Below are 72,089 nucleotides of genomic sequence, written 5' to 3'. Positions count from 1 at the left end.
GCAGGCTCTTAATTTAGTTTGTACTGAAGATGGCTAAACCAGTCTAATAGATATGTAGCATGGTATCTCATCATTGTTTTTATTTCGTTTCTCTTATACTTAATCATGCTTAACAGTTTTTTATGTGTTTAACTGTCTTTTGTATATCCATTTTGGTGCAGTGTCTATTAAAATATTTGGCTCATTTTTCAACTGGGTTGTTTGTTTTCTTTGTGAGTTTCTTTATACGATCTGGATACAATTTCTTTTGTTTGGATACAAGTCTTTTATCAGATATGTGATTTGCAAACATTTTCTCCAGTTTGTGTTTATCTTAAAATTTTTTTTTGTTTGTTTTTTTTGGCCATGCAACAAGGCTTGTGAGATCTTAGTTCCCAGACCAGGGATTGAACTCAGGTCCTCAGTGAAGCACAGAGTCCTAAGCACTGGGATGCCAGGAAATTCCCTGTGTTTATCTTTTTATTCTGTTAACAGAGTCTTTCTTAGAGCAAAAACTTTTAATTTTGATGAAGCCCAATTTATCATTTATTTTTCTTTTACAGATTGTGCTTTTGATATTAAATCTAAGAACACTTTACTTAACCTCAGGTCATGAAGATTTTCTTTTGCGTTTTTACTACAAGTTTTATGTTTTACTTTTTAGATCTGTGATCCATTTTGAGTTAATCTTATAATAAGGTGTGAGGTTTTGGTCAAGATCCATTTACTACATATGGATAACCAATTGTCCCAACATTGTTTGTTGAAAATACTGTCTTTCCTCCGTTTAATTGCTTTTGCATGTTTGTCAAATATCAATTGGCCATGTTTGTGCAGATCTGTCTGGACTCTATTCTTCTTTTTGTGTTTTTTTTTTTTTTCCCTGTTGTGTTTTTTTTTTTTTTTGGACTCTGTTCTGTTCCATTGATCCATGTGCTTATCTCTTCACAAATACATCACTGTCTTGATTACTATAGTTTTCCACTAAGTCTAAAAACCAGATAGTGTGATCCTCTAACTATTCTTTTTTCAAAATGGTTTTAGATATTGTAGTTCTTTTGTTTTTCTATATAAATTTTACAATCATCTCATCGATGTTTATAAAAACACTTGATGAGGCTTTTCAAATTAAACTTTTTATTTTGAAAAAGACTTAAATAGAAAATTTGCAAGAATATTTTAATAAAATCCCACATAAGGTTCATCTAGCTCTCTTTATTATTACCATTTTGCATTTGACTTATTCCTAAATATAAGTATATAAATATATGTTTGTATTTATAGTCCATTGCAGAGATCACAGTGCTTTGCTCCTAAGTAACTGTGTATTTTCTAAAAATTAAGGCACTCACAGTGCCATTATCAAATTTGGGATATTTAGTTTTAGTATTTAGGAAAAACTGTTATCAAATGCACTCTGTTGGGATTTTTATTTGAGCTGTGTTACATTTATAGATCAGTTTTGGGAAGAACTGACATCTTTGATGGAGAAGGCAATGGCACCCCACTCCAGTACTCTTGCCTGGAAAATCCCATGGATGGAGGAGCGTGGAAGGCTTAAGTCCATGGGGTTGCTGAGGGTCGGACATGACTGAGTGACTTCACTTTCATTTTTCACTTTCATGCATTGGAGAAGGAAATGGCAACCCACTCCAGTATTCTTGCCTGGAGAAGCCCAGGGATGGGGGAGCCTGGTAGGCTGCCGTCTGTGGGGTTGCATAGAGTTGGACACGACTGAAGTGACTTAGCAGCAGCAGCAGACATCTTTGAGTTTTCCAATCCATGAACACAGTACATCTCCATTTAGGTCTTTACTTTTATTAGCTTGTTATAGTTTTCAGCCTACAGATGCTGTATAGGTTTTATTAAATATATTCATAAGTATTTTATTTTTGAAGGCATTTAAATAGTATTGTTTTTAAATTTTTATTTTCAATCGTTCTCTGCTAGTATATAGAAACATGGTTGACTTTTATGTGAGATCTTGTGACCTGGGACTTTGTTAACCTCATTTGTTAGTTCTTAGAGGTATATATTTTTAGTATATTTTAAAAATAGACTTAGAAATATGTAATCGAATGGGATTTTCTACACAGATGATCATGTCATCTGTTAATTAGTACAGTTTATTTCTTACTTTTCAATCTGTATGCTTTTCTTTTTCTTCTTGCTTTATTGCTAGGACTTTTAGCATGATGTTGAATACAAATGGTGAGTGTGGACATCCTTGCTTTGCGCCCCATATTAGGGAGAAAGCTTTCAGTTTTTCACCATTAAGTAGCTGCAGGTTTTTTTTTTTTTTTTATAGATGCTGTTTATCAAGTTGAGAAAGTTGCCTTCTATTCCTAGTTTGCTGGGAGATTTTGTCATGGATTAAAGTTTGTCAAGTGCCTTCTCTTTCTTTTTTGTTTAAATCCAAGATAGCAAATTTTATTAAGAAAAAAATTTTTTTCAAATGCTTTTTCTACAACAATTGATATAATTGTGTATTTTTCTCCCTTAGGTGGTTAATATGGTTAATATTGTTTTTCAAATATTTACTTTTGCATTCCTGGAATAAAGCCTACTTGGTCATGGTATATTACTCTTTGTAATATATTGCTGAATTTGATTTGCTAGTAGTTTGTTGAGGATTTTTGCATCCATATTCATGAGGGATATTGGTCTGTAGTTTTCTTTTTTGTATTGTTTTGTCTGGTTTTGGCATCAGGGTCTGGCCTCATAAATGAGTCATTAAGTGTTCCTCCCTCTTTGATTTTCTGGAAAAGATGATGTAGAATTTGTGATATATCATCTTTAAAATGTTTGGAAGAATATGCCACTGAAACCATCTAGGTCTGCAGATTTCTGTTTTGGAAGTTTACAATGTTCCAAAATTAAAATTTAATTTAATTAGTAGTTATAGGTTACCTGTTTCATTTTGGGTGAGTTTTGGTTATTTGTAGTTTTCAAATAAGTCATCAAATATAATTGTTAACTTGTTTATTTATTTTTTCAGTTTCAGAAGTTTTCACTTTGAAGCTCCATTGATAGGTACATAGACATTTAGGATAGTTTAAAAAGATAAACATGTGGAGCCTCAAATTACTAATGATTACTAGCTTTGGTTAAAGATGGTTCCAGTATGAATCTAAGTGGGTCCTTTCTTCAAATCATCTCTGATTCACCTTTCTTACTAACTTTCCCATATAGTAACAGCAACATTTATTGTATACTCATTGTGTAAAGCTAAGTATTGTACATGTGTATTTTATTTAATCTTCATAAAGACCCCATCAGGACAATAAGCATTCTCATTTTGTGGACGAGGGACCCAGGTTCAGAGAGGTTCAATAAATACTTAAGGTCACACAGCTAGCTGGTGGGTGAGCCAGAGTTGAGAACTCACACTCTTCCTCCAGAGACTGAGCTCTCCCAAAGGCCTCCATCTCAACACTAAGACCAGGAGACTGTACTCTTAACTACTGAGCTCGAATCATTGCTTTCCTTTAGTCAATTATTACTTTCTGTCAGTTCTGTCCTTCAAACATCTTTCAAATTATTCTGTTCCATACCTCCATGCTGCCACCAGTCCAAGTTACCACCTCTCTTTCTAAGCCAACTGCCAATGTCTTCTAATAGGTTCCCTGCATCCATTTGAGTCATGATGCAACCAGAAGGCTAAATGCAGATCTCTGTCCTTCTACAGCATATAACCAAGAACATGGCTGGCTTGTGAAGGAGACATTTCTGCGGCTCAGTGATTACTTAATGGATCAAAAGTGATGATAAATATGAGAACTGATGGGGTTGGTGGTAATTTAATGATTCAATAACTCACATGGCTTCTAGTGACTCTTAGGATCAAGTCCAATCTTGTAACCTTGGTTCTGAAGGTCCTCTGTGAGGGAGCGCCTGGCCACCCCCTTGCGCTCTGCATGCCACCAAACTGTTCTATTGTAGATTTCTTCTACCTATTCTGTTCTCCAGCCTCCAGGCTTCTGTGCATGTTGTCCCCTTTGCCTGGAAGACTCTTCCCTCAGCTTTTTGCCTGGCTAGTTCTTATTCATATTTCAGGCCTCAGGATAAATGTCAGTTTCAACATTTTGGAGATATCTTCAACTTCTCTCCCTTTCCAAAACAAAAAAAAAAAGAAAATCTCTCCCATTCATCCTTCTGCCTCTGTCTCCATTGCTACTGCTGTGGTCCAGAACTTGATCTCCTCTGGTCTAGACTGCAGTCTTTTGTCTATTCTTGCCTGCTGATCTCTCCCCCCTACTCTGTTTTCCATGCTTCTGCCAGATTTATTTTTAACTAAGCACAGTTGTAGTGTTGTTTGCCTCCTATGAAACCTTCAGTACTGTCCCACTGCTAACAGGATAAAGTCTGAACATGTTAGTCAGGCATTTAAGGCCCTCCATGGACCGGCCCCACTCACCTTCCTAGCCTCATCTCTCAGTACCAGGACTCATACCCCATATGATCTAGCATGTGGTCCCCAAACAACTGTAGGGACATGGGGTGATCTGAAGTGGTTCATAGATGGAAAGTTATTTTAATATGTAGTGAATCAAAGTGAGTTCATGGTAGTGGTATAAAGTTTCCTATTAAAATATATTAATTTAGGTTATAGGAGTGAATTAGTTTGGGGAAAATGTTAAGTAATAATAGGATAGGTGGTACTCAGCTGTGGAAAGAACCAGAAGGTGGGATGCAAATGACTGAAGAATGGGAAACAGAGGTTCAACCACCTTAGTCTACTCTCCATTCCCTCAACCCACCATGCAATTTAACATCTCCATGTCTTTGGTGATGCTGTTCCTTGTTTCATTTGCTGTTTGTTTGGTTAGCAACTTACCACACAGTAGGCCCTCTGCCTACTAGACAGTAAGCTTTTTGAAAACAGCCTTTAGCACCGTGCCAAGCACAGGGAGATGACTCATGATAAATATATTTGTAACATTCTATTGAAGTGCACAGAAGTTTGATTTCAAAATTCTCCTAGTAGCAAGTGAATGTTAACTGGGAGAGAAACCACCAGTGCCCTTGTTCTAAATTAGGAAAGGAGCTTCTGATGTTCCAGGGTGTGCGTGAGTGTGTAAGGTTATGGAAGCCTGTCATTTCCAGAATAAAATGAAAACTAAGATTTTTAATCAGTTGGCTCAAAGCCTTCAGAAATCCAAGAACATGACTGGTTTGTCAAAGACGAATTCTGTGGCTTTACAATTATTATATTGGATTTGTATAAGAACCAACGGGAGTGAAAAAGATAACTTGATTCAACACACATAGACTGAGCACACATCACATGAAATCCCTGTGCTAGAAGCAGTGGGGGCAGGGTTGAGGCACTGAAGGAGGAGGATGGAGAATACGGAAGTGATGAAAAGAATGTCAGTATGATCACCGATGCCTTGTATGGAGGGAGCATTTATTGTCAACAAGCACTCTGTTTAGCACCTAATGTGTGTTATTTCATTTAATACTCTCACGACCCTGAGAAGTAGATAATTTTATTATCTCCATTTTACATATGAAGAAACTGAGGCTCAGAGAGGTCATGTATCTTCACTCCATGCTTTGGGAGAAAAAATAGGTAGTATTTGTTGAGTCTTTAAGAACCAAAAACTATTTTAAGCACTTTAAATATGCTTGATTAATTTTAAGTCATATTAAAACATAAAAATAAGGTTCCTGCCTTCCAGAAACTCATAGTCTAGAGGGGAAAATTGATACCATAAATAACAGATATATCCCAGAGGGTGAGAATGATACAGTCAGGGTTCAAATGTCATTATATGAGAACCATTCTTTACTACAACCTAGAAAGGTTTATGGGCAATCTAGAAAAGTTTCTTGCAGAAGGTACGACTTAAATTGAATCTTGAAGGAAAAGTAGGATTTTGACAGATGGATTAGTGGCAAAAGGGCCTTCCACAAGCAAAGAAGAGCTCCAACAAAGGCCTAGATAGGGAAGAGTTCAAGGTCTGTGAGTAACATCATAACTTGCAAAAGTACAGGGAGTATGGGAAACCATGAAATAGCAGATGATGCTGGGAAAGAAGCAGAGGAGCTCAGGTCTGATGCTTAAGGGAATGAGAACCCAGATTCTCATCAAAGAAAGAGCATGATCATATTTGTCCGTCAGAAAGATTGTTTGAAGTGACTTTGGGAGCAGGAGAAACTGAGGTAGGGAGGTCAGCTAAGAGCTGCAGTGTCTTAGATGAGAGATAGTGAGAACCTGAAATAGGCTACTATTTCTGAAATCAATTTGAAAGATACTATGGAGGCAGAATTTTCAGGGTTTGGCAGTTGATTGTATGCAGGGGAGTGAAGAAGAGGTAGTAGGGAGTGATGCCTTGAAGGGGCCTGTTTAAATGCTGGGAAGGTATCAAAATTTCTATTTGCCTCATTTTCTAGGATCTGGTTACTCATTATTCTTCTTGAAGGTGCAATGAAATCAGAGTCTAGGGTGCTTGTCTGAGAAGTGGTAGTCACTCTTCTATTGATCAGATTGATACATGGCAGAAACCAATACAATATTATAAAGCAATTATCCTTCTATTAAAAATAAATACATTTTAAAATGACCAATAAATGCATAAAAACATTAAAAAATGTCTTATGAGGTGGAGTAGTTGAGCTCCAAGTAATGTCAATTCCTATAAACCCCCAAAATAAAATGAACACCTGTTGAGGGTTTTCTTTGATTATCAGAGTGGTCTTGGGAGCTCTGTTCTACAGTGGTGGAGGGTAAATAACTTACTTGCACAAGGTCACATAATAAGTAAAAGGCAGACTTAGTCTGTTTGACTCCCAAGACTATGTTCTATTTTTTGTAGTATCAGCAACCAGAGAAAGGAGGCAGGTCCATGAAAAAAAGGATTTCCAGGAGAGGGAGAAAAGAATAAGAGGTAGACTTGTTTTACTGAGGAGAGGTCTTTACTGAGGAGAAGAAATGTGGAAGAATCAACTGTGTCAAGCCTGGTCTTGCAAGAAATATAATATTGACAAGGCATGACTCCTGTTTTCATGAAGCCTATTGGGTAGAGGAGACAAAGGGTGTAAAGGCTGCTGCTGCTGCTGCTGCTGCTGCTGCTGCTAAGTCACTTCAGTCGTGTCCGACTCTGTGTGACCCCATAGACGGCAGCCCACCAGGTTCCTCCGTCCCTGGGATTCTCCAGGCAAGAACACTGGAGTGGGTTGCCATTTCCTTCTCCAATGCATGAAAGTGAAGGCTGCTACTCAACCAATTTTTACAAAGTGCAGAGATTTTCAGAGACAATGTAGTCTCAGGTTACCAGGAAAGGGTTGCAGAGAAGGTATGACTTGAGCAATATTTCAAAGAAGGGATTGTCCATAGATAGTCCAGGAAGGGTGATCAGGAAATTTTTTAAGTGGAGGAAATAGAGCAAAAGTAAAGAAGTGGGAGAGTAAGTATCCTTCCCATTTGTTCTGGGAAAAAGATACCTGGAATGCAAGCTTCAAATAGGGGGATGAGCTAGCAAAGAGTTAAAACCAGAGAGTGGAGGAGGTCCTCAAATGCCCCGGATGACACATTTTTACTTCATCAAGTAGGCAAGGGAAAATCAGTGACTATTTTTGAGCAATAGAGGGCTGTAATCAAAGACACATTTGAAGGACTCTTCTGGATGTGAGCAGTGGAATATATTGGAGAGGATGGAGAGTAGAGGGCCAGGAAAGAGGATATTGCAATAGTTTAGATAGCTGGTGATACAAGCCCAGAAAAAGAGAGACAGATGGAGAGCCATCCTTTAACTGGAAGCTGGGCCTCAGAGAGGCTCTCAGGAGCATTGCTGAGTTCCAAAGGTCATAAACATTTGTTTTCCCCCAAACCATCTTTTTTTTTTTAATTTTTATTTTTACTTTATTTTGCTTTACAATACTGTATTGGTTTGCCATACATTGACATGAATCAGCCACAGGTGTACATGAGTTCCCAATCCTGAACCCCCCTCCCACCTCCCACCCCATATCATCTCTCTGGATCATCCCCGTGCACCAGCCCCAAGCATCCTGTATCCTGTATTGAACCTAGACTGGCGATTCATTTCTTACATGATAGTATACATGTTTCAATGCCATTCTCCCAAATCATCCCACCCTCTCCCTCTCCCACAGAGTCCAAAAGTCCGTTCTATACATCTGTCTCTTTTGCTGTCTCGCATACAGGGTCATCATTACCATCTTTCTAAATTCCATATAATACAGTCTACTAACACAGACCATCTTTTCATTCCTCTCTTCTCACTTCTTTCCTCCTTCTTGTCCCTCTGCCTTTTCTCATTCTCTCTTCCCTACTTCCTCCCCCACCCCACTGCCAGTCATCAGTCACGATTCTGACCATCATTCAGGAAGGAGGAGAAGTGCTGAGGACGACTCTGAGCAAGACAGAAAGAATGAAGGAAAGAGTGAGAAGGAGAAGACAGAAGGGAATTAGGAAGGAAGAAGGGAGGGAGGAAGGAAGGACACTTTTTTTGTATGGAGCGTTTATTGTGAACCAGCCTTGAGAGGATGGGGATATGGAGGCTTAGAAGGGTTATAGTACCTGTCTAAATTCACACAGCTAGTTGTTAACCAAGTTTGACAAACTGCAGAACCCATGTCCTGTTTACTGTGACATTGTTGCCCTTTCCTGCCTTCCCTGATCCTGTTAACCTTGTGTAATATTCTCTAGTGGCTTCATTGTGTCTGTTCATTTCACTTAACACACTCAATCTTACAGTGTAATGATTCACTTATGTATTCAGCACTGACACCTGGAATGGTAGAATGGTGGAATGAATGATTATTTTCTCTTTGTTACCACATAGAAAGAGCCTATACTGGACTCATTGTTGTAGTGTCACAAGGACAGCCAAAACCTTATACTTTGTAATTGCTCTGTAACTGTTGGACAGATTTGACTGTCTTAGGCATCTCTGTGGGTATCATACACTGTTACATGTTTTAGCTACCTTGATAACCTCCAAGATCCAGGATTTGTGTTGTAATTTCTAGCATAATCACTAGAAGAAGGGAAAGAGGATGTATAGTAACCTAAACTAACAGAAGACAAGTGGAATGATAATCGATCTAAAAGAAGTCAAGACAAATGGCCACTGAGTACATAAAAAGATGCTAAAGTTCACTAGTCATTATGGAAATACAAATCAAAACCACAATGAGATATCATCTCATTTCATTAGGACGACTACCAAAAAAATAGACAATAAAGTAGTGTTGGTGAGGATGTGGAAAAACTGAAACTCATGCACACTGTCGATGGAAATGTGAAATGATGTAGCTGCTATGGAAAACAGTGTGACAATTCCACAACAATTTAAAAAATGGAATTACCATATGACCCAGCAATTCTACTTCTGGGTATATAGCCAAAAGAATTGAAAGCAGGCTCTCAAGGAGATATTTGAACACCCATGTTCATAGAGCATTATTCACAATAGCCAGGAGGTAGGAAAAACCAGAGTCCATTAATGGATAATGAATAAACAAAAAAATGGTATATACATATAATACAATATTATTCAGCTTTAAAAAGGGAGGAAATTCTGCCACAACATGGATGAATGTTGAAAACACTGTGTTAAGTGAAAGAAGGCAATCACAAAAGGACAAATAGTACATGATTCCACTCATATGAAATGGGACAGAGAGTTTTTCATTCAAGACACATAGGTGCCATAGCTCTTCTAGGATGGCTGGAAGCTGGTGAGATTGGAGGAAGGGGGTGTTACCAGGAGGCTAGTCCTTATTGTCGTGGATCTTTATGTATTTAGTGCTGAACATACCCTTTATCCTAGCTCATGTCCTTTGAGAGGGGAAAAGGAAGAAGGAGAAAAAATACTCAAGAAATGTGATTTTCTGGGAGAAAAATGAACATTATATTGAGACGCTCTCTCCAGAAGAGCCAGAACAATCTAGGCACTTGTGTTCGAATACCATACAGAGGTTTTCCAGGATGGGACTGATCCTACACCTAAAAGGCTCAGCTCATACAGCTCTTCTCTGGGCCTCTTTTCCTTGCTCTCTCTGCCCATCTTTGCCCACTCTTTTTGGGGTCCAGACTTGAAATGACAGATGCCACCACAATGTCAAGTCTCTTAGGACATTCCAGTGACCCCCACTTTCCTAACTAAGGGCTGGAACTTGTTAAGGGGTCTTTTTGAGGAAGTTAAACATAGATGCAAAGGACAGCAACAATAAAAAACGAAACACTAGAAACATAAATTTATAGAAAAATCACTTCCTTCTCTTAATGCAACTAGAATCAAGTTATTGATAGGCTAAGGGCTTAGCATGATTTGATTTCAATAAGGCTCACTAAGTCTTTATCTTTGGGTGGCCATGGATTCCTTTGTTAGTCTGGTGAAACCTATAGATCACTTTTCTGAATATTATTTTTAAATGCACAAAACAAAATACACAGACTCACAAAGGAAACTCATCATAGTTAAACACAGTTATCGAAATATTGCAAAAAATGTGGTACAGTAACATGAATTCTTGATTTATGCAGTAGATAACCACACCTAATGGTAGTTCCAATAACTATTGGAATTCAGAAGTGGTAACAAGCATAAATGAACTTTTGAGATGCCTGCAACAACTGGCATGTGAAATTTAAATCTCTATGATGTCTGTTACCAACAAATTGTTGTTTGCTGCCTACATTCATCTATTCAATATGAAGTTAGTGAAAATAAAGAGGTAATTTTTTCCTTCCAAATTCAACATTGTCCCTCCCCATCTCATTCTATGTCTATGTGCATGCTAAATTGCTTCAACTGTGTCCGGCTCTTTGCAACCCCGTGGACTGTAGCCTGCCAGGTTCCTCTGTCCATAGGATTCTCCAGGCAAGAATACTGGAGTGGTTGCCATTTCCTTCTCCAGGGGATCTTCCTGACCCAGGGATCGAACCCGTGTCTCTTAACTCTCCTGCATTGGCAGGTGGGTTCTTTACCACTAGTGCGACCTGGAAGGCACTAGTGTCTGTAGGTCTCTATTTAAGAACCTCTGCTCTACAGGGACATATATCCTCCCATAAATTGGACTGGTCAGCCTCCTATCCTGTCCCATCCTTCAGGATGAAATTTTTCCATGCCCAGTTTCCAAACTTGGCCCCATAATCGGCTGCCCACAAAGACCTGGTTTCTGACTGGGAAGGGCTTGGAACTCTCAGCCCATTTGCCCAGCACTGATGACTGTGATTTTTTGAGTCTGTTGAAGAACTGGCCCCTTCTCAAAATTCCATCTAATGAGTCACTCAGGCAGCCCCCAGCTTTTCCATAATTCTCTCATCGTAATAAAGAAAATCACCTTACATCTGCCCAGTACCAATTCTGCCCCTGTCCCCAAACAAGACTCTTTTCAGCTAGTTCACAGAGGGGCTGTCCTGAGAGAAGGCTGGGGTGGACTTTAAACCAGAACAACTGCAGCTTCACTCCTGGCCTTCGTGTTCCTCGGTTGGGAGGAGAGATACCTAGTGAACTCAACAATGGCCGTCTCTCTGGGTGGAGAGGCACAGTCCTTCCCAGAGAGAGGAGACCGACCAAATGATCTCTTTAGAACCCTCTCAATCATCTGGAGATTCCTGCTCTCTTTCTTCATCTGTTCTCTGTGCTCTCAAGGCCCTAGGGTTCACTCACCTAAAAAGATGTAGACTGGCACCCACTGCAAAACAGAGAGGGTCTGGAGGATTTCCTGAAGGTTCAGCCGGGAGAGGAAGGCCATGGCCATAGTGCTGTTCTGTTGTGGCAGGAAGCCCAAACAGAAGGCCAGTGCCTCTAAAGCTGAGCTGATTACAGGTGCTTTGCTTTAATCTCATTACTCCTTTTATCTGCTGGAGGTTTTAGTCTTGACCTAACCTTTTCTCCAGTCTTCCCTGTTCTCAGCCCCACCCTGATATCCTTACACACACATTCATCTCCCTAACATGCATCCTTTCCCCATCTCCCTAACATGCATCCTTTCCCCACGGGTACTCAATTGCCTCGCCTTGGGGTGGTTCTAGCTCTGTGTGTGTGGGAGGGGTTCCCCGGTAAATTAGTGCAGGAAAAGGGAATGGCTTAGGCCTCAGACAGGATCTCTGAAAAGGAGTCTGCTACTTTTCCCTGCTTAAGGAAAAGCACCTGGTGATCACACTTGTTTCTGCCCTGGTGGATGTGCTTTGACTCTGCCTGGCTTCCGCTGAGAGCTACCTAGTTGACTAGAGCCTTTTTCTGAGTGAATATCTAGACTTCTCAGATTCCTCCTTGCGCCTCTGTTCCCAGGGTCTCTGTACCAGCGATCAGTGGGAGAAACACTGCACAGAATGCAGACCTGGCTTCCAGTCCAGGTTCCACCAAGTTCCTCCCAAGACACTAGGGGGAATCACGCCATCTCTCTGTTGTTGGAAGGCAACCCAGCAGTTAAGGGCATGGACTTTAGAGCCAGATTGTTGGCGTTCAGGTCTCAGCTCTTCCACTTATAAGTTGGCGAACCTCCGTGCTTCGGTTTCCCTACCTGTAAAATGGGGATAATAACAGTACCTACTTCATCAGGTTGTTCTGAGGATTGAGTGAGTGAATGTAAAGCACTTAGCACAGGGCCTGGCACACGATAAGTACTATTATGTTTCCTGTTATTAATATTCTCATTAAATTAATGTCTATTAAATATCTATTATGTTTCAGGCTAAAAGAGTTAGTTAGAATTAAAGATTGTCTCCAGATCCCAGATCCGTGGATCATTTTTTTTTGGTAACTTAAGTGATTATTGTTTGCCAGGTGCTGTTCTATGTGTTGAGGATTCAGTGTGGAAGAAGATGGGCATCATTCCTGCCTTTATGGAACTCACAGTCTAGTGGAGGAAACACATTAAAAAATCATGAAACTGTCTATACACTTGAATTTGTGATAAGTGTCCTACTGGAAAAGGCCAGTAATTCTCAACAGGAGGCTTTGAATGTAGGCTCTCAAAAATATCCTTGAATGTAATCAAAAAGGTTACTAGGAATACCAAATACAAAGATAGTATCAAGTGTCCTATTAGTGCAAGAAAATGTTAATTCCTTAGCCTTGTCCAGAAAGGTTAGTGAAACTGTGTCTCCTTCCCCATATCCCACTCTGGTTTGGGGTCCTTGATTAGACTGACTAATATCAATCTTCAGAGTTGGGCTTAGGGAATGTCTTTGATGCACTGTGGGATGCACTGGCCTTTCCCAATGTACTCTCTATGGCCATGTACCCCAATGTACCCTCTATACCCCTCCTCCTCTTTCTCATTCTTTTTTCCCTCTCTGTCTAGCTGAGGTTTTCAAGCTGCTTCTTGGGGCTATTAATACTTGGCCACATACGGAGTGAGATGTGTTAGAGCACATCTGCTCAGAATTTGTAGGGGAGGAGGGAGCAAGGTACAATGCGGGGCTGGGCTCTTCTGGGGGAAAGCACAAATGTGGGGAAGGTGAGAGCAACCTGTATAGATGAGTTCTCAATGTTGACAGATAAGGCTGCTTACAAATCAGGTCTCTACCTCGCTTTACTTTCAGATGGGCAAATGAAAGAGACTTAGAAAAGGCTCACATGAGGTGCTAGAGGTAGGGCAAGGACACACAATTTCCATCTCTGTCTCTCTAATGTCTGGCTCAGGGCCTGGTACCATGTAGTCATTCAAGTAAACACTCTTGGAACAAATAATGAGGTCTAGTCTCTTGGTTTCCTAGGCAAGATGGACTGGCAGGGCTGGGGCATGACCTTAATTGGCTACACTTTCCCCCACAAAACAAAGAGCATAGTGTCTGAGATGGAACCTTCTGAGCCAAATGGATAAGCACAACATAAACACCAGTGTATGTAGTAAAAGCAAGAAGAGGAGAAGTAGGTGAGTGACAAATCCTGAACAACAAGCACTCATGATTTCCCAATGACAATCCAACCAACCAACAAGCAAAACCTTAGCTGTCTTGGAGTAAGCAAAGGAGAGGCAGCTGAGAAGCACAAAATGGCCTATAAATTTCATTCATAAACATTTAGGGCTGATATGATTCTAACCATCAAGAAACACACAGTCCAGCATGTGAGGTGGGCGTAATCACAGACACCTATATGGGGTGCTGTGGGGTATGCGAATGCAGGTGAGGGAAGCATCCAGCAGCCTGAGAAGGGCAGGGAAGGCTCTGTGGAAGCGATGGTGGTGGGATTGTTGCAGTGAGGAGAAAGGGCAAAAAAGGCATGGGGAAGGGTAGTCCAGCAAAGACTGCAGTTAGTGTGCCAAACCAGAAGCTAAGAAGCTTTGTAGGAACAACAGGAAAACAAAGCAGACTGGAAGGAAAAGAAGACCAAGGGGACCAGGTAGCTCAGAAGGGGAGGAGTGGAAGCCAGGGAATCTCTGAGAAAGAAGCAACAGCTCTAGGATTCTTCTTCCTGATTTCTGAAGTTTCACCCTCAGCCTTCAGAATGACTCATTTCTAGAAAGCTTTGGACAGCTGAGGTTTTGTCATAACAGGCTCTCTTCTGATTGCTTCCCTTCAGTCACGCCCTCATTTGGTGTGGTCCTGCAATTTCAGCAATATCAGAATTGCTGTTTGGTCACTCAGTCAGTCTGAGTCTTTGCGACCCCATGGACTGCAGTACGCCAAGCTTCCCTGTCCTTCACCATCTCCTGGAGCTTGCTCAAACTCATGTCCATTGAGTCGGTGATACCATCCAACCACCTCATCCTTTGTCGTCCCCTTCTCCTCCTGCCCTCAATCTTTCCCAGTATCAGGGTCTTTTCCAATGATCTGGCTCTTTGCATCAGGTGGCCAAAGTATTAGAGCTTTAGCGTCAGCATCAGTCCTTCCAATGAATATTCAAGACTGATTTCCTTTAGGATTGGCCGGCTTGATCTCTTTGCAGTCCAAAGGACTCTCCAGAGTCTTCTCTAGCACCACAGTTCGAAAGCATCAGTTCTTCAGTGCTCAGGCTTTATGGTCCAACTCTCACATGTGTACATGACTACTGGAAAAACCATAGCTACGACTATCATGCACCCATGTTGGCCATGTGATGTCTCTGCTTTTATCTATGATGTCTAGGTTTGTCATAGCTTTCCTTCTGAAGAGCATCTTTTAATTTCGTGGGGGCAGTCACCCACCATCTGCAGTGATTTTGGAGCCCCCCAAAATAAAGTCTGTCACTGTTTCCATTGTTTCCCCATCTATTTGCCATGAAGTGATGGGACTGGATGCCATGATCTTAGTTTTTTGATGTTGAACTTTAAGCCAGCTTTTTCATTCTCCTCTTTTACCCTCATCAAGAGGCTCTTTATGTCAGCTTCCAAAATGTTTACTGATTTTTATATTTCTATTATTATTTTAAAATTTTGAACAACTTTTGGTTCTGCATTTTCTATACCTTATGATTTTTATTTTATGGATGTGATAGCTTTGCACATATCTTTGAGTATAGTATTTATAATTTTTTGATTCTTCTATTCTTGATATCCTTGCAATTATTTCTGCATTGTAATATGTGTTTACTTTGGTTATTGCTTTTCATAATGAAAATTTTACAAAAATATCTGGTGATGAGTATTTTGATTTCATAAAGACTTCATAAAATTCTTATTACAAAAAAAAAAAGAGGCTCTTTAGTTCCTCTTTGCTTTCTGCCACTAGAGTGGTATCATCTGCATATCTGAAGTTGTTGATATTTCTCTTGATTTCAGCTTGCGATTCATCCAGCCCAGCATTTCGCATGATGTACTTTCATATAAGTTAAATAAGCAGGGTGATAATATATAGCATTGACATATTCCTTTGCCAATTTTAAGCCAGTCTGTTGTTCCACTTCCAGTTCTAACTGTTGCTTCATGACCTGCATACAGGTTTCTTAGGAAACAGGTAAGGTGATATGGTATTCCCATCTCTTGAAGAGTTTTCCACATTTTTTTGTGATCCACACGGTCAAACTTCATTTAGTGTAGTCAATGAAGCTGAAATAGACGTTTTTCTGGAATTCTCTTGCTTTTTCTTTGCTGAATAGGAGATCCTATCTAATACCAGGCATTGTGTTAGGTACTACACAAGGGACATATCGATACATAGTCCCTTCTTTCACCAACTTTTTATTGGAGTTCTACTACAAGCGTGGAATTGTTCTAGGTTGACAGTTGTGTGTCTGGTAGGTCATGGGGCTGGCAGGGTGTGAGAGAAATGCACACAGCATCAATACAAGGATTAGGGCCATCAGAGAACTATGAAGAAGACAGAGGGGAAGGCTAGTAGCTGTGTGACCCTGGACAAGACATTTCCCCTCTCTGAGTCTCCTCTGGAAAAAGGGACTAATCATATTTATTTGCTGTGAGGACTAGTGGTAATGTTTGAAAAGTTCTCAGGCAGTGTGTGACACCCAGGAGCTGCTTCATGGTACTGGCATTCAGCTATGGAGAGGTGCTCTGACAAGCAGAGATTCATGTTGATGTATGGCAAAACCAATACAATATTGTAAAGTAATTAGCTTCCAATTAAATAAATTTAAATTAAAAAAATAAAAATAAACTCTGCCCAATCAAGCAGAGAAGCAGAGAGCATGATCTGTCTTGAGGTGGCCTGGGAGACCAAGAAGTCTGCAGCTTTGCTTTGGCACAGGGACTACTTTCATTTGGTGGGAGCCTCAGGTTTGTGGAGGGGAACAGAAGGACAGAAGACTGGACTTTGGTGAATGGGGATGTTTTCCTTATAAATCACTTTATGTCTGGAGATCAGCAGCTCTAGAAAGAAACTATATGTGTGTTGGTCGCTCAATTGTATCCAACTCCTCCTGACCCCATGGACTATGGCCCACCAGGCTCCTCTGTCCATAGGATTCTCCAGGCAAGAATACTGGAGTGGGTTGCCATTCCCTTCTCCAGGGATCTTCCTGACCCAGGAATCAAACTGGGGTCTCCTGCACTGTGGGTAGATCCTTTACCATCTGAGCCACCTGGGAAGCCCAGAAAGAACCTACTGAAAGTAAATGAACCCAAGAGTAGTGGCTGGAGAAGGGGACAGAGGGGGCCAGAAATTGATATTTCAAAATGTCTTGGAAGTCGTGAGATCATTTCTCAGAGCAGGCAGGCTGGGGAGAATGCAGTATCTAGTGTCTTGATTCAGGCTAGAATGACCTAACATGTCTATTTGCCAGAGACTGAGGGGTTGCCCAGGACACAGGACCTTCAGTGCTAAAACAAAGGCTCACTGGGACAGCTGGTCTCCTACATAAGGCCTTGGTCACTGTCTCCTGGACTTCAGCAGGCTGCTCCCTGCTGCCCTCCTTTCCTTTGATCCTTTGCTGCCAGAGGATTGCTGTCAAACAGAGCTCTTACCCTCTGCCCTATTTCCAACCCTCCAAAGGCTCCCATGGCCTCTGGGATCAAGTTTGAACCCCAAAGCCTGGCCTCCAGAGCTCTTTCTACAATGGTTTCTGCCCTCCTTGAAAGACTCATTTCCCATAACTTTCACAACACACCGGATACAGTCTCTTTTTCCCAACCAGGAAGTGCCCTTTGCTATTCTGGGCCTTGGCCCATGGTGGTCTATTTATTAGCCTAACTCTTACCCATGCTTCAAGGTTCAGTGAAAATGTCATTGTCTGAAATTCTCCACCCTGTTCTCTCCTCTGGATTCCCAAGGTACATTATACATATTTTTAGGAGAACGCATATTAGGAAGTTAGTGTAGATTCCAGTGCTGTATCAAGCTTCTAGTGGGATGCTCCATGTACAGTAAGTTTTTGGCATATATATCTTGGATTATCAGCATATTCACATGATTCAAAATTTAAAAGCGCCTATTGGAAAATTCAATGAAAAGTCTCCTTCCCACGCCTGGCCTCTAACAACCCCACATCCCTCCTCCTCCAGGGATATTTTGTGTGAATCCAAGCAAATAAGGTAATTTGCTTTGTTAAATGAATAAAGGAAATAGCATGAGAAACCTGGAAACAATCCAAATGTTCAAAATCTGGGCCTGGCTAAGTAAGCTATTATATAGCAATCTTATAGACTAATCAGCAGTCATTAAAATTATTATAAGGCAGACTCTATAGTATATGATACACTAAGATTTCAAAGTCAAGTATAAAGCAGACCTCTTCACTGATTATACTTTGTGAAAATGTGGTCCCTTCAGTGATAGGATGAAAGTAGGTCTGAGAGAGAAATGATTGCTGCTTTAAGGTGAAGGGATACTAGGTTTTCTTTTATGGAAAGTTGTTTGAATATGAAAAGAAAGAGGCTGCATTATGGTGAATCTGCCTGACAAAGAAGCATGATTCATGATGGGATTCATTCATTCAGCAATTCATTCTGCAGACACTGAATGCCGGCTTTGTGAAGGGGAGAAGGCCAGACACAGTGCCGAGCTTCTCAGGAAGAGAACTAAATAGGCGAAGGGGCCCTAAGAAGCTCTAATGGAGCCAGAAGGGTGGGGAATGAGGAGTGGAATGAGTTCATTGCCAGGCTGTTGAATTTGCATTTTTGTTCATCAAGAGGCACTGTGTGGTAGATGATAGGATATATAGGTCAGGGAGCTTAGCAGAAAGATCAGGGCCATCAGCACACATGTGGTCAGTCACGGAGGGTGGAGGCGGGGTGAGCTCACCTAGACAGAAGGTAGACAAGGAAAGGAAAAGACAGGTTCCATAAAGCTGGTGACGAGCCTTTCTGCCAATCTCTCAATGTCTGAGCCCAGGACAAGGGCAGCAGGATAGCAGACGTGCTATCTATCGCTGAGTGTGGAAGGGCCTCAGAATTCAGACAGAAATCTGCCCTCCCGGCCCCTGGCTGAAAAGTCATGTGCTCATGGCCTGGGACTGGTCTCAGTTGTCCAGGAGGGCCTGGTAGATCAAGAAGGGGAGAGGGCTTTGACTGGCTTAGAAAATATGTAGGAACCCCTAGGTGAGGGTGGAACAGAGGTTTTGAAAGATTTACTTGTACCAACATCAGTTAGGGCTGGGAGGGGAGAGCAGGTGGGCCTGGCCTTGGGAGCAGGAATATTCTACAGGCTGAGGGATGTGGGGCCCCAGGAAGGGGAGATTTATGAGTCAGGGATGTTCCCTTGGTGTGCAGGTCTCAGATGCACCCTTGAAGGGCCTGGCAGGCAAAACTGATGGAATTGTTGCTCAAAATTTAGAGAGAGGAGGGGAGTGGTTATCACTAGAGCAGGGTGTCTCACCCACCTTCATATGTCCTCCTTGCTTTGTACTTCCTAGGGAGCATGGTGGACTGGAAGGATGTGGCCTGTGGAGTCAGGCCCACCTGGAATCCAGGCCCAGCTCAACTCTGAGGACCAAGTGATCTTTGAGAAATCCCGTCTCTGAGCTTCAAGTTCCTCATTTACAGACTGAGGCAATAATATGATCTACCATGGGCTTTTGTTGTATTAACTCCTTGTATACAGTAGGTACTCAATACATGGCAGTTATTTTTATTCATGCTCCCACACAGGAATAGGCTAGCCTAAATCATTGCCATGTTGTACTCTCTTGGAGGGACTTATTGCCAGGTGGAACAAGAAACTGAAATTAAGACTTTGTTTACCATCCTTTCACATACATTTGTCAAGGGTGACCTGGTGGGCAGATAAGCAAAATCCAGTTCTCAATTTCTACTGCATGTAACAATTCTTTCCTATGCTGGTCATCTCAAGCCACAAAGAAAAGCATGTCACAAACCTTTTCGCTGGTGGTGATATATGTGCGCTCTGTCGCTCAGTCATGTCCAACTCTTTGTGGCCCCATGGACCATAGCCCACAAGGCTCCTCTGTCCATGGGATTTCCCAGGCAAGAATACTGGAGTGGGTTGCCATTTCCTCCTCCAGGGTATCTTCCCGACCCAGGGATCGAAACTGCATCTCCTGTGGCTCCTGAATTAGCAGGCTTCCCTTGTGGCTCAGCTGGTAAAGAATCTGCCTGTAATGTGGGAGACCTGGGTTCGATCCCTGGAGAAGGGACAGGCTACCCACTCCAGAATTCTGGCCTGAAGAACCCCATGGACTTATAGTCCATTGGGTTGCAAAGAGTTGGACACGACTGAGTGACTTTCACTTTACTTCACTTCACTTTACTTCTTTACCACTGAGCCACCTGGGGAACCCCAAAGCAATGGGGGCATAGGGGTTATAGTTGTGAAACACTGAATCAAAAAAAATACATCCCCTCCTCTGGCTTCCAAACTTACAAATAATTGTGCCGTGTTTTATAATTGTTCAAAGTGCTTTTCCATATTTGATTTCATTAACTCCTCATTCTGGCCTGTGAGGTAAGTAGGCCAGATACTGTTAGCATCTGACAAAACACACATCTCCTTTCTATGGAGTGTGAGGGAACTGAGCCAAGGTTAAACTGTACCTTGGATGAATGGGTGAAAAGTAATATGAGGAAACGACATGCAGGTGTAGGAAGGGGCTGTTTTGCAAGGAGGCAACGGTCACAGTGCTATCTTGGGTGTCCGACAGAACCAGGTGGCAGTGTGTCTATTGTGCTGATGAGCAAACTGGAGGCCCACAGCAAGCAGAGGAGGATTTTGGCTTTCAGAAGACACAGAGAGGTGGATCAAGTTTCAAAAGCTTTATCCTTTACATGTTGTTTTAAATGACAGCAGTGACCCTGGTGACCTGGGTGGCCTGGGTCACCTGGCTAGGGAGCAGCAGAGCCCAGAGGATAGACTCTAACTCAGAACACTTAACTCCAATTTCTTGAGCTTGGAATCTGCTCACTCAGTCCCCTGCCCTGTATTTCTTACAGGGATGTTGAAAAGAATGAGTGGAAAGGACAAATCACCACATAATGGCTTTAAAAGAAATAGTGCTCAGTATTCACCTTTTCTAAATAATTGTCCTCCATGTGAGAGCTACAGAGGGCAGATACTTTGGCTGCACTGATATTTGCACAGTCCATGTATTTATTTAGCTGTGTTACTGAACTAAGTCACTCACTGTATTTCCCCACGCTGGTTTCCCTCCCTGTAAAATGAAGGCATCATCTCCTGCCCGACAGACTGTGAGAATGAAATAAGCAGCATAGATGAAATAAACATAGTGCAACCTACTATTATTAATATCTGTGGAATGCTTTGAGTCCTGGCTTCCTGGAATGCACCAAACAGAACTCACTCTAGGACCCTGAAATGCCTTGTTATGGTGAGAAGGTGTTTTTTGTTTGTTTGTTTGTTTTTAGCAACCCGGTTGGCAGGAGCAGAGGACTGGGGAGGAAAATGGAGGTAGATGGGTTTGCTCACCGCCTTTGTCTTCTTATCCTCCATCTGAGGGGGAAATGGCAGGGGGGAGGCAGGCTGGCATAACCTTTTGTTTGGTGAGTCAGCTAAAAAGGAATTTCTAGAGTTCCAATAACGTGTAAGTGGTGGTTTGGGCTTGAATTTTTAAAGCTGCTCCCTTTTTAAGCCCTTTTAAGATGCATAACAAAAGCACAAGCAATTGGGAAGCACATGGAAAATGATAGAAGCAGAGCTTCTTACTCATGTGAACTTGAAGAGATCATTCAGCTTCTCTGGGCTTGTTTTCTCACCTGTAAAATGGGGACAATGCCACCTATTTTGCAGGGTCACTGAGTGTTAATAGCATGTGAAAGTGCTGGCTCCAGTACCTGGCACAGAACAGAGCTCCGCATATTTATCTGTCCATTTCCTTTCCCGTCCTAGTGGACAGACTGTAGTCACTGGGCTCAGATGAAAACACTTCAGTCTGTTATACATTGAACTCTTACAACAATCCCATGAAACAGCTCACCTGCAAATGTAAGAAAACAGAGGAGCAGTTCAGAGATTATATTGCCCAAGGTCACACAGCTTTCAACTTTAAAGCCAGAATTCAAAACCACCTTGTCTAGTTTGCCTCTTAGATATCAGAATGTGAGGGGGCTTAATCAAGCTGATCTTCTGAAAAGACCATCTTTAAATAGACTCGGACCAAGGGGAAAACCCTAACCTGGCCCATTTGGGGAATGAGCTCAGGGTGGAGTTTGGAGGGCAGGAAATAGGCCATTGCTAGAGGCAGCCTGGCAATAATTGGAAGAGAACTAAAAAAATGAATGTTTGCTTCCCACATCCTTGGAGAAGTTAATCTGTGCTCCACCAGTTTCAGGAGCTTATGTTGTGAGGGTGACATGAACCCTTTATTAAGCAATTTACAAATGTATTATTGGTAGTTTTCTGTCATCTGCCACTAAACACAACCTCCTACTCATCGCCTGACAGCACTCCACATAACACCCTGCAAAGGAAAGGGAACTAAGTCTCCTTTTCAAACCCCTCTCCTAAGCTAGACTGCAGGAGCTAGAATAGGAAGGCTGAGTCATCTTCTTAACAGAAAATCTAAGTGTACCAAAGCCACATAGAACAAAAGTATGTTTTCTATACAGATCATTTGTTTCAACACATGGTTGCTGTTCTAGGGTATCAACTCAGGAGCTGAGGGTGTCTTCTCTTTACTGCAGAAAGCAGGTACTTTTCCTTGTCATCGTTGCCGTCCCCTCTTGTCCACTCCGTTATTGGCATGACTGCAGGCACCTTATTACCAGCAAAATGACCACCACAGCACACTGACTGCTTGGGACCATGCCAGGTATGCATAGAACAGGCAAAGAGGGCCAAAATGATCTTCTTGCAGCCCGCTTAAGAGTTAGGCTATAGCCTCAACTATTCTTTACCCTAAGGGTTTCAGATAATTCTAGAGTAAAGGCCCCAGTCTCAGATGCACACACAAGGATGGCTCTCATAGTGCTTTATGTTTCCTCATTTCTCATGGCTGAGGCAAGGAAGACTGGGTAGATAGGATTATTGTGATCAGTTCGTTTATAGCTAAAATTCCTGAAAACAGGGTCATATGACAGGAAAAGTCCTGGCTTTTGTGCTCATTCCTATAAAGCAAGTGTTGGGTTAGTTCACAGTACCAGGGCAGGAAGGAGAAAGCAAGCTCCAGCTAGCCTGGGCAGCTCTGATGCTGGGTAACTCACGGCCTATGTCGAAGAGAGATGACCAGGATCTTGCCATAAGCACAGGGACCCACAGCTGACCCCCTTCCCCCAAGTCTCCCAAAAAAGCAGCTGATACCATTATTTCTGCACAGGTGCATGTGATAGAAGGGAACCTTTATTTTATTATTTTTTTTCAAGATAATTCATACAGCCTTGATTGATTATACAGAGTCATTTCTCAGTCTTTTCTTTCCACTTAAGAAAATTAAAATATACCATGATGAGAATGATTAATGCCAAAACAAGATTTCTGGCTTATCATTTAGGGTACAAATACACACTTCATTGCTTGACATTTTATTGAACACTAAGCAAGACTAAGCATCTCTGCCTTCGTTGTACACAGCTGAAGCAGAAGACCAGGGATGGGGAGACGGCATAGTTGTCCTTGGCAGGCAAGATGTAAGCCCCTGTTGTCCTGTCTTGTTGTGGGGAGGCTAACCCATGTTCTGCCGGTTGCCATAACCTCTAGGATGGGTGTCCTTCCAGTCATCCCACTCTCGAGCTTTGCGGACTGCCTGATCATCCTCTTCCTCCTCATGCTCCTGATCTTCTTGTTGCTGAGCTGCTCTTTTAAACTCTGCCCAATCAAAAATGAGAAAGCAGGGGTGAGGAAAGGAGGGACTGTCATGGGCCCCAGCTCCACTCTGAATGCGACCACATAACATGAAGACAAGGAAAATATAGCTAGCTGTCTACCCTGGGACAAGCAGAATTGGGGACAGTACTTAATATTACTTAACAGGTGACATGTAAGACAAAATTCTCTGAGCTGTTTTCATAAGAAGGCAAACACATAAAAGTTGCCCCTCAAAATGAATTATATTTTGGGAAAGAATTGCTAAAATGGCTAAGCCCTCACAACAGAAAACAAATGCCAACTGACCAACAAAACCCCAGCAAACCAAAAACACTGAAGTATTTCCATAGTATAGTGGTTATCCCACTAGCATTACAAAACATTAAAGTAAAAAATATTTGATTTTATGATTTGTGATTTGACTATAGGTGACTGCTCCTCCTCCTTCCATTTCCTTTATTACAGTTCAAGAATTTTATGTGTAAAACTGGGTATCACAGGGCAGTTGAACCCACCAGAAATTAATGTATGTTATTTTGCACATGTTTGGAACAGGGTGTGAGGTCCAAATGGCACTTGTCATGCAGTGTACACTCAAAAGAAATGAAACTAAATGCTCCATTTCTCTTTTGCACTGAATTTTTCTTTCTGCTGTGAGGTAAGGGGAACATTTCCTAGCTACCTTGAATTTGCCCATGAGAAATACTCTCATCACTATGATAAAGAATGAAATATGTAGGGAACCTGATCTCTTTTAATAGCTTAAGAGTCTTGTGTTCTATTTAACCCTTTTATTGTAAAATAAAAGATACTGGAAATCACACAAAAATACATATAACTTAAACTTTCATAAGGAGGCTATACCTTTATAGCCTCCTCTTGGGTCAAGAAATAGATTTTCTGTACCCATCCACAAGGCTTCTCTATGAGCATCCAAATCATATCCTCGCCCTCCAAAGGTAACCACTATATTACCTTTTATAGTAATAAGTGTTTCGAGTTTATTATCCAAGCATGCATCCCTAGACCCCAGAGTTGTCCATTTCTACATTGATTTTTTACTCAAAGATCTTTAGTACAGAGTTGTGCAACCATCACTACAATCCAATTTTAAAAATTTTTACCACCCCGGGACTTTCCTGGTGGTCCAGAAGCTAAGACTCCATGCTCCCAGTGCAGGGAGCCCAGGTTCGGTCCCTGGTCAGAGAACTAGATCTCACATGCTTCAATTAAGACCCAACACAGCCAAATAAATATTAAAAATTGCTGTCTCAAAGAAATTTTCTATCACCCCTAAAAGATTCCTTGTACTCATTTGCAGTTAATTCTCATTACTTCCTTCCCTGGAAATCATTAATCTACCTTCTATCTCTACAGATTTGCTTATTCTGAAGATTTCACGTAAATGGAATCAAGTAACATGTGGTCTTTTGTGTCTGACTTCTCTCACTTAGCATTATGTTTCTGAGGTTAGTTTTACCCATTTAAAAATATTTTGATATATTTTTAATTTACAGGTTTCTTCTTCAATCCCTTTCTTTCTTTACAAGTTATCTATCGAAGAGGCTGGAGCATTTGACCTGTAGTTTCTGAAAAAGTCTGGATTTTGCTGACTACATAGTAGTGATGGAGTCCAACATGTTCTTCTGTATTTGTGCAGATTGGCAAGTGGTTACAGAGCTTGATGTGACTCAGGGTTGATTCCTTCCACATGAAAATAGGTGGTGTGGACACAGTATTTGTGCCTCACATGCTGTGATGTTAGCAGCTGTTGATGCTCAATGTCTATATTCATTAATTTTCCTGGGGTTTCAAAAAGGTGATACTCTTAACTTTAACATTTTTTTTTTTTTACTAAGTAGAATGCTTTTATAAAGACAGGCTTCCCCTCATCTACTACTATTTAGTCACCCAGAAAAAAAGGACAAGATAAATGCCTGATTCTTTCACTTTAATTTACCATTTCTCAAGGCACTAAATTAGCTCCTTACCATCCTTTGAAATTGAACAATTATTCTTTTTAAATACAGTTATGGACTCATGGATTTGGTGGGACTCATATTTGGTGGGTTTCAATGAATTGCAATGACTTCTAAAAGATGTTCCAACTTTTAAATTTTAGAATAGTTTTAATTTACAGAAAAATTGTGATAGTACAGAGTTCTTATACATCTGTACCCCATTTCCCTTTATTGTTAACATCTTACAGTACTATGGTTTGTGTGTCATAACTAATGAACCAATACTGATACATACATAATTAACAACTAAAGCTCATACTTTATTCAGATTTCCTTAGGTTTCACCTAATGTCCTATTTTTTTTTTCTCTTGGTTCCAGGATTGCATCAAATATTCCATATTACATTTAGTCCCCTGTCTCCTTAGTCTGCTCTTGGCTGTGACAATTTCCCCCTTTCCTAGTTTTTGATGACTTGGACAGTTTTGAGGTATACTCAGGTATTTTGCAGAATGTTCCTCAACCTGGCACTGCCTGATGTTTTTCTCATAATTAGACTAGGGGTTATGACTTGGAGGAGAATAACACAGAGAGGCTCCCTCCTCATCACAGCAAATCCAGGCTATATACCTTATTACATGACTTATTACTGCTGATGTTAACTAGGATCACTTAAGGTAGTGTTTGTAGGGTTCCCAACTGTGAAGTCACTGCTCCTCCCTTCTTCTACATTATAGTCTTTGGAAGCAAGTAACTAAACACAGCCTACTTACAAAGTGAGGAGTTATGCTTCACCTCCTTGAGACAGGTGTAGACAGATGTATACACACAAATTTTGAATTTTTCTGTACAGTTTAGTCATTTATTTCTATCACTATACACTCATGGATACTTGTTTTATAATTTTTGTTATAATCCAATACTGTTATTTTCCTGCTCACATTCTTCCAGTTTTGGCCAGTGCCAGTTCTTTCAGCAGGCTCTGTGTCACATTAACACCTCAATAGTTTGTTTGCTCTTATTTTTTCAGAGTTTCTTCATTTTCTAGAGTACAAGATATTTCAGGTTCATCTTTTACATTCCCTGCTCCAATACTAGAATTACCCATTTCTCTAAAGAGCCCTTGGTTCCTTTAATTGTACCCAAGTTTTGGGTACTAGATGTACTCGTTGCTACTGGCAATTATCCTTTTGGAAGCCAAACTGTCTGGCCTGTGGAAACATCTTCAAATTGGCTTCTGAGACTTTTTGATATGACTGTGGTAGTCTTTTAAAGCTTCTTTCCTATCTTCTATGACAAGATGTTCCAAGTTAATCTTATTTCCAGACCTGGAATTAGCTATCTCTCTAATACATCCTGGTTTCTTTGAATGGGATGGTATTTCAAGAACACAAACTGAGTTACTAGGTGTGCTCACTGCTTCTGGGCTATTCATTATTTCTAAGTCTCTTCAGTGGATAAAGCAGAAGTGTGTCTGTGTATGTTTACTTTTAAATAAAATTCCTCATGAGTTCATATTCAAGACTACAGGGCTGTTTTGTTTCTAACTTAAATTCTTTTGAAGTACATCTGTATTCTTCCACACTAAAAGTCTTAGCCCTCAAAAGACAGACGATGATGGAATTTGAATAATTACCCATAATTACTCAGTTATATTATCTCACAATACACAGTCTTGGAATAACAATAATACTGCTACCAATATAACTGCTGAGAATAGTTCATTTTTTTTCGCATGTGCTTTCCCCATTTCTTCATTAAAAAAAGTTATGCTATGTTATCAGAGCCCAGGGTATACAGGTATTAATACTCTACTCCCTCCCTTTTAAATCTCATTTAGTCTTAGTTCTATATGTAACTATTTATTTAATGTTAACCACCAGTCCTGATATCAGTGTCTTTTATTTTGGTTGTCTTATCTTCATTCTTCAGCAAATTTCTCAGTAAGGGATTATGGAACCAATATTTCCTGAGTTCTAGCATGTTGATAAATACCTGTGCCATTTATACCTAAAAGTCATTTTTACCAGATATAATGTCCTTGACTTACATTTTTTCCCCTTGACTATCTTAAATGTTACTCCATTTTCTCCTAGTACAAATTATTGGTGTCAAAAAGTTTGAAGATGATCTAATTTTCCTTCCTTTACAAACTACCTATTGTTTTTGCTGAAGTGTCCAAGACATTTCTTCTCTTTAAAAAGAAAAATCTAGTAATTTTATTAGAATGTGAATTTTGTTGTTGGTCATTCTGGGTCAAAATTCTCAGGTATTGTGCTTTTTAAAATCAAATGTTTTTTTTTTTAGTTCCAGGAAAGTTTCCTCAATATTACTTTTAAGCATTTATTTCCTTTCCTTGCTTTAGTTTTCTTTTTCAGATAATCTTATTCCATATGTTTCTGCTAACTTTTCATGTTTCACTTTTTCTAGAATTCTGTTTACCTTTGTTTCTTTTTGATTTAAAAGTTTCTTACTTTAGAAAGGTATTTTCTGTTGTGTTCACTCACTCGTTTTGTTTCTTTTTTCTTATTCAAATTGAAGTATAGGTGATTTACGATATTATATTAGTTTCAGGAGTTTAGTTCAATCACTCAGTTGTGTCTGACTCTTTTTGATCCCATGGACTACAGCACGCCAGGCCTCCCTGTCCATCACCAACTCCCGGAGTTCACTCAAACTCATGTCCATTGAGTTGGTGATGCCATTCAACCATCTCATTCTCTGTCATCCCCTTCTCTTGCTTTCAATCTTTCCCAGTATCAGGGTCTTTTCAAATGAGTCAGTTTCAGGAGTACAAAATAGTAATTCAGTATTTTATAGATTATACTCTATTTATAGTTTAAAAATATTGGCTGTATTTCCTGTGCTATGCAATATATTCCTATAGCTTATTTGTTTTATCCATAGTAGCTTGTACCTCTTAATCCCCTACCACCTTGCCCTTCCCTCCCTTTCCTCTCCTCACTTGTTACTACCTGTTTGTTCTTTATATCTCTGACTCTAGTTCTCATAGATATATTTATTATTGGATTATTTATGTTATTAGATTATTTATTAATATATATTTAGATTCCACATATAAGTGATATCATACAGTATTTGTCTTTCTCGACTTTTTTCACCAAGCATATTACCCTCTAGGGGCCATCCATGTTGTTGCAAATGGCAATATTTCATTCTTCTTAATGGCATTGCATATATATATATATTGCATATATATCACATCTAATTGCATATAAGATATAATACATTGCATATATATACCACATCTTATCTATTCACTTATTGAGACTTTAGGTTGCTTCCATATATTGGGCAATGTAAACAATGCTGCTATGAACATTGGGGTGCAAGTATTTTTTTGAATTAGTGTTTTCATTTTCTATGGATTAAAAATCCAGGAGTGGTAGCCATAAAAAGGAATGAATCTGAGTCAGTTCTCATGAGCTCGATGAACTGAGAGCCTGTTACACAGAGTGAAGTCAGAAAGAGAGAAACAAATATCATATATTAATGTAGATATATGGAATCTAGAAAAACGGTACTGATTAACCTATTTGCAAGGCAGGAATAGAGACGCAGACATAGAGAACTGACTTGTGGACACAGTGGGGGAAGGAGAGGGTGGGACGAATTGAGAATAGCACTGAAACATATATATTACTGTATGTAAAAACATATGTAAAACAGCTAGCTAGTCTGAAAGAGATGGGCATACCAGAGCACTTGACCTGCCTCTTGAGAAACCTGTATGCAGGTCAGGAAGCAAGTTAGATCTGGACGTGGAACAACAGACTCGTTCCAAATAGGAAAAGGAGTACGTCAAGGCTGTATCTTGTCACCCTGCTTATTTAACTTATATGCAGAGTACATCATGAGAAACGCTGGGCTGGAGAAAGCACAAGCTGGAATCAAGATTGCCGGGAGAAATATCAATAACCTCAGACATGCAGATGACACCACCCTTGTGGCAAAGTGAAGAGAAACTAAAAAGCCTCTTGATGAGAGTGAAAGTGAAAAAGTTGGCTTAAAGCTCAACATTCAGAAAACTAAGATCACGGCACCTGGTCCCATCACTTCATGGCAAACAGATGCGGAAACAGTGGCTGACTATTTTTCTGGGCTCCAAAATCACTGCAGGCAGTGATTGCAGCCATGAAATTAAAAGACAGTTACTCCTTGGAAGGAAAGTTATGACCAACCTAGACAGCATATTCAAAAGCAGAGACATTACTTTGCCAACAAAGGTCCTTCTAGTCAAAGCTATTGTTTTTCCAGTGGTCATGTATGGATGTGAGAGTTGGACTATAAAGAAAGGTGAGCACTGAAGAATTGATGCTTTTGAACTGTGGTGTTGGAGAAGACTCTTGAGAGTCCCTTGGACTGCAAGGAGATCCAACCAGTCCACCCGAAAGGAAATCAGTCCTGGGTGTTCATTGGAAGGACTGATTTTGAAGCTGAAACTCCAATACTGTGGCCACCTGATGCAAAGAGCTGACTCATTGGAAAAGACCCTGATGCTAGGAGGGATTGAGGGCAGGAGAAGGGGACGACAGAGGATGAGATGGTTGGATGGCATCACTGACTCGATGGACATGGGTTTGGGTGGACTCCGGGAGTTGGTGATGGACAGCGAGGCCTGGTGTGCTTCGGTTCATGGGGTCGCAAAGAGTCGTACACGACTGAGCAACTGAACTGAGTGGGAAGTTGCTGTACAACCCAGGGAGCTCAACCTGGTGCTCTGTAACAACCTAGAGGGATGGGATGGGGTGGAGGTAGAGTAGGAGGGAGGTTCAAGAGGGAGGGGACATAGATATATACTTATGGCTGATTCATACTGCTGTGTGGCAGAAACCAAAACAATGTAAAGCAATTATCCTCCAGTTTAAAAAAATGAAATTAAAAATCCAGGAGTGGAATTGCTGTATCATATGGTAGTTCTACTTTAATTTTTGAGGAACCACTACACTGCCTTCCATAATAGCTGCACCAATTTATATTCTTACCAACAGTGTACTGGGCTTCCCTGATGGCTCAGCAGTAAAGAACCTGCCTGTAGTGCAGGAGAACCGGGTTTGATCCCTGGGTTGGGAAGATCCCCTGGAGGAGGGCAGGGCAACCCACCCCAGTATTCTTGCCTGGAGAATCCTATGGACAGAGAAGCCTGGCAGGCTGTAGTCCATAGGGTCTCACAGAGTCAGATACGACTGAACCAACTAAGCAGCAGTAGCAACAGTATACTAGAGTTCCCACTTCTACACATCCTTACCAACACTTGTTATTTGTAGACTTCTTGATGATAGGCATTCTGACAAGTGTGAGAGGGTATTTCATTATGGTTTTGACTTGCCTTTCTCAGATGATTAGCAATGCTGAGCATCTTCTCATGTACCTGTTTGTTAACTGTATATCTTCTTTGGAAAAATGTCTCAGGTCTTCTGTCCATTTTTTTTAACAGGCAGATAATTGCTTTAGTGTTGTATTGATTTCTGCCATACAGCTATGTGAATCAGCCATAAGTATATATATATCCCCTCCCTCTTGAACTTCCCTCCCACTTCCCATGCCAGCCCACCCCTCTAGGCCATCACAGTGCCGGGCTGAGCTCCCTGTGTTACACAGCAGGGAGCTGTCTATTTTACACATGGGGGTGTATATATGTCAGTGCCACTCTCTCAACTAGCCCCATCCTCTCCCTCCCCTGCTGTTTCCCCAAGTCAGTTCTCTACATCCGCGTCTCTATTCCTGTCTTGCAAATAGGTTCATCAGTACCATTTTTCTATATTCTGGAACTATGGGTTAATATAAATATTTGTTTTCCCCCTTCCGACTTCCCTCTGTATAGTTCCTTACTTCTTTTTTTAAAATTTATTTAATTGGAGGATAATTGACTTATAATATTGTGTTGGTTTCCGCCATCCATCAACATGAATCAGCCATAGGTACACATGTCTCCTCCCTCTTGAACCTCCCTCCCACCTCCCACCCCTCTAAGTTGTCACAGAGCACTGGGTTTGAGCTCCTTGCATCTTCTGTCTATTCTTAAATTATCTTTTCCATATCGATTACATGAGCTGTCTATGTAGCCTGGATATTAACCCCTTATTGGGCATATCATTTACAAGTATTTTCTCCCATTCTGTAGGCTGTTTTTTCATTTTGTTGTTGGTTTCCTTTGTGGTGCAGAAGTCTTTAAATTTAAATCAGTTTCGTTTGTTTATTTCTGCTTTTGTTTCCTCTGCCTGAGGAGACAGAGCTTTAAAAATATTGCTATGATTTATGTCAGAGAGTATGCTGCCTTAGCCTTCATTTCTGAAATGATTCTTTCCTCTTATTGCCCCAAGTTGTCACTACATTTCTGAATTTTTCTAATCCTGCTACATATTGTTCTTCTATGTCTTCTTTAATTTTATTAATGTCTTCGAACTAATTTTTAAACAGTATATTTTAGATTTGTTGTTCTTTGAGTGTGTCTTTCTGGAATGCTTTTTTTCCCTTCTTAAAAAATTGAAATATAGTTGATAAACAAAATTGTTAGTTTTAGGTGTACAGCAAAGTGATTCATTTACATATATCTGTATTTTTTCAGATTATATTCCTTTATATAACTTACATGTGGAATCTAAAAAATACAAATGAATCTACATACAGACAGAAACTGACTTACAGACAGAAAACAAACTTATGGTTACCAAAGGGGAGAGGGAGGGAGGGACAAATGAGGAGTATGGGATTAACATATACATACTACTTACATAAAACAGATAAGCAACATGGAATGCTTTTCATTCTTTTTTCTCCTTATAATAATTTTGTGTGGCATTTGATCTTGGTAATCTCCCATTCATTTTTCCTACAGCTTTCTTGAGATATTATTCACATACCATAAAATTCACCCATTTAAAGTACACAATTCAGTGGTTTTTAGTATATTCAGAGTTGTGCAACCATTATCACAATCTGTTGCTCATTCTTCAGTGTGCTAAGCTTTCCTGAACTTTCAGAAAGAAGTATGGTTCAGAGTGGCTTTTCTAACTTCACAGAGGCACACTTTCTGTTTTGAATGTATGTTAAAGGAATATAATGACTTACTTGATTAGAGTCTTGGTTGTGGTCCTCTCTCCCATTCTCAGACCTTCTCTTTCCTCCTCCTTTATTGTCCCTGTTCTGCTCATCTGAATTCTATTCTCAACAATTTCTCCTCAGTGTGGGACTGTGTGAGTAGGGAGATCCGGTGCCTCATTTTCAAGAGTTCATTAAAGGTTAGACAGCTCCATCCCTTTCAGACCTTCTGACAAGAGATTCCTTGTATTCATTCAGTTTTTATTGGAAGGTAAAACCCCTCCCATTTCAACTACTGTTCTTAAAATGAACTGCCACACTTATTTTTTTTAATTAAAATTTTTTAATTCAAGTATAGGTGACTTACAATATTTGTTTCAGATGTACAACACAGTGATTCTATATTTGTACAGGTTATGCATCATACAAAGGTATTATAATATTATTGACTATATTCTTGGTACCATAAGTTACATCCTTGTGCCTTATTTATTTTATAACTGGTAAATTGTATCTTTTAATCCCCTTCACCTATTGCACTCTTCCTCCCATTCTTCTCCCTTCTGGCAACCACTAGTTTGTTCTCCGTATCTCTGAGTCTGTTTCTGGGTTTTGGGGCGCTCATTTTTTTATATTTTTTAGATTCCACATATAAGTGAAAACATACAGTATTCATCTTTCTTGACTTATTTCACTTAGCATAATACCCTCCAGATCCACCCATACTGTCACAAATTGCAAGATTTCATTCTTTTTTATGGCTAAGTGGTGTTAGGAAAACAAGATAGCTATATGTAAAATAAAACTAGACCATTTTTTCCCATCGTTTACAAAAATAAAGTCAAAATGAATTAAAGACTTAAATATAAGACCTAAAACCATAAAACATCTAGAAGAAAACATAGGCAGTATGTTCTTTGAAGTCAGACTTAGCAATACTTTCTTTTTTGATAAATCTCCTCAGGCAAGGACAACAAAAGCAAAAGTAAACAAATGGGACCATATGAAACTAAAAAGCTTTTGCACAGCAAAGGAAACCATCAGCAAAACAAAAAACTACTGAATGGGAGAAGATATTGGCAAATGATATGTCTGATAAGGGGTTAATATCCAAAATATATTAAGAACTCAGACAACTCAATACAATTTGATTACAAAATAGGCAGAAGATCTAAACAGACATTTTCCAAAGAAGACAAACAGATGACCAACAGGCCCATGAAAAGATGCTCAACATCACTAATCATGAGGGAAATGCGAATCAAAACCACCTCAAATGCAATGAAACAGCACCTGTCAGAATGCCACACTTATTAGCGAATACTGTTTGCTGTTTTGGAATTCTCCCATTTTCAGGTCTTTCAGATGGTCAACTCTTTCTGCTTACACAGATGCCCATTACTAGTTGATCTTGTGGTTATGATGCTCTTCCCTTACCTGTTTTTGAATTTCATGGGAACACACTGTCACTTAGTCTTGTTATAAATATTATCTATGAATTTTTTCTTTTGTGTTTTTATTGAAGTATAACAACATACATGCAGAAAAATACACAAACACAGGATAGCTAAATCGGTTTTCACATCTGAACATATCCATATAATCAGTGCCCAAATTAAGATACAAAACATTACTAACTCCTCAGAAGTTGCCCTCAGGTCCAATTTCACTCATAATCTCCCACTAAGAGTGAACATCATACTGGCTTTTAACCAGCATACACAAGTTTCACCTGGGTCTGAACTCTATGCTCTTCTGTGTTTTTTTTCCCCTCAAATTATGTTTGTAAAATTTAACACATTAATATTTGTTATTACTTATAACTGAAGAACTATAGTCTGTTTAACCTTATTGTTAACAGTATTTCACTGTGCAGATATGCCAAAATTTATTTATCCATTCTATAATGTATGGGCATTTAGAGTAGTGTTCACTCTGGGGTATTACAAATAATGGTGCTATGAGCATTCTTGTACAAACCTTTTGAAGACAGAAGGCTCTCATCCCTCTTAGGTATATACTTGGGAGTGAAACTGTCATGGGAGTATATATATGTTCAACTTTTGTACAACACTACTATCACCAACCCTGACCCCCAGGCTGTCTTTATTGTTTCCTTTCTTTTATATACTTTAGGCTTATTTTGTTCTTATTTTCTCCAACTTCTTAAGGTAGTATCTTAGTAACTGATTTTACCTTTCTTTTTTCTAATATAACTACTGAAAGTTATACACTTCCCTCTCAGCACTGCTTCAGTTGTATCTCACAAGTTTTCATGTATTTCACTATTATTCAGTTACAAATACTTCCTAATTTTCTTTGTGATTTCTTCTTTGATGGGTTATTTAGAAGTATGTTGTTTAACTTTAAAAAATTTAGGGACTTCCTAGGTACGTTGTTGTTGTTTAGTCACTAAGTTGTGTCCGACTCTTATGACCCCATGGACTGTAGCCCACCAGGCTCCTCTGCTCATGGGATTTCCCAGGCAAGAATACTGGGGTGGGTTGCCATTTCCTTCTCCAGGGGATCTTTCTGACCCTTGGATTGCACCCATGCCTCCTGCTTGGCAGGTGAATTCTTTATCACTGAGCTAGCTACCTGGGAAGCCTGGTTTAGTCGCTAAGTTGTGTCTGACTCTCCCGCAACACCACAGACCATAGCCTGCCAGGCTCCTCTGTCTATGGGATTTCCCAGGCGAGAATACTGGAGTGGGCTGCCATTTTTTTCTCCAGGGGAATCTTCCCGACTCAGGGATTGAACCTGCATCTCCTGCATTGGCAGGTAGATTCTTTACCACTCCAGGGAAGTCCCAGGTATGCTGTTATTGACTGCTAATTAAATTAGATTGTAGTCAGAGAACACAGTGTAATTTCTATCTTTGAAAATTTATGGACACTTATTCGGTTGCCTACAGCATAGTCTAAGTTGGTGAACATACCATGTGCACTTGAAAAAAAGTGTATCTTGTAGTTATTGGATATATTTTTCTGTAAATGTCAAAGAGGTTAAGGTGGCTGCCAGTGCTGTCCAGATCTATGTCCTTACTGATTTTCTGTCCAGAAATTTTTCAGTTACTGAAAGAAAAGTATGAAAATCTCCAACTATGGTTGTAGATTTGTCTATTTCTCCGTTTAATTCTGTCAATTTTTCCTTCATATAATTTGAAAGTTGTTATTAGACACAAACACATTTAGGATTCCTGTGTCTTCCAGATAAATTGACCCTTTTATTAGCTCTAAATGTCCTTTTGAAAGTCCAGTAACACCTTTCGTCTTGAAGTCTACCTTATCTGGCATTACTATAGCTATTGCAACTTTCTTATGTCTATTGTTAGCATGGTATTATTTTTTCAATCATTTTATGTTTGACCAATCTGTACCTTTATATTTAAAATGTATCTCTTGATAGGAGATCAAGAGGGTGGAGAAAGATGTGGAGCTCACCTTTCCCCATGAAAACATCAAAAATAAATCTACACGTGGAACAATTCTCACTAAAAACTGGAAATTGGCAGAAAGATTCCTGTACAATCAAGGTTGTAAGAAAAGAAAAGGAAGTCCATAGAGAAGCCTGGGCTCCACTCATGAGTAGAGGATAGGTGGACTTCCCCCAGGCAGGACAGAGAAAAGTTTGGCTTAGGCTACTGCTTTCCTGCAACACACTGTGCACAGCCATGCTATGCTCTCCAGCCAGAGCTGAAAGAATGCTCCAGCCCTGTTCACTTCATGCCACAAGTGTGGTACTGGAACTAGGGTGGCCAGGATCTGGGAAAAACTTGACCTTGAGATGGAGAGGTGACCTGGTCCTGAGGCAGAGCCCAGGCTGGGCAGCAGTGGCAGGATTTACTCAAGAGGCATCCCAGAAGCACCCTTGACTTCTGATGGCAACATAGCTGCTGGGTTGCCCACAACCACTTTGCTGCATGGGTGCCCCACTCCAAGCTGAGAGAATGCTCTGGCCATGCCCACTCCATGTCACAGTGTGGCACTAGCCCTAGGGTAGCCACAACTGGGGAAAAGACACAACCATTGGCTGCATCTTAGGGAAGCTGCAGACCTCTACAAAGGCAGAGCATTGGATCTCTGTAGGCACACAAGCCCTACTTGGCTCGGCATTCTCCTCCTCTATGGCAACGGTCCCAAGTATGGGGAGCAGGGAAAACACAAACTTAATGGGAATGGAGCCAGCTCAAGCTCATCCCTCAGGACTTCCACTCCCGCAACTTGGGATCAGACTCAGTCCCTGACAGGGTGGTGACAGACACTGAGCAGAGAGGAAGTCCCACTTCCCACCCTGTGCTAGCACCTCCATCTCCAGCCACACCCTCTATCAAGGTGATAGCTGTGAGCACACCCTGAGGAAAGACATGACTGGTGTCCACATCAAATCCATCTCCCATGAAAGGCACTGGGCATACACAGTCTGCAAAGGGATGCTCCCACATAGGAATACCCCTTCCAGACCATAAGAAGTACCTGTTTATCTAAATTCAGAGGCACAGAAAGTTAGGTAAAATGAAAAGGCAGAATAATTGCTCTCAATTGAAAGAGGAAGAGAAAATCCCCAAATAAATAGTGAAATAGAAACAATTTACCAGAAAAAGAATTTGAAACATTGGCAATAAAAAATATTAACTGAAATAGGGCAAATAACTGATCTGAACACTGATCATTTTAACAAGGAATGATCATATATTAATGATCACAGATTATATTTAAAAGATTCAATCAAAAAACAGATAATTTCATATCTGAAATAAAAACACTACAAGGAATGAATATCAGACTAAGTGATACACAAGAAAGCACAAAGGATCTGGAAGACAGAATAATGGAAATCACCCAATCAGAAGAGCAGAAACACAAATGAAAAAAAAAGAAATGTAAGGAATCTATAAGATCTTTGGGATAACACTAAGCTCACCAATATTCACATTATAGGAGTTCAAGAAAGAGAGGAGAGAGAAGGGGATCAAAAATGTACTTGAAGAAAAGTATGGCTGAAAATGTCCCCAACCTGAAAAAGGAAACATATTCAGGTACAGGTAGCAGAGAAGGTCCCCCCTACAATGAAACCATATAGACCCACACCAAGACATATCATAATTAAAACAGCAAAAGTTAAAGATAAAGCAAGAATTTTAAAGGCAGCAGCAAGAGAATAATAGAGTCACATACAAGGGAATCCCCAAAAGGCTATCAACTGATTTTTCCACAGAAGCTTTGCAAACCAGCAGGGAATGGCATTATATATTCTAAGCCTTGAAAGGGAAAAAACTGCAACCTAGGACACCCTACCCAGCAAGATTATTCCACTTATAATTATTCCATTTACAAGGAGAAAGAACTTTTTAGACAAGTAGAAACTTAAAAGAATTCATCAATATTAAACCTACCCTAAAAGAAACAGTGAAAGGTCTCTCTAAATGGAAAAGAAGAATCTATAGGAAAGAGAAAACCCCACTAGGAAAGACAATATATAGTAAAGATCAAAGATAATGAGCCAGTATGTAGATTAAAAGACAAAAAAATTGTAAAAGCAACTACAATAAACAGATAAGTATGAAGATGAAAAATATGACATCAAAACCACAAAAGGTAAGGGAGGACAGTAGAAATGTAGATCTTTAAGAATGCATTTAAACTACCAGTTTAAAACATGTAGATATAATTACATGTTAACTAACATATATGGTAATCACAAATAAACTACCAGTTTAAAACATGTAGATATAATTACATGTTAACTAACATATATGGTAATCACAAATAAACTACCAGTTTAAAACATGTAGATATAATTACATGTTAACATATATGGTAATCACAAATAAAAAATCTACAACAGATACACAGAAACCAAAAAGAAGAAGGAACCCAAGCATACTACAAAAGAAATTGAAACCACAACAGTAGAAACAAAAAGAAGAAATGAATAGAGAACTACCAAAAAAAAAACCAACAAAACCCTGGAAAATAAGTAATAAAATGGCAATGAAGTACATACCATAATCATAGGACTAAATGCTCCTACCAAAAGACATAGGCTGACTGGTTAAAAAAACAAGACATTTCAATATGCTCCATGTGAGAGACTCACTTCAGGGCTAAATACATACATAGACAGAAAGTGAGGGGATGGAAATAGATACTTCATGTGAATGGAAATGATAAGAGGGAAGCAAGACTCATTTCAGACAAAATAGACTTTAAAATAAAGCTATACCAAAAGAGAAATAGCAGCATTATAAAATGCTAAAGGGATTAATAAAAGAAGCTATTACACTCATTAACATATATGCACCCAATACAGAAGCACCTATACATATGAAGCAAATACTAACAGACATAAAGGAAGAAAATAACAATAATACAGTAATAGTAAGAGACTTTCACAACCCACTCACATCAAATGGACAGAGCATCCAGACAGAAAATCAATAGGGAAACGGTAGTTTTAAATGACACAATATACCAGTTAAACTTAATAGATATCTATAGGACATTATATCCAAAATCAGTAGAATATACATTCAAATACACATGGAATGTCCTCCAGGAGAGATCACATACAAGGAGAGGTCACAAAACAAGTTTCAACAAATTGAAGAGGACAGGGGACTTCTCTGGTGGTCCAGCAGTTAAGAATCCACCTTCCAATGCAGGGGGTGCAGGTTTGATTCCTGGTCAGGGAACTAAGATCCCACATGCTGCAGGGCAACTAAGCCTACATGCTGCAATTACTGAGCCTGCCGCATGCCACAACTACTGAGCCCACACACTATAGGGCCTATGTGCCACAACTAGAAAGAAGTCCATGCCCCACAACAAAGGGTCCATGAGCCACAAAGAGCCTTCGTGCCGCAATGAAAGATCCTGTGTGCTGCAACAAAAGATCCCACATGTTGGAACTAAGATCTGATGCAGCCAAATAAATAAATATGTTTTAAAATTTAAGAAGACAGAAATTAAATCAACCATTTCTTTCATCACTACAGTATGAAAACCAGAATCAATCACAGAAAGAAAAATGGGAAGAGAACAAATACGTGGAGGCTAAACAACATACTACTAAAAAAAAAAAAAATGGGTCAACGATGAAATCAAAGTGGAAATCATAAAATACTTTGAGGCAAATAAAAATGGAAACACAACTTTTCAAAATCTATGTGATATAGCAAAAGCAGTTCCAAGAGGGATGTTTAAAGCTATACAGGTCTTCCTCAAGAGTAAGAAAAATCTCAAACAACCTAACCTATGACCTGAAAGAATTAGAAAAAGAAGAATAAAGCCCAAAGTCAGCAAAAGGAAGGAACTGATAAAGATCAGAAAGGAAATATATAAAACAGAGACGAAAAGAGCAGAAAAGATCAATGAAACCAAGAGCTAGTTTTCTAAAAAGATAAAACTGATAAAACTTTAGCCAGGCTCATTAAGAAGAAAAGAGAAAGGACCCAAAAAAAAAACCAAAATAAGAAAACAGGAGAAATGAAAACCAAAACCACATATATACCAAAAGTCTTAAGAGGATACTGTGAACAGTTAAATGCCAACAAATTGGACAACTGACAAGAAATGAACAAATTTCTAGAAACTCTACACCTGCCAAAACTGAAACAAGAAGAAACAGGCAATCTGAACAGACCTATCATGAGACGTGAAGTTGAATCTATAATTTAAAAACTCCCAGCAAGCAAAAGTCCAGGACCAGATGACTTCATGGGGGAATTCTACTGAACATAAGGAAGAACTAATACCTGTCCTCAAACTTTTCAAGAAATTGAAAAGGAAGGAACACTCTCAAATTCATTCTACGAGGCTACCAACACCCTGATACCAAAACCAAAGACACTACAGAAAAAGGCCACAGGCCAGTATATTTGATGAAAATAAATGTAAAAATCTTCAACAAAATATTAGCAAATCAAATCTAAAAATATATAAAAAGGATCATACACCATGGTCAAGTTGAATTTATTCCACGATCACAAGGATAATTCAATATATGCAAATTAATATGATATACCACATTAACAAAAGGAAGGCTAAAAATCACATGATCATCTCAATAGATGCAGAAAAGCCATTTGACAAAACTTAACATTAATAATAATAACTCTGAAAGTGGGTATCAAGGAAACATATCTCAACATAATAAAGGCCATTTAAGACAAACTCACAACCAATGTCATACTCAGTGGTGAAAAGGTGGAAGCTTTCCCACTAAATTCTGGATCAGGACAAGTATACCCATTCTTGCCACTTCCGTTCAACATAGTATTGGAAGTCCTAGTCACACCAGTCAGACAAGAAAAATTTTTAAAAAGTATCCAAGTTGGAAGGGAAGAAGTAAAATTGTCACTATTTGCAGATGACATATCATATCTAGAAAACCCTAAAGTCTTCACCCATTAGAACTAATAAAACTATTAGAACTAATAAAGGAATTCAACAAGGTTGTCAGATACAAGATCAATATACAGAAATCTTTTGTGTTTCTATACACTAATAATAAAATATCATAAAGAGAAAGCAAAAAAAAAATACTGTTTAAAATTGCATCAAAATGAATAAAATATCAAGGAGTAAACTTAACTTAAAAGGGATAAGCTACCCACTCCAGTATTCTTGGGCTTCCCTGGTGGCTCAGATGGTAAAGAATCTGCCTGCAAAGCAGGTCTGGGTTTGATCCCTGGGTTGGAAAGGTCCCCTGGAGGAGGGCATGGCAACCCATTCCAGTATTCTTGCCTGGAGAATCCCATGGACACAGAAGCCTGACGGGCTACAGTCCATGAGTTGCAAAGAGTCGGATATGACTAAGCACAGCACACAAATTTAACCAAGAAGGGGGAAACATACTATACTCTGGAAACTACAAAACATTTATGAGGGAAACTGCTGGGAGCCAGCGTGAGGAACTCCACCCATAGCAAAGGTCATGAGGAAGGAGGCTTCGGCATACGCAAAGGCGTGATCAAGCCTCAAAAAACCCCCTGTTCCCAAGCATCTACCCCCAAAACCAGAGTCTACCTACTTTACTCTTTCATGCTCTCACCTATACCTCTGACTTTACAGGGGGCTGACCCCCATTACCTCTCTTGGAGAAGAAGTTAACTTACAGCTCCAAGTCAATAAAAATTCCTGAGCATAACAAGAGTGTTTCAACTTATGAACTCCTCTGAAGGTTATCTAGCCTGCCTGTACAGGTTCATCTGGCCACGTGATTGTTTACAGCCTCCCAACCGTGAGAGGCACAAGATGTTTTAGACTTACTAAGCAGAGACACTACTTTGCCGACTAAGGTCCGTCTAGTCAAGGCTATGGTTTTTCCTGTGGTCATGTATGGATGTGAGAGTTGGACTGTGAAGAAGGCTGAGCGCTGAAGAATTGATGCTTTTGAACTGTGGTATTGGAGAAGACTCTTGAGAGTCCCTTGGACTGCAAGGAGATCCAACCAGTCCATTCTGAAGGAGATCAGCCCTGGGATTTCTTTGGAAGGAATGATGCTGAAGCTGAAACTCCAGTACTTTGGCAATCTCATGAGAAGAGTTAACTCATTGGAAAAGACCCTGATGCTGGGAGGGATTGGGGGCAGGAGGAGAAGGGGATGACAGAGGATGAGATGGCTGGATGGCATCACGGACTCGATGGACATGAGTCTGAGTGAACTCCGGGAGTTGGTGATGGACAGGGAGGCCTGGCGTGCTGTAATTCAAGGGGTTGCAAAGAGTCGGACACGACTGAGTGACTGAACTGAACTGAAAGGCAGATTCTTTTGGGAAGTTGGAAATTGTTAGTATAGTGGGTTGGTTAGGAATTATATTGGTGAAGAGTTTTTCATTTGTTGTGCCAATAATTGCTGCTAATTCCCTGCCCTGGGTGTGACAAGAATGTCTCAGGTCAAACCTCTCTGCTGACAGACTAGCTTGTATGACAACCTCTCAACCATAAACAGCACAGAGAGCTTGGAGTATTTTGAAAATCTTAATTAGCATAGGGCTTTTTCTCATTGTTGAGTCAATGATTGCCTCCAGGCCTCCATATCCTTAGGCACCTGGGAATATATTAATCAATGTATTTGGAATATAGAAAAATAAATATAGTGGTTTTTGATGTTAGCAATACTAGATTTTGAGTTAATGAATTTTCTCTTTTATAATAGATCACTGTACTTTGTTATAAATCACTGTGTCCTTGCTATGCAAAAATGTAATTTTATCAGTATCTTAAGACTAAATAGATCTTAAGGGGAACATTGGTGAAGGGTTTTCATTTGTTGGGCTGATGTTTGCTGCTAAATCTCCATATTCCCTGCCCTTATAATGAATATAACTAGCATATAGGAGAAATAAGTATTAACCTTTAAGCATATAGGAGAAATAAGTATTAACCTTTAAGATTAATCATGTTAACCTTGGGTTAAATAAATTCCTTTCTTGATTGTAACTCACTACACCCTCACCCTATAGGAATGCAACTTTATTTGGAGGGCGGTGCCTGGTTTAAGAAAAAATACCCTTGGAAAAAATAAGTTTTTTGGTTATCAGAAAGAAAGGATCATGGAGTGTCAGCAGGCCTCATGGCCAGAAGATGATGTGGAATCCCTAAGACCTTTTTTTATACATTGATGTGAAGCACCTGATTTTGATAAAGGTCAGGAGTGCTGACCCCTGGGTGACTCTGTATTCATCCCTATGTGTAACAAAAGGTATATAAGCAAACCTAAAAATAAATAAATCAGATCAGTTTTTGGAAAGACTGATTCCCTCATGTCGCTTCTGTCTTGCTCTCCGTTTTTCTGGTTGAATTCCCATCTGGAGCGTGGGTGCCCGCCACGTCTGCTTACTTGCCCGGTTTTTAAGTTCCATATGAGAAGGAGCCCAAGGAGGGGCACCTTCCGATATTCAAGTGGCACCGGTGGCCCAATGTAGATGGTGCAAATTCCTTGTCTTGGAATTTTATTGGTATCCCACGTAAACCAAGTTATTTAGCCTCTTTTTCTCTCCTACTATTTTCTGGCCGAATTCCCATCTGGTACGTGGGTACTCACCAAGCCTACTAATTTTGCCTGGGCTTCTAAGATCGGACCAGGGAGGCCTCACTACCTCCTCTCCTTTGGGAGAACGGAAAGACGCCTGTGGCCTACGTAGGTGGTGATTGGTATTCCATGTAAACCAAGTTATTCAGCCTCTTTTTCTCCGCTAATTTTCTAATCTCTCTCTATCTGTAATTAAATAAGTTTTTTCCTAGGACGCTGATTCTGTCCCCACCTTCGAATTACCCTGGATCCACTGGGGAAGGACCTCGGCAAGTGGTGCCTGAACAGGGCTGTTTTAAGAATTAAAAAAGGGGGAGATGCCGGGAGCCAGTGTGAGGAATTCTGCCCATGGCAAAGGTCATGAGGAAGAAGGCTTCGGCATATGCAAAGGCATGACCAAGCCTCAGGAAACCCCCTGCTCCCAGCAGGAAACTAAAGATGATACAAAGAAAGGGAAAGATATCCCATGCTTGTGGATTGGATGAATTGTCAAAATGGCCATACTATTCAAAACAATCTACAGATTTAATGAAATCCCTATCAAAGTACTCAGGGCTTCCCCAGAATGGCTCAGTGGTAAAGAATCTGTCTGCAATGCAGGAGATGTGGGTTCGACCCCTGCTCCAGGAAGATCCTCTGGAGGAGGAAATGGCAACCCACACCAGTATTCTTGCTGGGAAAATCCCATGGACAGAGGAGCCTGGCAGGCTATAGCCCATAGGGTCACAAAGTGTCAGACACGACTGCCTGAGTGAGCACACAAATCAAAATACCCATGTTTTCACAGAATTAGAATAAACAACCCTTAAATTCATATGGAACCACACAAGACCCTGAATTACCAAAGAAATCTTGAGAATGAAGAACAAAGCCAGAAGTATAACCCTCCCAGACTTCAGACTATACTACAAAGCTATAGTAATCAAAACAGGGTGGTACTGACACAAAAACTGACAAATAGATAGATTAAATAGAATAGAGAGCAGAGAAATAGACCCATTCACCTATGTTCAAATAATCTATGACAAAAAAGGCAAGAATGCACAATGAAGAAAAGACAGTCTCTTCAAATAAGTGGTGGTTGGAAAATTGGACAGCTACATGTAAAATAATGAGATTAGAACATACCCTCACACCATATACAAAAATGAACTCAAAATAGATTAGAGATGTAAATTTAAGACCTGAAACAATAAACCTCCTAGAAGAGAATATAGGCAGAACACTCTGGCATAAAAATTGTGGCAATATTTTTTTTGATCTGTCTCCTAAGTAAAAAGAAATAAAAGCAAAACTAAACAAATGGGATGTAATTAAACTTAAAAGCTTTTGCAAGGCAAAGGAAAATATTGACAAAACAAGAAGACAACCTACAGAATGGGAGAAAATATTTACAAATGAGGTGACCTATAAGGGGTTATTATCCAAAATATATAAACAGCTCATATAATTCTTCATCAAAAAACAAACAACCCAATGGAAAAATGGGCAGAGACCTGAATAGACAATTGTCCAAAGACATACAGACAGCTAAGAGGCACATAAGATGCTCAACATCATTAATTATTAGAAAAATGCAAATCAAAACCACAATGAGATATCATCTCCCACCAGTGAGAATGGCTATCATAAAAAAGTCTACAAATAACAAATGCTGGAGACAATGTTGAGAAAAGGGAACCCTCATATACTGCTGATAGGCATGTAAATGATACAGCCACTGTGTAAAACAGCATGGAGGTTCCTAAAAAACTAAAAATAGAACTACCATATGATCTAGCAATACCACTCCTAGGTATATATCTAGAAAAAATGAAAACACTAAATCAAAAAGATACATGCAACCCAATGTTCACAGCAGCACAATTTTCAATAGCCAATTATACAGAAGCAACTCAAGTACCCATCAACAGACGAATGGATAAAGAAGATGTGGTATATATATACACATACACAATGGACCAGCTATAAAAAAAGAATGAAATTCTGCAATTTGCAGCAACACGGATGTACCTAGGGGGTATTATGCTTAGTAAAATAAGACAGAGAATGACAAATAATGTATATCGCTCATATGTGGAATCTAAACAATAATACAAATGCATGGATATGTAAAATAGAAACAGACTCATGGATATATAAAGCAGAGGGACAGGGGGCAGAGGGAAGTGGGGAGGGACAAATTAGGGTTATGGGATTAACAGATACCACCTACTATGTATAATATAAATAACCAATAAGGATATACTATATAGCATAGGGAACAAAACTCATTATCTTGTAATAACTTATAATGGAGCATAATTTAATTAGGGTTATGGGATTAACAGATACCACCTACTATGTATAATATAAATAACCAATAAGGATATACTATATAGCATAGGGAACAAAACTCATTATCTTGTAATAACTTATAATGGAGCATAATTTATAAAAATGATGAATACTGTATACCTGAAAATAATATAATATCAACTATAATTAAAAAGGAAATGTACCTCTTGTAGACAGTATACAGGTGAGTCTGATAATCTGATTTCTAATTTGAAGGTTTATTCCATTGATATTTAATATAATTACTGATCAGCTGGATTAGAATCTACCATTCTATTGGTTTTCTGTTCATTTCCTATATTTTTTGTTGTTTTGTTCATTCTTTCTTGCCTTCTTCCCTTTTAATTTCTCCATTGACTTTATCTCTTTGTCTCTTTGCATTATTTTTCTTTTAAATAGACCTTATTTTTAGAGCAATTTTATTTTATTTTTTCTTGGTCATGCTGTGCAGCTTGTGGGATCTTAGTTTCCCAACCAGGGATCAAAACTGTGCCCCTGCAATGGAAGCACAGAGCCCTAACCACTGGACTGCCAGGGAATTTAAAGCAGTTTAAGGGGCTTCTGTTTCAAGATGGCAAATAGAAGGACATGTACTCATCTCCTGTGAGAGCACCAAAATTGCAACTACCTGCTAAACAACCACTGACAGGCAGACACTGGAACCCACCAAAACAAGATACCCCACATCCAAAGACAAAGAAGAAGCCACAGTGAGACAGTAGGAGGGGCACGATCATGATAAAATCAAATCCCATACCTGCTGAGTAGGTGACCCACAAACTGCAGAAGAATAATAACAAAGTTCTCCCACTGTTGTGATCGTTCTAAACCCCACGTCAGGCTCCCCAGCCTGGGGATCCAACAAAGGGACTGGGAATCCCCAGGGAATCTGGCCTTGAAGACCAGTGGGATTTGATTACAGGACTTCCACAGGACTGGGGAAACAGAGACTACAGTCTTTGAGGGTACAAACGAAATCTTGTGTGCTCCAAGACCTAAGGGAAAGGACCAGTGACCCCACAAGAGACTGAACCAAAACTACCTGCTAATGTTGAAGGGCCTCCTGTGGAGGCATGGTTTGGCAAGGGATCACCACAGGGACAGGGGCAATGGCAGCAGCAGGCTGGGAAAGTCCTGCTTGGTGTACACCCTCTTGGAGGTCACCATTAACTCTACCATAGAGCCCACAGACCCCAGGGCTGGGTCACCTCAGGCCAAACAACTAACAGGGAGAGAGCTCAACCTCACCCATCAGCAGATAATTGGATTAAAGCTTTACTAAGCAAGGCCCTGCCCACCAGAGCAAGAAAAACTTGGGAGTTTTTCCCATTGCTAGTCCTTCCCATCAGGAAGCTTACATAAGCCTCTTAGCCTCATCCACCAGAGAGCCGACAGAAGAAGCAGTCTTACAGCAGCTACAACCAAAACCATATTATAGAAGGTTAATCATGATGAAAGAGCAGAAAATTATGGCCCAGATGAAGGGACAAGATAAAACCCCAGAAAAACAACTAAATGAAGTGAAGATAGGCAACCTTCCAGAAAAAGAATTCAGAACGGTAGTGAAGATGATCAAGGATCTCAGGAAAACAATGAAGATGCAAGAAATGTTTACCAAAGACCTACAAGAACTAAAGAACAAACAAATGGAGATGAACAATACACTAGAAGTAATCAATAGCAGAATAACTGAGGCAGAAGAATGGATAAATGACCTGGAGGACAGAATGGTGGAAATCACTGCTGTAGAACAGAATATAGAAAAAAGAATGAAAAAGAATGAAGACGCCTAACAGATCTCTGGGACATTAAACACATCAACATTCATGTTATAGGGGTCCCAGAAAGAGAATAGAGAAAGGACCTGAGAAAATACTTGAAGAAATAATAGCTGAAAACTTCCATAACATGAGAAAGGAAATAGTCAACCAAGTCCAGGAAGCACAGTGTGTCCTAGACAGGATAAACCCGAGGAGGAACACACCGAGACACATAGTAATCAAACCGACAAAAATTAGAGACAAAGATAAAATATTAAAGGCAACAAGGGAAAAATGACAAACAACATAGAAGGGAACTCCCATAAGGCTATCAGCTGATTTCTCAATAGAAACTCTACAAGTCATAAGGGAATGCACAATATATTTAAAGTGATGAAAAGGAAGAACCTACAACCAAGAATACTCTACCCAGTAAGACTCTCCTTCAGATTTGATGGAGAAATCAAAAGATTTCCAGATAAGCAAAAGTTAAAGATAATTCAACACCACCAAACCAGCTTGACAACAAATGCTAAAGGAACTTCTCTAGGCAGGACACACAAGAGAAGGAAAAGATCTACAGAAAATAAACCCAAAACACTTAAGAAAATGGTAATAGGATCATATATATCAATAATTACCTTTAAATGTAAATGGATTAAATGCACCAACCAAAAGACACAGACTGGGTGGGTGGATGAAAACATGTGCATGTACACACTTCCACTTGCCACATCCCTTGGCTTGACCCCCCTCAAATTCTATGTAATTATTTTATATAGTTAAGTTAATCATGTTCCCATTATGGTGTGCAATTGTAATTACCTTTTATTTTTTGGTCTGGCTACTGATGTGAAACTGATAAGTATCTTTTACTATTGTGATTATTTAACTATTACTCACTTAATACCATTGTATCATGATTGGTCAACAGAAAAATAGAACTCTGTATCACCAGAACTACAATTTAATGGAAAAACCTGTAATCACTTTTTAAAAGCCATGCAATGCATATCAGAATTATCTTGAATTTTTTTTTGAAAAATACAAATGCCCAGGTATTGCTTTTTTTCTCCAGAGCTCCAGATATGTTTCTAATGAGTAGTCATGCTTAAAAACAACTGAACTATATGATGATCTTTTACTTTTATCTAGTTTTACTTTTTCTATTTCATTGAATATGAAATATTGCTCCCATTTCATTTAGTTTATGTTTTCCAATTTCTCCATCTTTTTGATGTTCTTTCTCAAGTGTTTATCTAGTAGAAAAGCTTTTGTATACATAAATATGTAAAATATATACATTTTATAAAACTTATGAATTTTTGCCTAATTAAAAAATTATGACATTTTGATTCCACTTGTTTGACTTAGCATGAATAGAATGCTAGATTTCTATTTTAAAAAATAGATATGAAACACGCAACAAAGGTTTACTGCATAGCATAGGGAACTATAGTCAATATGGTTCCTGGTGGCTCAAATGGTAAAGAAACTGCCTGCAATGCAGAAGACCCAGGTTCAATCCCTGGGTCAGGAAGATCCCCTGGAGAAGGAAATGACAACCCTCTCTAATATTCTTGCCATGGACAGAGGAGTCTGGTGGGTTACAGTCCATGGGGTCACAAAGAGTTGGATACAAGTAAGTTACTTTCACTTTTCACATGATGGAAAATAATTTCAAAAATAATGTATGTGTGCATGTATAACTAAATCACCTTGCTATGTACCTGAAAAACATTATAAGTTAACTATATTTCAATAAAATATATATATTAAGAAAAAGAATAAAGCAGTTTAAGCACACAGTAAAACTGAATGCAAAGTACACAGTGGCTGTGTACCCTGTCCCACACAGGCACAGCCTCCCCAGAATATCAAGCATCACAGTGGTACATTTGTTATAATCAATGAACCCACAATGATGCATCATTATCATGCAAAGTCCATAGTATACATTAGGGTTCACTCTTCGTGTTGTATAATCTATGGTTTTGGGCAAATGTATAATGGCATGTATTCACCATTACGGTATCATTCTGAATAGTTTCTCTGCCTTAAAAATCCTGTGTTCTGCCTATTCATCCCTCCTTTCTTTTAATCCCTGTCAACCACTAATCCTTTTACTGTCTCCATAAGTTTTGCCTTCTCTAGAATGTCATACAGCTGGAATCATACAGTATGTAGACTTTTCAGATTAGCTTCTTTCACTTAGTAATATGCATTTAAGATTCCTCCATGTCTTTTTAGGTCTTGATAATTCATTTCTTTTTAGCAATGAGTATTATTCCATTGTTTGTATATACCACAGCCTATCCATTTGCCTACTGAAGGCATCTTGGTTACTTCCAATTTTTGGCAATTATAAATAAAGCTGCTATAAATGCTTGTGTGAAATTTTTGTGTGGACCAATTAATAACTTTTCAACCCATCTGGGTAAAAAGGAGCATGATTGCTGGATTGCAGGATAGGAGAATGTTTCTGACAAACTGTCTTCCAAAGTGTCTGTACCACTTTACATTCCCATCAGCAATGAAGTTCCTAACACTCCATTATCCATGCCAGCATTTGGTGTTGTCAGTGTTCTGGATTTTGGCCATTCTTTTAGGGGTGTAGTGGGGTTATTGTTGCTTTAATGTGCAATATCCTAATCACATATGATTTTAACATGATTGTGCCCCTCCTAGTATCTCCTTGTGGCTTCTCCTTTGTCCTTGGATATGGGGAGATGCTCTACACAGTGAGCAAAAACAAGACCTGGAACCAACTGTGGCTCAGATCATGAGCTCCTTATTCCAAAATTCAGACTTAAATTGAAGAAAGTAGGGAAAACCACTAGGCCATTCAGGTATGACCTAAATCAAATTCCTTATGATTATACAGTGGGAGTGACAAATAGATTCAAGGGATTAGATCTGATAGAGTATCTGAAGAACCATGGATGGAGATTTGTAACATTGCACAGGAGGCGGTGACCAAAATTATCCCAAAGAAAAAGAAATGCAAGAAGGCAAACTGGTTGCCTGAGAAGGTCTTACAAATAGCTGAGAAAAGAAGCAAAAGGCAAAGGAGAAAGGGAAAGACAGACCCAACTGAATGCAGAGTTCCAAAGAATAACAAGGAGACAGAGGAAAGCCTTCTTAAGTAAGCAGTGCAAAGAAATAGAAGAAAACACTAGAATGGGAAAGACTAGAGATCTCTTCAAGAAAATCAGAGATACCAGTGGAACATTTCATGCAAAAATGAGCATGATAAAGGACAGAAATGGCAAGTACCTAACAGAAGCAGAAGAGATTCAGAAGAGGTGGCAAGAATACAAAGAACTATACAAAAAAGGTCTTAATGATCCAGACACCACAATGGTGTGGTCACTCACCTAGAGCCAGACACTCTGGAGTGTGAAGTCAAGTGAGCCTTTGAAAGCATTACTACAAAGTTAGTGGAGGTGATGGAATTCCAGGTGAGTTATTTCAAATCCTAAAAGATTATGCTGTTAAAGTGCTGTACTCAATATGTCAGTAAATTTGGAAAACTCAACAATGGCCACAGGACTGGAAAAGGTCAGTTTTCATTTCAGTCCCAAAGAAGGACAATGCCAAAGAATGTTCAAACTACCACACAATTGCGCTCATTTCACATGCTTATAAGGTAATGCTCAAAATTCTTCAAGCTTGGCTTCAACAGTATGTGAACCAAGAGCTTCTAGATGTACAAGCTGGATTTAGAAAAGGCAGAGGAACCAGAGGTCAAATTGCCAACATCTGTTAGATCACAGAAAAAGGAAGAGAATTCCAGAAAAACACCTACTTCTGCTTCATTGACTATGCAAAAGCCTTTGACTGTGTGGATCACAACAAACGATGGAAAATTCTAGAGATGAGAATATCAAACCACTTTACCTGCCTTCTGAAAAACCTGTATGCAGGTCAAGAAGCAACAGTTAGAACTGGATATGGAACAATGGACTGGTTCAAACTGGGAAAGGAGTATGTCAAGGCTTTATACTGTCACCCTCCTTATTTAACTTATATGCAGAGTACATCATGCAAAATGCAGAGCTGGATGAATCATAAGCTGGAATCAAGACTGCCAGGAGAAATATCAGCAACCTCAGATATGCAGATGATACCACTCGAATGGCAGAAAGCAAAGAGGAACTGTTGATGAGGGTGAAAGAGGACAGTGAAAAAGCTGGCTTAAAACTCAACATTCAAAAAACTAAGATCATGGCATCTGGTCCCATTACTTCATGGCAAATAGATGGGAAAAAAATGGGAACAGTGGCAGACTTTATTTTTGGGGGCTCCAAAATCACTGTGGATGATGACTGCAGCCATGAAATTAAAAGATGCTTGCTTCTGGAAGAAAAGCTATGTCAAACCTAGACAGCATATTAAAAAGCAGAGACATCACTTGGCTGACAAAGGTCCATATAGTCAAAGCTATGTTTTTTCCAGTAGTCTTGTACAGATGTGAGAGTTGGACTATAAAAAAAGGCTGAGTGCCAAGTGATGCTTTTGAATTGTGGTGCTGGAGAAGACTCTTGAGAGTCCTTTGGACAGCAAGGAGAGCATACCAGTCAATCCTAAAAGAAATCAACCCTGAATATTCACTGGAAGGACTATGATGAAGCTGAAGCTCCAAAACTCTTGCCATCTGATGTGAAGAGCTGACTCATTGGAAAAGACTCTGATGCTGGGAAAGATTGAGGGCAGAAAAAGTGGGTGAAAGAGGATGAGATGGTTGGATGGCATCACCGTCTCAATGGACATGAGTTTGAACAAACTCTGGGAGATAGTGAAGGACAGGGAAGCCTGTTGTGCTGCAGTTCATGGGTCACGGTCAGACATGACTTAGCAACTGAACAACAAATGGCATACGATGTTGAGCATCTTTTCATATGCTTATTTGCCATCTGTATAATCTTCTTTGGTGAGGTGCCTGTTAAGGTCTTTTGCTCATTTTTAAATTGAGGTGTTTAATTGAGGCAGTAGTTCTGGGACCAACTGTTCCAAATGGGAAGGTGACAACAAGTCATATCATTGCTCTTCTATGTGTAATATGTACTTTATCTCTGACCGCTTTCAAAATTTTACTTTTGTTTCAGCAGTCTGACTACTACATGCCTATGTGTGGTTTGCATTGTATTCAACGTGCTTGCTTGGGGCTTACTGAAATTTCTGAATCTCTCAATTTGTCTTTCACAGATTTGGGGAAAATTTCAGCCATTATTTCTTAAAAAAATTTTTTATGTCCCCTTATCTCTCTTTCTCCTCTCTTACTAGTATTCCAAATGTACACATGGTAAACCTTTTTACATTTTTCCACAAGTCATTGAGACTCTTTGTTTTTTTCTAATCTTTCGATTTTCAGATTGGCTAACTTTTATTGATCTATCTTCAATTTAACCATTTCTTCTGTCATTGCCAATATGCTACTGTTGTTTAGTTGCTTAGTCCTATCTGAATCTTTTTCAACCCAATGGACAGTAGCCCATCAGACTCTACTGTCCATGGGATTTCCCAGGTAAGAATACTGGAGTGGGTTGCCATTTCCCTATCCAGAATTTGCTATTACGCTTATTCAAATTTTAAAAAACTGAAATATAGTTGACATACAATATGTTAGTTTCAGGTGCATTACAGTGGTTTGACATTTGCATATATTATAAAATGATCACCATAAGTCTGGTAACCATCTGTCCCCACAAAGTTATGATATTATTGACCACATTCCTTATTCTGTATATTACATCCCTGTGGCTTATTTATTTTATAATTAGAGGTTTGTAGCTCTTCTTTTTTTAAGATTAATTATCTGATTGTAGATTATTTGTGAATTTTTTTTTTTTTACTATCTCTAGTTTCCAAATTTTATACAAGGAAGAATGCCCTTTTCTGCAATGTGAAAAAAAGAATATTAATTAAACATCTCTCTTATCCCGTAGGGTAAGTTTGACCTTTTAGACTATAAGATTATGGAGTTGGTAAGTCCATCTGTATGACAAAATTATTTACAGAGTCTTAGCTAAGACACAGACCTTACACCTATCACAAGATTTAACTTAAAATGGATCATAGACATAAATATAAAATATAAAACTATTGAAGGTAACATAGGATAAAATCTATATGACCTTGGTTTCCCTCCAGTAGGTAATGAAGACCATAGAAATTTGCTGCCAAGTGAGAGTCACGCTCAGACTGGTGTTGTGTAGAAGTTGCCTGGACAGACTGGCATAAGCAAAAATGGCCCAAGATCATGCAAGGGGCAGTCTCTGCAATCTTTTCTCTACGTGTGTGCACATGTAAGGTTTGTAGCTCTTAATCCCCTTCACCTATTTCACCTCTGCAACCTCCCTCTCCTATGGCAACTACCCATTTCCCCCTCTGTATCTATGAGTCTGTTTTAATTTTTAAACTTCAGACATTATATTTTTCAGTTCTAGAATCTTTGGTGTATAGTTTCTACTTCTTTGAGATTTATTACCTTTTCATTCATTACAAGCATATTTTCCCCTATGCCCTTGAGCATAGAAATAAGCTGCTTTAAAGTCCTTGTCTGCTGATATCAACATCAGAATCACCTTGGGGTTGGTCTCCACTGACTGCTTTTCCTCTTGAGCATAAGTCACATTTTCTTTTTCCATATAGTAGTTTAGAATTGAATCCCAAACTTTCTGAATGATATGTTAGAGATTCCGAATTCTGTAAAAAGTACTGATTTTTTATTTAGCTATTTCTCACTTAATTTCTCTAGAATGAAAATTCCAAGTTCTCTATCTCTGTATTGGGTAAAGCTGGATTATCCATTCATTATTTTAGACTTACTGAGGGTGCTTGGAATCAATCCTATGCATGCATAGTTTAGCAGTCTGCCAGAGATTTGGGAAGGGTTTATATAGAGAATTAGGGCTCCTCCTCAGTGGTTTCTCTCCTGGGATATCTCCTCAGTTTTCAGAGGCTATAATCATCCTGAATCTGTTCTCTCATTCCTCAAACTATAAGACTGCAGGTTTCTATCCAAGTTTTATTTATGTCCATATTACAGCAACTGCAGCCTGCCCATGGATGAAAAGCTATAAAAACACAGAAAACCCTTTGAAATGAGCACTTTTCTCTGTGCTATAGTGGAAACGGCATTAGAACTGGGAATTTTAGGGCCTGTATTAAAATTCTAGCTTGGCCACTTTCTAGCTATGTTTACTTTGGGTCACTTCTCAGATACCATTTCCTCATTCTAAAATGGGAATAAGAATGTTTGCTTCATGGGGTTGTTAAGAATATAAAGTCAGTTAATACATGAGATATGGAAAATAGGCTCAGAGGGGCTATGATTGTCCTATTAAATGGTAGGAGTCATTGGTTACTCCAGATCTGACCATGCTTTTTCTGGACTATCATACTGCTTCCATCTAATAACTACCAACTCTACCTTTCCCTCCTAAAGACACCTGCAAGTACCTAGTATGATCTAATTACCAAGGTGAGCTCAAAGAACACAGTAAGCTAAAGTTCTTACCCACAAGAAGATCCAAGTACCATTACCTTCTCATTGGTGACTGCCCTGCCGTCTGTGTCTCCTTTTGGTCACTCTCAGGGCCTCCAGATAGCTGTTTTGTTATATTCTGCTCAGTCTGTAACTGTTATCTATAGGAGGGGTTGGCCTGATAACAACCTACTCTGCTGTTACCAGAAGCAGAACTGCTAACTGTGGATTTTTGGCTTTGCTATCTATCTGTTCAGTCTGTTTTTATGCCATGATATATGGAAAAATTAAAAAACTATGCTGCTTCACTGCCTCCATCTTCCCAGAATCACATGCTATTTACTTTAATAATAAATGAAATAAAATACTCACTAGAATCTGTTACTCAGAATCTTTGTCCAGATTTCTTTTGCTCTAAAGGGCAATGATACGTGGTCTGAATTTAACTGCTAGAGAGTTAGGGACCAGTAGTGTAGTAGTATAACTACTTGCCTCCCACCCCTTCATACCTGACGTTGTCTTGGCTATTCCCTGATCTGGTAATGCTCCAAATTTCCGATGCTGTTCATACCAGTCATTCACTGTCATAGATGCCAGACTTGGATAACCAGCTCCAAATACTCTGTAAGAATCACACTACATTTAGAAAAGTAAACATAAATAGCACTATTAATAAGCCTCTTCTGTTTAGTGGTAAAGCTTGTATCTGTTTCCTCCTTGCTCCCTTATCCAGCTATCCTCTGAGGAGTTGTGTAAATTCCTGTGAGGACAGTGAAGAGAGACATCCAGGGAGGAGAATTAAAGGCAAGAGCTTTCACAAGAAGATAAAGGCCCAGAGTTATCTCCCAATAAGCAATCTCAGAGGCTAATGCCCCACAGAATGATGATATAATGGAAGAAGTATTTATTCTTGGTGGGTCTAAAAGATACACAGAGGAAGGAGATTCTTCTGCAACCTTATGGAAGAGGTTCATCTTTAATCTCAGAATTAAAACCTAGATAGGCAAACATGACCATTTGAGAATTGCAGCTGAAGGAAACAATGGGAAACAACTTTAAGGGCTACAATTCTTCTTTAGTTTCTTTTTTCCTTCTTTCTGTATTTAATTCATTAATTATTTATTTTTGTTGGCTTCCTTTTGAGCCTGGTTTTAAGCTCAAGTTTGTAAGGGAAATGTCTGATGATGAGAGCTACAGAGAAAGTATTGGAAGAGATAATATTCCTCTGATGGAAGAACAGTTACCCCAGGTGAAGCCATGACCTTTATTTAACAATGCCCATTCTGTTACTCATGCACTGTAAATGAACCATAAAAATAGGGGGCTTGCAAAGGCAACCCACTTTTTAATACCACCTACTTGGCTTGGGCCATGTTCCGAGTGAGAACAAACGGTTTCATTGGAGGCCTGTCCTGACGAGATGACTGCGAAGTTGATGCCTAAAAAGGAAATTAATTATCATAAGTGTATTTGTCATTGTGCCCACCCCACTATGCAGGTTCTTAAGTCTTTAGGTGCTTGAAAAACCCTGTTTATCAGACTCTAAGATATATTAGCAGAATACCAATGGTGGAGGTTGGTTAGCTCTCCTGAGATGGCCCAAGTATCATGCTGGAAAGGGAGGAAGAGAAAGCTCTTCCAGGAATCATTTCACAAGTGAAAAATTACTTGACTTTAAAACTCTCCCCTCCAAAGAGGCAGATTCCAAAGCTTTCTTCCATGTTCCACCTAAACCTCTTGAGCTGAATTTGAAGCCCCTTTCCTCAGCCTGGCTTTCAGGGCCAAAGCTGAATTATGAAGACCTTTCTGCTAAAACCCTGTCCAATGTAATTATGCTATTAAATGTCAAGAGCTCCCTAGGGTGTTTTAGAAGTGGATGTTCCTAAATGCAAGAGGGGGAGGAGGAATGGGTTAGTATCTTTCATATACAGGTGTACAGAAATGTTTCAAGGAATCTTGGCTGTTCAGGGGCATACCAAAACAAACTATGGTCTAAGAAAAAATGTTCACTTTGTAACATCACTTACATAGCCAATCCCAATACCAAATGAGAGACAATAAATTAAAAAACAAAGAAGGAGACAGGAGGATCCAGAATAGTCCAGCCTCATAGTAATGGGTTTGAAACCCATTCATCTAGATATAGTCAAGGGGCCTTAAAGCTTTAGAATATTAATTGTTCGTTCTTTGATCCCTTAACAGAAGGAACTAGGTTGATGTTACCCTGAGGCAAAAGCTCCTAGGCTAATTAGTACAAATCAAATTAGCAAGAGTTCTCTGAGGACTTAAATGGCTGCAGCTAGTTGATTAATACAACTCAATTCATGTTATACCCTGAGCCAAAAAGTAACCGGTAGCAGAGCCAGATTTTTTTTTTTCTTTTCTATAATTCTTCCCTCTTTTTTTTTTTTTAAAAACAAACCCTTGTGTTGAGGGCTGACTTTCAATAGATCACAGTGAGGCAGCTGCTCTGCTATGTACGAAACCCCAACACAGAGCCCAACATTTTGAAAAATCAGCTCCAAAACACAGTTATGGTCTTCAGGTACAGCCAAAGTGGTATTATACCAAGTTTTCTTTACCATTATGCCTAACATTTTGTGCATAGGGGTCCTTGCTGTTTCATACTTGGGTGACCTATGGTGTCAGTATATCACTGTGTAAGGTTAACTTTTGATTTCTCCCCCAAACAAAACATATTTCATGTCTTTTATCTTCTTTTTAAGTTTTTTCTCTCTCTTCTCCAGTCCCACTTTTCTTCTTCATTCCCATCCTATCCCTCTTCCTGTTTATTACAGTCAAGCACAGATTTTCAAGGCACACCTCCCTATGCCTTCCTTCAGCAGTCATGATTGCGTGTGTGCTAAGTCACTTCAATCATTTCTGACTTTATGGACTCTGGCCTGCCAGGCTCCTCTGTCCATGGGATTCTCCAGGCAAGAATACAGGAGTGAGTTGCCATGCCCTCCTCCAGAGGATCTTCCTGACCCACAGGTCAAACCTGCATCTCTTATGGCTCCTGCACTGGCAGGCAGGTTCTTTACCATTAGCGCCACCTGGGAAGCCCCCACAGTCAGGACTGCTCACAGCCAAAAGCAGTTTTCACTTCAGAGAAGACTCCCCCTCTCCTGGCATGTCACAAAATTACAGAAGACTAGAACTGTGTTACAGTCAGAAAGCACTAGGGAACACTACTATAAACTAGAGAGAAAGCTATCCTAGAGAACCTTCAGCCTTCCTCCACTAAGGTTAATAAAAACAGTGATTTCATGGAAACATGAAAGGATTTTAATTTGATTACTCTCCTGTAGAAGATTCAAATCTCTGACAGTAGCTTTTTGAGCTGGTTAGGCAGTGACCAGGCTTACCTCTTTTGCAGAGTCTTTTTCTCTCAAGATCTTTATCTCCTGGTCAATGCTCTCAATCTCTTCTAAGCTGATACCAATCCACCTTCGAAGGTGAAGGAGGTAATATTCACGAACATGCTCATCATCTGCTTGACCACTTTCCACAGCAGATTTCAGTGCAGACAACCTATGCTCCACCTCCTTCTTCTGCTTGTATCTGTTCCACAGAAAAGTATTTCCCATGAACTTAAAAATAAAGAAGTGCTCCTTGAAAAGAAGGCCAAAATATGATTTTACCTTTGCAAATGATCAGGTCATAAGGATGATGATTTTCACTTTGGCAAAAATAATGATTTTATACCTCAGAATTTGCCATCAAGGCCATTCTCACAAGACTACAAGGCGAGGAAGGGATCAGTAGAGGCGGAGAAATACATTCAAGAGCCAGAGAAATATAGAGGAAACCTGATCTGAGCAACTCTTCCCATCATCTTTCGAGATGGGAGTACTTTAGTAATTTTATGACATCAACCTTTATTAGGTCAGGTGCTTAGTATCATACAATGTCCATTTGGGAATTATAGCTTCAAATAATCATAGACTTTTTATTTACCTGCCATTGATGCAGGAATTCCTAAAAAATGGTCATCTCTTCTTTTCTTCTGGGCAAAATGTTTCCAGCTCTTCTGACTCATCCTGTATAATTTAAAGACTCATATCCACCCTGCCTGCCTTTTCCAAGATGCATTCTAGTATGTCATGTATCACTCACTGGACAACTATTTACTGAGTACTTATTATGTGACATGCACTGTTCTCAGTGCTTGAGCCACAACAGTACTTACAAAAGAGTCCTTGCTCTCCTGAGGCTTTCATTCTAGTGTGAGCAGTCAAAAAGAAATAGATGTCAGGTGGTGATAAGTCCTCTGAACAAGCCCCCCCCCCAAAAAAAAAAGGCAAGGTAAACTGGATAGAATGATGGTGTGAAAGTAGGGGTGTTCAGGAGAGACTTCTCTAAAGAGGTGACACTTGAGCAAAGACTTCAAGGAAATAAGTACAGAAGCCATGACAGGATCTGGAAGAGTGTTCTAAGGGGGAAAAGCAAATATGAAGGTCCTTGGGTGGGAGAGTGCTGCCCTGACATGTTTGAGGAATAGCAAGGAGGCCAGTGTGGTTGGCATGGAAGATGATACGAAATGAGGTCAGAGAGATAGCCAGGGCCATATAGAACCCAATAGGCTAAAAAGACATGAAATATCAGATGTCAAAATGTTTTGAATGAGAAGAGAAAGTCACTGGAAGCTTTAAAATAGAATACATGATGTGAAAACTTTTTTAACAGACTACTCTGACTGGACTGTGAGAGGCTGGGAGGCAAGGGTGGAAGCAGGAAAATCAATTTAAGAGGGTACTGCCATAATCCAGGTTGAGAGTGACCTGAAATAGGGAGGTGGTAAGATCCAGATGTAATTAAAATATAAAGCAGTATTTGTTGATTTATTGGATGTAAGGGCTTGAGGGAAAGAGGAATAAAGGAAAAACTCCACAGTTTCCAAGAGAAGTATCTTGAAATACCTATGTCTAGAACTCCACTCCAGACCTCCGGGATCAGATGCTTCTCTGCAAGTGTTCACTCAAATCTGGAATTCTTAACTTGACTTCAATGGACAGAATTTGGGGAGGAAGGGTGTCTTTGAACTCCCTCCAATTTTGTATAGAACTCTATTATACGCTTTTTTTTTTTTTTTGCTGAGAAGACGTTAAAGGAGGTCCATGACCCACAAAAAGTCAAGAACCACTGCTCTGGAAACATCCTTTATTATAAAAACTTTTAGGCTCTTCTATTCCTTTTAATTAACAAGTGGGTACTTTATGCAACGTTACAAATAAATGTCACAGCACCATCATAGGTGGCCTTCTGAGTAAAACACTACACAGGTCAATCCTAGTTCATGAATGCTATTACAGACATCACTTGAGAACATTAAACTCTGATGCCACTCCTACCCCACCCTCTTTCCTGATGTACCTAAGTCAGGAAAAAAAAGAATACCAGGACCTTAAATGTATATAACCTGGGGTAAATTCTGCGTTAGTCTGCTGGGCCTCTGAACAAGGTTCTTATGCTTCCTTTCCTACCCTCCACATATATGCAGTCTAATCGCACTCTCTGGTCTTTCTTCTCTACTTCCTTTGCTCCTATGACTTTGTTCCTAGTCATCTTTGGGACTTCTAAGCTCCTGAATACCTGATCTTTGAGGCCAGTGTTTTTTAAACCTTTCTTAGCAGAAGAATCCTTGCTTCTTATGAGAGCTTATTTTGAACGCCAATAAGCAATAAGAGATAAAACTACCTTGGTTAAATCAGAGAAAGGCTCCCAACATCTCTCCTACCCAAGCACTGTGACGAAATCCTAGGGCTCCAGGAACAGACTGTAAAACACTGTCCTAGACTTCATCACTGTTCTAGATTCCCCATGGTGAGCCATTACATGCAAACAATCCTTATCACCCAGTGCCTGTCACCCTTCTGACTCTGGGCAACTTTCATCATTCCCCTTTCTGTTCCCAAGCTGCTGAAGAGAGCTAACCATTTAAAAATTTGTTGTCAAATGAGTCAATGACAAATTTGTATGATTAAACTTCAGTGCAACGGTCACTCTTGTTCAGTTATCATCTTCTTCATCTTTTGTGAAATCCATGCCACCATCATGCTAATCAGATGACCAGTCAATGGAGAAATTCAACTTCCCTTTTTACCTTCAAATCTTTATAGTGTCAGCTTTCCTCCTCTTCTCTTGCCTTTAAGGAGGCACTGTTGTCTTTACCAAGGAAATGTCTTTACCATTCCACTGTCAATCCAGTCCCCATCCACATTCCTCCAGGCCTCACTCAATCAACTATCCTCCCTGTCATTTGCAGTTACAATTTTTCACTCTACCAGTGCCTTTCCCCTAACCTGTTCTGTCTTTTCAAATGACCACTCTTCTCTCTGTTCTAAACAACACTAGAATTGGTAATTTGAAGACCTGACTTTAAATCCTAGCCTGACCACTTACTAGCCATGTAACTTTGGACAAGTCAATACTGAGAGCCCATATCCTTATTTCTAAAATGGGATAATATCTGCTTCATGGCACTGTTAAGAGGATCAGATGACCAATACTCATGAAAGTGCTTTGTAAGCAGCAATATAAATAACGTTAGCAGATGAGAAAAATTAAAAGTTGAGAGGGGCTAGATGATGCCTCATCTATTAGGTGGCAGAAATTGGATGGGTCACCCCAGGTCTGACTCAAAAGCCCAGGATATTTCTGCTACACCATATTGCTTCCATCTTTCTGATGACCACTCTGTCCTTCCCAAAGATACCTCAAGTACCTACCATGATCCAAGTACTGGGTTGGGTACCAAGGATATACAATGACATAATTACAATACTAAGGATACAATTAGTCATGGTCTCTGACCTTTAGAAGTTCCAAGTCTAGAGAATAACAGATAGTTATGCCCAGATAAGTAACAAAAACTAAATGCTATAGTATCTGGGAGGGGAGACAGGTAGGGAGAAACTTCAAAGAAGACATGACATTTGTTCTCTATCTTCCCCGGGCTTCTTTCTATAAGTACTCCCATCTGTACCTTGTTGAGTCTCTTATCTCTGACTGCCCTTTTCTTTCTCATCCTTCTTCTTTAATTTGCCCCAAGGTTTTATCCTTGGGTTTTTTCTCTCTGCATGTTTTTTTTTTCCATCTAGTCAAGGCTATGGTTTTTCCAGTGGTCATGTATGGACGTGAGAGTTGGACTGTGAAGAAGGCTGAGCACTGAAGAATTGATGCTTTTGAACTGTGGTGTTGGAGAAGACTCTTGAGAGTCCCTTGGACTGCAAGGAGATCCAACCAGTCCATTCTGAAGGAGATCAACCCTGGGATTTCTATGGAAGGAATGATGCTGAAGCTGAAACTCCAGTACTCTGGCCACCTCATGAGAAGAGTTGACTCACTGGAAAAGACTCTGATGCTGGGAGGGATTGGGGGCAGGAGGAGAAGGGGACGACAGAGGATGAGATGGCTGGATGGCATCACTGACTCGATGGACGTGAGTCTGAGTGAACTCTGGGAGTTGGTGATGGACAGGGAGGCCTGGCGTGCTGCAATTCATGGGGTCACAAAGAGTTGGACACGACTGAGTGACTGAACTGAACTGATCCATATCCATCGATGCTCCTGAATTTTTATCACTAGCTGCAAAACAGTCTCATAAGTTTTAGTTACACATTTCCATCTGTTTATGGACACAGCTGTCCAGTTGTCACATCATGACCTAAATTCAGTAAGTCCTAAACTAGACTCATTATTTATCCAGCTTCTACTTCTCCACTTCTGTCAAAAGAATGTAGGTTCAATTAATCAACAAGACTTACACTTACTCCTCAAAGATGGGAATTAAGAGTAGAGAAGATACGTCAAGAAACATGCTTTGAGAGAGACAGAGAGGACATACTACTTAGGTGTTTTATGTAGGATGGCCTCAGTGTGTAAATGAGGCAGAGGATGGAGGACTTACAGAAATTGAATAAGGATTTAAACAATTTGTTTTCTAATCATATAAATGCTTCTTGCAAAAGTAGTATCTGACAGTTGTAACTTCATTATCATCTCTTCCCAGTTGGAGTACTATTATAACATGTTAACTTGTCTTTCTGCATCCCTCTTCCTTTTCAGTGTTCTATACACATCACTTCCCTAGAGTCCTCTGACCATACTACTTTTAGCTTCTGCCAAACCAGACTCTTCTCCATTTCCTGTACATACCTCAAACTACCTTGCCTTAGGCTTGTTTTGCTCATGCTGTCCCCACATGCTGCTTGTCAACAAGACATGTTTTTTGAGCACCTTCTATATGCCAGGCCCTGTGCTAGACACATCACAGAGAACAAGAGAGAAATGGCTACTGCTCTCATGGAATATACATTTTAGTAGTGAAAAAAAGACAAAGCCCAGAAAGACATAAATGAAGAGCATTTCCCCCAAAGAGAACAACACGTACAAAGATTCTGTAGAAGGAAAGAGCTGGGTCTGTTCAGAACTGAAAGAAGGCTATTATGGCAGGAGTCCAGTGAACAGGGGGAGTACAATATATGATGAGACCAGAGAGACAGATGCAGATCATCCACATCTTTATAGCTAACAGCTTGGATATTTTAGATAAGACATGCTGCTGGCCTAAGTGAAGGTATGACTGTGGAGAAAGAGATAAGCAGAAGGACATTAGGTATATTTTGTAGCTGGAATTGGTAGGCCTTGTTGATGGACTGGATGTGGCAATCCAGAAGGGAGGAACTGAAGCCAACTCCTAGGTTTCTAGCTTAAAACAACTGGGTGAATGGCAGTCTCTTTATTGAGATCCTTAGGACTTGAGTGTGAGGGTACATTTGGGGATTAAAAAGCCAACAATTCAATTTATGGCAAGTTAAGTTTGAGGTGGCTGTGAAACATCCACAAACAGTGCTGGAAGCACAAGTCTGAAGGTCAGGGAAGGCCTGAGCTAGTATATAAATATAGGAGCCATTAACAAAAACATAATGTTGATATCTCCTCTGTTGGGCATTAAAAAAAAAGTTCAAAGATCAAGCTTTTAACCAAAGAAATACAAATCAAAACAATGAGGTATCTTTCTTGTTTGCCCATCTGGTGGGGGGTGGGGGGTGGGGAGGGATATACTTTGAAACTTTGTTACTATGGAAAGCAATACTGTTACCATCAAGAGTCTTAAAATATTCAAACCCTTTAATCTAGGCACTTACTGGTCCTTCTAGAAATCAATTCTAAGGAAACAGTGAGAGATACATTTATTTTCTTTGTAGCATTACTTAGAATAACAAAATCAAATAAAAACCTCTACCCATTAACAGTCTAAGCATTTGACAATAAAAGATTAGCTTAAATAATTATAAGACTGATACTATTTAACCATTAAATATCTTGGCTTCAAAAGACAAAGGAAATCACAACAGGATGTCAGGTTTTAAAATAGAAAAAATGGCATTCCTCCAAATGTATTAACTAAAATAACTATATATCTGAAAGGAAAGACATCAGGAAGTTAACGAAGATCATCTCAGTGCTAAGATGAAAGCTTATTTTTAATTAAAAAAAATTATGTTTTCCAACTTTCATGAGTAGTAATTACTTTTACATTCAGGCAAACCTGTAATTTACATTTTTAACCAAGCTTCTCCTCTCATCTCAAATGCTACTACATTGTGAAATCTTTCCCTTATCCCTCCAACCAGATATGATCACTCCCTGGTCATTCTCTAAAACACCATTTGTATCTCTCTATTGCGTTTAGTTGTTTGTTTTTTTTTTTGATACATTGCAATTATTTGGATACCAAATTCACTGTTTAAACTGGTATAAGCCAACAGACTACCTCTACCTTCTTACAGAGGACATGACACTAAATTCCACTTCATATCAGTCTATCCCATTTCCTCAAAAATCATTCTGTTGCTCACTAGCTCTTAACCATACTTTATAATTTAAAGCCCTTACCACTAAAGTCACATTTTTATTTACTAGTTACTGTCTGTCTCCTCCACCAAAATAAGAACTCCATGAGGGCATGGACTCTGGTTCTCCATTACCTAGAACAGTTCCTGGTACACAGTAAAGGCTCAATAAATATGTTAAATGAATCAATCAATTTTCAGCTCTCTAGACCAGGCCTCTCCAGAGTTTCATGCTACAGATACCTCTACTTGGATGTCTTCTAGGCATCTTAAATGAAACACGTCTCAATACAGAATTCATACTCTCCCCTATCTACTCTTCCTCTTCTATTCCCCATCTCAATGAGTTCCACAGTCTTCCAACTACATCAGAAACATAGACATCTCCCATGCTGCTTCCTTCTACCGTACCTGCCAAAACAAACTGATCACCAGGTTTTCTGCAGATTCAATCCTATACATAAATATATCCCACCATCCCTTCTGCCATTGGGATAGTAAGGCCTCCATTACCTCTGTGACCTAATTGGACCTAATCTTCTCCCTCGGAATGCTTCCTAACTGCTGCCAGATTATGCAAGTTAAAGTGCAAATATGACCTTGCTACTCTTTGTGGTGGGATGGGGGGGGGGACCTCCAGTGGATCCCAAGTCACCAACCAAAGTTCAAGCTCTTTAGCATGGCCTAATAGTAGGTAACATAGAATATTTACTATGTGCCAGATACTGTGCCAGCTGTTTTACATGGTTTATTTTATTAATGCCTCTTAACCCTATGAGATAGCTACCATTGTTACTTATACTTCACATATGAGGTAACCTGAGGCTCAGGCAGGTTACACAAGTTACCCAAAGTTCAATGGCTTATAAGTAGAACTGAGTCTCAAACCCAGGTTTCTGACTCCACCACCTGTACTTTGCTACAAAGATCTAACAATAGCTGACTGAGTGCTTACTGTATCAGACACTGCTGAGTTTTTAAAATTCATTTCTCTTCTAACTACTTTATAGGACCTGTTATCATCCAGTGTTACACCTGGGGAAATTAAGGCAGTGAGAGGCTAAGCAATCTACCCAAAATCAGAATGATTAAATGCTGGAGCTGGGATTCAAACCTCCTTCCCAAGTTCCCAGAACAAAGTTGTTCCTTCACCTTCCTCACACCCCAAGCTCTCCCTGGTTTGAACCCTACAACATTTTTCGGTATTCTTTCCCCCTCTTCACCACCCACTTTGTGTTCCAGCATCACCTAACTGTTTACAGTTGTTCTTCACCCCAACACTGTGGTCTTTAATGCCCCTGTAGCTGTTCTACTGCTATTATCTCTGCTGGCTAAAGCCATCCTTTCCTCTTCCTCTAGATAATACTCTTATGCATCCTTTAGCAACTCACCAGAGGAGTCACCTCTGCCAGGAAGCCTTCTCTTCTCTCCTGCTCCCTCTTTGGTTAGGTGCCCTTTTTCTCTGCTCTCCCAATACTTTACACATTTTCTTATCACATCATTCTATAATTTATATCATTTCTATGCTTCCTCACCAGATTGTATGCTCTTCCAAGGAAGAGACCACCCACATTCATACAAATGCCCATACCCAATTTGAATCCCCACTGCCTAGCATAGCTCCTAAACACTGTGAGCACTTTCACATGATGAAGCTATGCCAGTATTAAGATTAGTTCAGGATGTTACACACCTGATCCAGTATTGTTAGAACAGAGCTTCTCAATCAATGGACCAAAAATGGACTATAGTTATAAGATATCTGTGCCTTTCAAAGATACTTACCCCACTGCGAAGTGAAGTGAAAGTTGCTCAGTCGTGTCCGACTCTGCGACCCCATGGACTGTATAGTCCATGGGGTGCCCGACTGTACCGTGTGAATATTGCTATGCTGTGATGTGGGAGAGATTGGGAAACACTGCTAAAACTATATTGTTGCTGTTGGCAACCATAAGGTGCTAGAAGTCTGGCAGGGATGATCATTTCAACCAAGACAGAGGCTTCTTGAAAAACTGAGAGTTTGCTCTTACCAGGGCCTATGCTCAATAAGAACCCAAAGAATACATACACCATTGTTTCCCACCCCCCAGGAAAAAACATGCACCCTTCCCCAATAGCACTGCCATTAGGCAGTCCTCAAATGACCCACCTCTCTATTTTAGCCTGTCTGTGAGATGCCATAGCAACGATGCTAGGATAGGCCATGGAGGAATTAGCAGTGTTATTTTCAGCTGAGTTGGTCTTGGTTTTGGGCAGCTCAAACTCTGCCACATGATAGTACTGGCACTGCGTTAAGTAGTTTAAAAAGTGTTCTCGAGCCCACTGCAAATGATCTAGGCGCTTGCTGGGATTGACTTGTTTCAGGGCGAACGCTCCTTGAAATGCTGGCACCATCAGGTACTTCAGGTCGGTGGACGCGATTTCCTCCAAATCTTCATTTTGGCTGCAAAGAGCAGAGTAGGCTGTGAAGTCTGGCTAGGCATTCCAACTGTGGCCCTTGCTTCCTGGGGGAGGGGAGGGCTGGGATCGGGGTGGGACAAAGGGAGGCGGCACCTGGAACAGCTGCCGGCTTTCTTCAATGAAAGTGGCTGAGCACTCACATCCAATGCCTCTGCAAATAACCGAAACTAAGGAGGAGAGTCGTCGGAAATTAACTATCTTGGAAGAGAGGTAGAGAATGCAAGCAATGTACACAAGATCGCAGGGGGAGGTAGGATAGAAAGGCTCCCAGTTTCAAAGGTCTCCTCCACCCAGGCTCAATGGCTCCACCTTTGGTGATCATCATTACATACGTTCTCTGCCTTTGGTTACTACCCTCTCGCCCATACCTGAACAACTCGAGCTGCGACAACATTTCTGCAGCCTTCTTCAGGAGATCCAGTCCTTTGAACACCTTATCTTGGATTATTCGGGAGCCGGTGGGTTCAGTTGAGATTTCCACTTCGTCCAAAAGCTGCTTGCTGGTTTCGAACAGCTCGGGGAGCCGCGGTAACAGTAACTCGTCTTCGACTGCTGCCATTTTAGGGAGGGAGGAACCCGGAAAACCTCACTTCCGGGGTCAAAGGCAACCCTGGGAAAGCTGAGCTAGGCGAGAGACGAAGAAACCGGAAGGGGCGCCGCATTGGTCCAGTAGCTCCATTGTTACCTAAGCGTCTGAAAATTTCCGTAGGCTGCTGTTAACTCAGCCTAGCAACCGTTTCCAGGGACTCATTTTGTTCTGCTGCCTATTACAAGTAGTAGACATCTGTTACTGAAACACACACGCAAATAAAAAAGCAAACCCCAGGCGCTGCTTTTCGCGTGACTCCTCGTCGCCGACCCGGCCCTGGACTGTGTCATCGGCTCTGAGGATCGGGTGTGACGAGGCTGAATTCGGAGCCAGGGCGGGCGCGAGAAGGCAGGAGCAGGAGCACTCCAGGAGCCGGCCAGGCGAGCGCCTTACCTCGTGAGGCGCTCCCTGGCCACAAGGGCCAGGGCGGTCAGGGGCTCCGAACTCCGCGCAGCTTGCCGGGTTCGCAGGTCTGCGCGCGTGAGAGCGAAGGGCAAGTAGCGCCCCCCTCCGGCTTCCGGCAACCCAGCAGCTCGAGCTTTGGGTTCCTACCTGCCAATCCTCGCCCTTCCTCTTCCCCGTGACGTCACCCCTCTTATACACACACACACACACACACACACACACACACACCAGTTACTGTCACCCCTTTACACACATACACAATCAAAAATCACCCCTCCTATACACACACACACACGTTTTCAAAAGTCACTTGCTCTGAAAACTTCCTTGAGCCCCTTTCTCCTGCCAAATGAAAATTTTTGGTGCATCTCTATCAGAACACCTACCACATATTACAGCTAGTGATTTACAAATCTATCTCCCTTACCTGTATGAGTCTGATTAATCTTTGCGCTCCTCTGGCTAGCCCAGTGCCTGGTACTTATTACGTGCCCAATGTCATCATAGGAATAGAAAAATAAGTGTTCGGTTTGGAAAGCAGATCTATTATGCAGAACGGCGCTGTTCAATACGGTAGCCACTTGCCACATGGGGCTATTGAGCCCTTGAATGTGGCTATTTGAATTGAGATGTGCTGTCAATGTAAAATATGCACCGGATTTTGAAAAAAAAATTATGAAAAAATAATACAAAATATCTCAATTATTTTTACACTGACTACATGTTGAAATGCTAATATTTTGTGTATATATTGGGTTAAGTATATTATTAAAATTAATTTCACTTGTCTTCGCTTTTTAACTATGCCTACTAGAAAACTTAGAATTACATATCAAGTTCACGTTTGTGACTCACATTATTTTTTTAATTTTAAAATTTATTTATTTTTAATGGAAGGATAATTGCTTTACAATATTGTGTTGATTTCTGCCATACATCAACATGAATCAGCCATAGGTATACATATGTCCCCTCCCTCTTGAACCTCCCTCCCACCTCCCACCCCTTCCCATTCTACTGCACTGATGTAAAAATATAATTCCAGGACTTTGAGAGAAGAGATCTCATTGCTTTGAACAAATCAATAAAATATATTCTGATTACCTTAGGATTTCCTTGGTAGCTCAGCTGGTAAAGAATCTGCCTGCAATGCAGGAAACCCCGCTTTGATTCCTGGGTCAGGAAGATGCCCTGGAGAAGGGATAGGCTACCCACTCCAGTTTTCTTGGGCTTCCCTCATGGCTCAGCTGATAAAGAATCTACCTGCAATGCAGGAAACCTGGGTTGGGAAGATCCCCTGGAGAAGGGAACAGCTACCCACTCCAGTATTCTGGCCTGGAGAATTCCATGGACTGTATAGTCCATGGGGTCACAAAGAGTTGGACATGACTGGAGACTTTCACTTCACTTCACTTCACCTTAGGACACACCCTGAGTTGTCCTAGGAGATTTAAGTTAATTAAAATGCATATTGCCTGCCATGGAAAATAAGATTTTTAACTAAATATAGCTTAAACTGTCATTGAGAAGAAAAATTTTTCATGTAAAAACAACTAGAGGGCAATATAGGACAGTATATAACCAGGGGATATGTTGTATTGCCCAGATTGTTGGAAACCCAAAAAATGACAAATCATTCTATGCTAGGAGTAGTCTGAAAGCTCCTTTGACATGACATGCAGTCATAGAATTTCAAATTTGGAAGGGAATCTCAAAAATTAGAGGAAAAAAAACTTGAGATCAGATAAGTTAAGTGACTTGCCCAACCAGTTGTGACAAAGCCAGTGTCTTCTAAGTTCAGGTGTCTTTACCCCATCTACCTTAAATTGAGTAGGAGTTTAGAAGATGGAGAGATCTTTTATGTGGGACAGAATGAAGCCCCAAGCTAAACGAGTGCTGCTGCTGCTGCTAAGTTGCTTCAGTGTCCGACTCTGTGTGATCCCATAGACGGCAGCCCACCAGGCTCCCCCGTCCCTGGGATTCTCCAGGCAAAAGCACTGGAGTGGGTTGCCATTTCCTTCTCCGATGCATGAAAGTGAAAAGTGAAAGTGAAGTCGCTCAGTGTATCTGACTCTTCGTGACCCCATGGACTGCAGCCTACTAGGCTCCTCCATCCATGGATTTTCCAGGCAAGAGTACTGGTTCAGTTCAGTTCAATCGCTCAGTCGTGTCCGACTTTTTGCGACCCCGTGAATCGCAGCACGCCAGGCCTCCCTGTCCATCACCAACTCCAGGAGTTCACTCAGACTCACGTCCATCGAGTCCGTGATGCCATCCAGCCATCTCATCCTCTGTCGTCCCCTTCTCCTCCTGTCCCCAATCCTTTCCAGCATCAGAGTCTTTTCCAATGAGTCAACTCTTCGCATGAGGTGGCCAAAGTACTGGAGTTTCAACTTTAGCATCATTCCTTCCATAGAAATCCCAGGGCTGATCTCCTTCAGAATGGATTGGTTGGATCTCCTTGGAGTCCAAGGGACCCTCAAGAGTCTTCTCCAACACCACAGTTCAAAAGCAGCAATTCTTCGGCGCTCAGCCTTCTTCACAGTCCAACTCTCACATCCATACATGACCACAGGAAAAAGCATTGCCTTGACTAGACGGACCTTTGTTGGCAAAGGAATGTCTCTGCTTTTGAATATGCTGTCTAGGTTGGTCATAACTTTCCTTCCAAGGAGTACTGGAGTGAGGTGCTATTTCCTTCTCCAGTGAGTACTTGGCAAGAAGGAGAAGGGCATGTGTGGGTTGAAAAATCTCCCCAGGTGATTCTAATAAGCCTCCCCTTGCAACACTTTAGAAGCTGAGGAGGAAAGGAAGCTCTGGTGAATTACCAGTCTGATTTGTCTGGCACTTCTAATGAGTCTGGTAAACTGAACTTTCAGGGTCTGCCTTGGCAAAGAATACAAAGAAGAAAGATACTGTACTTGCGAAGGAGACTTAGACACAGTAATTGTGAGGCTAAAGATAATTCATTCCTGCACATTTGTTTGAATTAAGACATAGATTTACTGTTGCCTAAGAGAAAAAAAAAATATACAGAATTTGAATTTGGTCTTGAGCTTTGTAAGCCATTTTTCTATGGCTTTCAACATACAGTCTTCATGAGAATTGCCAATCACTTTCAAAGTGCATATGATATATTCACATCATCATGTTAAGTATTGCATTGCATCTTATTTTGAGATACTACCAAGATTAAAAAGTGGTTAGAAAAAAGTAATACTAAAAATGAGCTGTTTATTGTGTTTCTGTGTGTAAACATTTTATCACATTAAATCCCTGTTGTGTATGGGAAATTTTTTTAAAAAAATCCCAGTTTAGGGGATCTATAAGGGCCCTTAGAAATCTTATAAATGTAATATTAAACTTTGTGTAGTAGCAGAACTTTTTCCAAATTGAATTTTAGAGAGGACCATAATTTCTAAAAGGGCTGCTGTATTTGAGGTGGATACCCAGAAGCCTGCCAACTTAACCCATCTTTCCCCCAGCTTCTGCAGTGGCACCCAAGGCACCAAAGCACCTCTGAGGGACTCAAGTGCATGTGTGTGTGCTAAGTCGCTTCAGTTGTGTCCGACTCCATGTG

The 72,089-nt window shown here is 40.1% G+C and overlaps 1 protein-coding gene across 2 annotated transcripts; it reads right to left on the bottom strand.

The window, feature by feature from the left end:
• Nucleotides 1-23,052: 23,052 nt before the first annotated feature.
• IGBP1 (immunoglobulin binding protein 1) lies at nt 23,053-68,747 on the bottom strand. Of its 2 annotated transcripts, none has more exons than XM_070290298.1 (6): nt 67,884-68,747; nt 67,205-67,498; nt 58,564-58,759; nt 56,555-56,634; nt 55,705-55,817; nt 23,053-23,551 (listed from the first exon to the last, which is right to left on the bottom strand). In XM_070290298.1, the coding sequence occupies exons 1-6, from the start codon at nt 68,072-68,074 to the stop codon at nt 23,409-23,411; spliced, it is 1,017 nt and encodes a 338-aa protein (XP_070146399.1). In that variant the 5' UTR covers nt 68,075-68,747; the 3' UTR covers nt 23,053-23,408. The 2 variants fall into 2 exon arrangements, with proteins under 2 accessions (XP_070146399.1, XP_070146400.1); XM_070290299.1 differs by lacking the exon at nt 23,053-23,551 and adding an exon at nt 32,896-34,009 and having other exon boundaries at nt 67,884-68,679.
• Nucleotides 68,748-72,089: the final 3,342 nt, after the last annotated feature.

Source organism: Ovis canadensis, chromosome X, assembly GCF_042477335.2.
Source record: "Ovis canadensis isolate MfBH-ARS-UI-01 breed Bighorn chromosome X, ARS-UI_OviCan_v2, whole genome shotgun sequence".
Classification (NCBI taxonomy): Eukaryota; Metazoa; Chordata; class Mammalia; order Artiodactyla; family Bovidae; genus Ovis; species Ovis canadensis.
This window is presented reverse-complemented; position numbering and strand designations above follow the sequence as displayed.

Bases quoted from the DNA above. Each gene is read 5' to 3' on its own strand.
- IGBP1 (XM_070290298.1), bottom strand. From the start codon at position 68,074: ATGGCAGCAGTCGAAGACGAGTTACTGTTACCGCGGCTCCCCGAGCTG. The intron at 67,499-67,883 runs GTATGGGCGAGA...TGCTCTTTGCAG, and splicing joins TCGCAGCTCGAGTTGTTCAG to CCAAAATGAAGATTTGGAGG. The intron at 56,635-58,563 runs GTAAGCCTGGTC...TTTCCTTTTTAG, and splicing joins AAAAAGACTCTGCAAAAGAG to GCATCAACTTCGCAGTCATC.